Raw genomic sequence first — 72089 nt, 5'->3', positions numbered from 1 at the left:
TGGGTTTTATGGTGAAAATAGGGCTGTAAAATATTTTATATTTATCAGTATTTTAAATTTGATAAAAACTATTTAAAGTTGTAAGAAAATTTTAGAAAAGATGATAGAAATGACATGGCTGTTGATGTGGCTCAATGTGAGCGTAGCAACATTAAATGCTACGCTTCAGCTTTTAGTAATATATAGATTTAAGGACTTTATGTGTGTTTACTTGGACAATATTCGACGTTTGGTTTTATTTCTCTTTGCTATCAGTTGAACACTTTTATTTAATGTAGTTTATTGTAATGTTAAAGTGTTGTGAACTATGCTTGTGATTATGGTGTTACTTAAATTAGTGTGTGGGCTTTGTTATGTACTTGGTGTTTTTTTATAGTATTATATATATATTTTTTAATATTTTTTATTTAGTTCATGTTACTTACATTGTAAGGTGAGTTCAGCTAACATTATTGCAATTCTCTTGGTACTTTATATTAATTTGTCCGTTTATATATTTCAATATCTTTGGTTCTAATGCTTTGGTTTTCAGGGTATAGGTATAATGGTCTCCCCCAGTGATCCTTTCTGGCAATATGATTTTGATGATGCTTATTTTAACTCCGACGATGATGACATGGACAATGGTGGTTGTGGTGATGACATGGACACTAGTTTGAGTGATGATGACATGGATATAAGTGATTGTGACGATGACATGACCACTGGTGCAGACACAGACTCGGAGTATGACAGCGAGGAGGAGGAGTTTTGGTTTGTATTTCCACTTATTGGCGAGATGGTGGCATATTTCCAACGGCATTACGACAAGCGCCCACAACGTAATTAATGAACGGAAAAGTTAGCAAATGTCCTAAAAGTATTAGTTTAAAAATTATTTTTAGAAACTTTTCATAGAAAAAGAAAAATTAATTGATTTTTTTTTTAACAACTTTTTATATTTCTTAAAAAGAAGTATCAAAACTTTCTTAAATGGCCCATTAACCAAATTGAAGCAGATAAATATCTTATAGGTGTAAGTAATTGTGTAAGCCTATCCCAACCCAAAACTCATATGATCGATGTAATAAGTTGGTGTTAGTATAGCACTGGCCACTGGGAATGCACTTCGTATTATGGGCATATTATTTTAAGTTGCTCTCAGTAATAACATACCCTTTGCTAATCAACCCACTTTGCTATGTGTTATAGACTTACAGAGTTACAGTAACCCTTTGCTTTACTAATATGTAAACATATGCATGTAGGATGTAGCTGATTTTGTTTAGTTTGTTGAGGATCTATAGTCAATTTCAAGATTTTGAGATTATACTTTTGTTTTAGACTTAATTTTTGTCATTGCAATGCATTTATATTGAGTTAGAGAGGTTATTGGGACTGAAAACCTCAAATTTATAAAATTTGACACTTGTTTTTTTACTATGCTCCTGTACACAGCTCGTTGGCAGGAAAGTCTGAAGAAAACATCATCTAATCAGGGGCAAAAATCACTTTGCGTCACAAATTTAATGGATAATCTTCTATTGTAACGTTTGGGAATTAGCTTAGATTGTAGTAGCTAGGATTTTAATGGTAAAGAGAATAAGGTTTTTTTTTTTTTTTGGGTTTTTAAGGTTAGAGACTTTTTAGAATTTAGAGTCTCTTATTACTTGTGGAAAACAATCATTAGAATCAACTTCTTCTCATAAATATTGTATATAGTTCCTACATATACATGTTTTTAGATCTTCAAACATTTTCGCTCATTCCCTAGTAGCTTGGGCCTCCTTTTCTTATCGTTCTTGTTAAATTACCGATTGTCTCAAAAGTTAAACTCTCAAGCTTTGATACTATGTTAAATTACAAATTTTCCTATAAATTTAAGCTACTGAAAAATAGAAAATTTAATAATTTAACCACGTACTTCCATTTAACAGTGCTACTAAAACCAGAGACTATCTTGAATTACCTGCAAATACACTTCTGGGTCCCCTCTAGTCTAGTAACTCCTTTTAAAATTCATTTGGGCCTCCAGCAGAACTGGTTTTTTTTTTTTTTTTTAAATGATACAGATAACTCAAGAAAATAGCACATTCATTGCCGATAACCCCTCCAAATAGAGATAAACAAATTTAACAAATTTCATATGAGCATCAATATCAACTAAAAAATAAAATCCTTCGTAAATAAGGACTCCTATAAAATTGTAAGGACGCGATTCGTGGCGGACCGTAACAGTGTCGGGTTCGCACGTAAAAAGGCCCCTAACAATATCATTTGTAGAGCGTGGGTTTGGAAGGCTAGGCCCAGGTTGACAGGCGGTGGGTTTTTCGCGGTGTTCGTACAAGTTTAAGTTTTCCTTCACCCCTGGAGTCTTTCTCCTGGAGGTGGGCTGGGAGGCTCTAGTTTTTGGCCATTTTTCCCAGCCTCCTTATTGGCACACCTTCCTTTTTATTATATAGTCCGTCTTGGTTGATCCTGACCCTCCACTTGTAGGTCAGGCATGAGCTTATTTCTGTATCCATCCCATCAACTGTCCCGTCTAACTTTCTATTAGTTGCATGGATTGAAATTTACACCGTCCAAACGTCTTTTCTCATTAACCAGCTCTGGGTATTGGCAGGTGCATTTACTGAAGGGGGGACGCATTTTCCTTGGTCCGATTTCACACCCTGCTTCCCTATGGGGCCCATTCCGTTCACATCCCCTTGAGGGGGCTGTTTGGGGATTGCCTACGCCAGGGTGTTGGTCTTCCCGTTGAAGCTCTGGAATGCCGAGGACAGGATAAGTTTTCAGCCGTTCCCCTTGCTACCTCGGCCACTGATCATTCGTCCTCGGCAAGATACCTCCTCGGCACGGGCCCTGGGCCCAGATAGAGTTTGGGCCGGACTGCAGAACTCTCGGACCCACAATAGCCCCTCAAAACCCGGCTGTCCAACCTCTTGGTTGGAAAGGGGGGTTTTGGTGATGCCGAACCTCTTCTTACGGCCCAATCAATTTGGCCTATTAATAATGCTGGCGGCTTCTCATCTGTCCAAGAAATGCGTCGGTCTATGAGACAGTTTTTTTGATTTCGCGCTTGATGCGCTCTTATCGTTTGGGCATCCCAAAACGTGCTTTTAATGACCACTATTTACGAGACTACTTTAATTCGGCGGTTTGTTTTGATGGGGTGGAGAAACGGAACCGGCATGTTTGTGTTGGCAGATTTCTTTGGAGATCTGAACCTATTAAATGTCTCCCGCTCCACCCTCAGTATAAGAAGGAAGGGAGGAGGTTATTGTTTTTGTAAAGAATTCCTTCTCATCCTTCTGAGATTTGAAATACTTGGCCTCCCCTAGGGTTCATTTTACCCACTGGTTCACAAACTAAATCGTGATACACTTTATCATAACAACGAGTGATGCAGGAGCCAAACCCCTCCCATAAACGCCATGTTCCAATAAAGCTCATTATGGCTCGATCGGGACAGGGATGGCGAAGACTCAAAATCAACCTCATCCTTCTTTCAGTCAAAATCCGAAGCAGGGACTTGTCACGTCAAACTTTCGGCGTGACTGAGTCGAGAACACCCATCATCAGTACCAACCGCTCTCCTATGAGCATACCTAGTATGGCTCCAGTGTGTTGGGAGTCAGGATCGAGGCAGGGACTAAGTGTCTCTACTTCTTCCTCTCTTCCTTCACTGGTGCTATCCTCCGTCTCCCTTTCTTAGTCTTCCCAGCACCAGTTCCATCCTGGTGCTTTCACTTCTCCCTCTTTTGCTCCTTTTTCTTTCTTTTCATCTCTTCTCTCTTCTTCTCCTCCTTCTTTACTCATGTCCTCCATCTTCTTCATTCATCTCCTCCATCTTCTTCATTGATTTCTTCCTTACTATTTCCTTCTCCTTCATTTTTTTTTTCAAAGAAGGTTCTTATCGTAATATGAGCAGTATTGAGGCAGAGATTGGAGAGACTTTGAAGACGAGTTTAAAAGACGCCTGACAGTTTACTTATCTGTACTACGGATGTAATTGTTGCTTAGGCAGTTCTCATTTTGTATAGGCTCGTTTGAGCCCCTCTTTGTACGTTGTAATAATTTTTCGTATTAATAAAAATTGTTGTTATTTTATTTCGCATGTTTTGTCTCTATGCCTTTTCTTTTCTTTTTAAATTTACAAACGCTGCTCGGCACAATAATATAGCATCTAAATCAATGACGACTAAGACCAAAATACTTGATAATAAAAAGATGTCGCCATAACTTTAATAGAAACGCTTGGCACAATAAGGCCGACCAGTGAAAAGTAATACTTACCCCATGCTAGCCGAGGAGTAAAACGAAGGTTTGATGCCGTGTGAGGAATAACCATTTGAAGATATATCACCCACCAAATGAACAGCCTTCTTATACGACTAAATGCTGGGGCGTTTCACCACCTTCCTCACAACTTTATTGGTCTTAACCTTTTTATGGTGTTTAAGCCGTGGATGAAGTGACCTGACATTTTTATCAAGTAACCCATCTTACGAAATTCAAACCTTTCCTTGTCCAAGTATTTGGTTTCCCCATTGGCCTGGGTCCGAGGACCATACAAGGCCTTGGTTCTGTCCAAAACTTGTGATTTTTTCTTTTTTGTACTTGGTTTCCCCATAGGCTTGAGTCCGAGGACCATGCAAGGCCTTGGTTCTGTCCAAAACTTGTGATTTTTTTCTTTTTCGTACTTGGTTTCCCCATAGGCTTGAGTCCGAGGACCATGCAAGGCCTTGGTTCTGTCCAAAACTTGTGATTTTTTCTTTTTCGTACTTGGTTTCCCCATAGGCTTGAGTCCGAGGACCATGCAAGGCCTTAGTTCTGTCCCTGGGCCCATGTGCTGAACGGGCCTGAGCCGCGAATTTACTAGGCCCACAAATTAAGAGGTATTTCCATAGTCTTTGATCACGCGGCACTTTTTGGCGTCCCAGTGTTCGAGGTGCGCCTTCTCGAGACTCCTTTAACCTCAGGGTTGCAGACGACGTTGGAAATCGAGCCAGAGACGTTTTGTCTGTAGCGTTCCTTGGGACGCTGCGTGAATTAAATGCCACCGGTTTACTTCTGGGTATAAATGGGATAGGGGGTCACCTCACTTGCACATGAACTCTCCTGTCCCCTTCAGAACCATATTTCTTCCATATCCGCGATCTCTCTTTCTAGTGCCACTGCCTCAAAGCAAGATGTTTGAGGCGTGGATGGGGATGAAAGGTCTCCGCACGCTTCAGAGGCACCGAATCCTCAAGGTGATATGGTATGGACAAGGATGGCACAGATTCAAGCCAGTCCTCCGTCTTGACAGGAGGAAGATGGTATTCCTCCTTCTTTTAGTCAAAATCCGAAGCAGGTTCTGGTCATGCCAGATTTTTGGTATGTCAGAAAAAGGAATTTCCGCCATCAGCGCCGTCTGCCTTGTAGCAGGCAAATTTTTGCGGGGGCTTCCCAACTTCCGGCTCCCTGCACCTTTTCTGTAGATGGTGTTAGCCTGAGGTCAGGTTCCCTGCACCTTTTCTTTGCCGGTGCAGGCCCCAAGTTGGGTTCTTTTGCTGCCTGAGTTATGGGCATGCAAAAGCATTGAGGAGGAATAAGGTCTCGAGGCAGTAGCCAACTTCTCCTCTGTGCTACCTCCTCGGCTTTATCTTCACTCTCTTGTATTCTTCGTTACTTACGTAGTTAGCTTCGATGTAGGCTTTATTTCAGCTCTCCATTGTACACTATACTGTTCCTTTGTCTTAATAAAATATGTGTCTATTTCTCTATACATATCTTTCTTCTCCGTAACCACTACTTTATGCATGAATATTAAATATAAGCTTTCCCTTAATGATATTCTAGGCAGAGAAATGCCTTAACACAGATTCCTACTAGTTTAGACTTACAAATATTATCAAGCATAACAAGGTTAATCATCAATAAATTAAACTCTTGGAACTAACCGGGATAACGGCTGAGTGCTGCGCGATGCATGCTAGAGCGATGTCCGAGTACGATAAACTCTAAGTAATTCGTCCGAGAGGGTAGCCGAGTAGCGAGGGGCTTTGGTTGTGCTTTTGGGTAATATGTTACGCCGTATCGCATCAACCCCTTTGATACCGGGGATCCGAGGGTAGACCGAGGACTCCGCGCAATCAAGGTATTAACCCATCTGTTAACGCGGAGTTCTCTTCGGATGGATTTCGAGATTTATATGCCATAGATTTTTTTAGATAGTTGGTTCCTCATCCAGGTAGTTGGTTTCCCCATAGGCTTGAGTCCGTGGACCATGCAATGCCCTGGTTCTGTCCAAAACCTAGTTTTCCTCATCCAAGTAGTTGGTTTCCCCAGAGGCTTGAGTCCGTAGACTATGCAATGCCTTGGTTCTGTCCAAAACCTAGTTTTCCTCATCCAGGTAGTTGGTTTCCCCAGAGGCTTGAGTCCGTGGACTATGCAATGCCTTGGTTCTGTCTAAAACCTAGTTTTCCTCATCCAGTAGTTGGTTTCCCCAAGGCTTGAGTCCGAGGACTATGCAATGCCTTGATTCTGTCCAAATCCTAGTTTTCCTCATCCAGGTAGTTGGTTTCCCCGAGGCTTGAGTCCGTGGACTATGCAATGCCTTGGTTCTGTCCAAAACCTAGTTTTCCTCATCCAGGTAGTTGGTTTCCCCATAGGCTTGAGTCCGAGGACTATGCAATGCCTTGGTTCTGTCCAAAACCTAGTTTTCCTCATCCAGTAGGTTGGTTTCCCCATAGGCTTGAGTCCGAGGACTATGCAATGCCTTGGTTCTGTCCAAAACCTAGTTTTCCTCATCCAGGTAGTTGGTTTCCCCATAGACTTGAGTCGAGGACTATGCAATGCTTGGTTCTGTCCAAAACTAGTTTTCCTCATCCAGGTAGTTGGATTCCCATAGGCTTGAGTCGAGGACCATGCAATGCCTTGGTTCTGTCCAAAACCTAGTTTTCCTCATCTAGGTAGTTGGTTTCCCCAAAGGCTTGAGTCCGTGGACCATGCAATGCCTTGGTTCTGTCCAAAACCTAGTTTTCCTCATCCAAGTAGTTGGTTTCCCCATAGGCTTGAGTCCGTGGACCATGCAATGCCTTGGTTCTGTCCAAAACCTAGTTTGTCCCTTTGTGTGGGATCTTGGCTTTAGGGGAGTTAGCTCTCAGCCAAGCCCCTAGAGTTTATCCATACGGTTAACGCTACCCAAGTGCCTAGTTTGCTCTTTACGGGGGACCTTTGGCTTTAAGGGAGTTAGCTCCTCAACCAAGCCCCTAGTCAAGAAACGTAGTCCCTAACCAGAACTTTATACTAGAACTCTATAACCAACGGTTAGATATAACGAACGAAACTCTATCGACCCACTTCCTATACCAACACACAAGCCTTCCCCACAGACGGCGCCAATTGTAAGGACGCGATTCGTGGCGGACCGTAACAGTGTCGGGTTCGCACGTAAAAAGGCCCCTAACAATATCATTTGTAGAGCGTGGGTTTGGAAGGCTAGGCCCAGGTTGACAGGCGGTGGGTTTTTCGCGGTGTTCGTACAAGTTTAAGTTTTCCTTCACCCTTGGAGTCTTTCTCCTGGAGGTGGGCTGGGAGGCTCTGGTTTTTGGCCATTTTTCCCAGCCTCCTTATTGGCACACCTTCCTTTTTATTATATAGTCCGTCTTGGTTGATCCTGACCCTCCACTTGTAGGTCAGGCAGGATCTTATTTCTGTATCCATCCCATCAACTGTCCCGTCTAACTTTCTATTAGTTGCATGGATCGAAGTTTACACCGTCCAAACGTCTTTTCTCATTAACCAGCTCTGGGTATTGGCAGGTGCATTTACTGAAAGGGGGACGCATTTTCCTTGGTCCGATTTCACACCCTGCTTCCCTATGGGGCCCATTCCGTTCACATCCCCTTCAGGGGGCTGTTTGGGGATTACCTACGCCAGGGTGTTGGTCTTCCCGTTGAAGCTCTGGAATGCCGAGGACAGGATAAGTTCTCAGCCGTTCCCCTTGCTACCTCGGCCACTGATCATTCGTCCTTGGCAAGATACCTCCTCGGCACGGGCCCTGGGCCCAGATAGAGTTTGGGCCGGACTGCAGAACTCTCGGACCCACAAAAATAAAATAAAAAAAATCTTTAATATCTATGGTTTGCTAAAAAACCCAGATCTAATTAGAAAAAGAAAAAAAAAAAATCCCTTGTGCCTTAACTAGACGACTGGTGCTAACTCCCTCCATATCAGTTTGCACTCTCTCTCTCTCTCTCTCTCTCTCTCTCTCTCTCTTCTCTCTCTCTCTCTCTCTCTCTCTCTCTCTCTCTCTCTCTCTCTCTCTCTCTCTCTCTCTCTCATGTTTGAGTTTAACATGTGTGAACCGCATAAAACACTAAAACGGGATAAGTTTAAGCACAAAATTAGTGTTTTCTAGTAAATGTTTTGACTCTTGACTGTTCTGTGGTTTATAGCTTGCATTGCTAATATTATATTTTATTGTTTCTTGTTTTGATATTAGTGCTATACAATTCAGTGGAGTTGGCCGAGTGGTTGGATACTCGGTCTCAAAGTGGCTGTCTTGGGTTTAACTAGGAGCTCCCTAGTTCAAATCCAGGCACTAGCATTTTGAAAAAACTTCTTGAACCAACGATTTACCCTGCTATGGGCCCACCAATTACGAACAGTGATTAATCTCTAGTTGAAAGTTTTGAGGAAACATTGTGGAAAAAAAAAAAAAAAAAAGGATACTAGTGCTCTACTGATTTGGTTTTGAAAAATTAATTAAATAAACATTAAATAGTGCTCTCTGTTTTGTAGGCTAAAGTCGTGAACATGTTTTGTAACTAGGTATGTGTTTTGTATTTTTTAGAGCTTGCACTTTTTTTTATAGTTAGTTTTGAATCTTCGTCACAAGGGTTTTATTTTATATAATATGTTTTGTTTATTTGATAATAAGGTTTCGAGTAATTATATAATTTATATTAAGTTATTGTTAAATGTAATTTCTTTTTAATAAATGTGGAAGAAGTGAGATTTGAACCAGAATATGAAACTTGAGATTATATTTTAACTTGAAACTTGGCCCTCCTAAAAGTAATTCCTGCCTCCGCCATTGTATAGCTCTAACGGTCTTGGTGTCATCCCCATCTCCACTTTTCCTACTTCGGTTTCACAGGCCGGGTTAGGCCCAAGTCTTTCTCTCAGTAAATTCGTATTATTCAAGGAAAAGAAGTGGCAAATTGTTTCTCGATAGTGACCTTTAAGTCAAAGACTTTTGGCCTCTCTGGAGGTTAAAAAAAAAAAGGCCTCAATAAGTCTAAAATGTTAAGCCTTTGACAGATTTGGAAAGAAGCTGGCTGAAATTGAGGACAGAATTGTGACAATGTACAATGATAAGAAGTGGAAAAACTGAGTTGGACCAGTGAAAGTGCCATATACTTTGCTGTATCCCACCAGTGAAGGTGGACTTAATGGCAAGGGAATTCCCAATAGTGTCTCAATCTAAAGCTTCTCTACTTGGGTTGTACTTGGCTAAAATTCTACGTTTTTCTTTCTTCTTTTTGGACAACTTATGCTATGAATAATTCATTTAATTTCTCCTTAATAAAGATGAGTAGCTATGAAATAATCTAATGTTACATGCTTTAGGGTGGGTTTGAATATCGCTTATTTACTGAAAACTGAAAACTTATTGTTGAAAATACTGTAACAAAATAATTTTTAAAAATAAGAATAGTGCTGTGGGATCCAAATTTACCTAAAAATTTGTATTTTGATGACTTTTGTGGGTCTGTGAACCATACCCATGAGACCCACTAAAAAAATGCAAACGCATGGATTGGGCAAAACGCCCAATCCAAACGCATGCTTAAACTTTTTTCTTTTCTTTTTTTTTTTTTGAGAAAGCTTAAACTTCTTTCTTGGGGGTGTTTAAAACTAAAGAACCTTATCAAACAATTAGTATGAAATGTAAAAAAGCATCATTGATTGCAAAATGCTGATAAAAATGGAGAAGCTTGGAATTATCCATCAGCACATTAACCACCAATTGCATTGCATTTTCTTTAATAGCTCCATGTAAATAAATTCAGAGTTGCTGCAGCTTGGTCAAAATGTGTGGCTCAAGTTTTTGCACTTTCAATTTTTAATTTTTTTAATTTTTTCTAAAAGGTACCAGTTAAGCTAGAAGCCCAAGTTGTTGCTACAATAATAGCAGATCAGTTTAATAATTAAATGGAAAAAAAATATAATAATGCTTAAGCAAAAAACTATGCATGAATATGATTTTCCTCCATACCTTTTAAAGAGTTATATGGCTCTAAGCTTTGCTACAATTTCAGGAGTTGTGCTAGAATCACCAAATATTGCACAATTTTATGCCATAACTTGCAAATCACCAAATATTGCACAATTTTGTGTCACAACTTGCCACGTGACCAATTGTGACTAGTGAAAGAGTGTCTGTGGGCCATATAGAGACACAATTTCACTAATCACAACTCGCCACATGACGAGTTGAATCAAAAAATTGTGCCTTTTTTATGATTCCAGCATTTTCCACAATTTGCAATCCGGTAAAAGCTGAACTGGTGGCCCTGATGTGACTAATTATTTGTTGCCCTCAGAAGACCGTAACACGTCAGCATTTTGCAATCAATGATGCTTTTTTACATTTCATACTAATTGTTTGATAAGGTTCTTTAGTTTTAAACACCCCCCAAGAAAGAAGTTTAAAGCATGTAGCATTAGATTATTTCATAGCTACTCATCTTTATTAAGGAGAAATTAAATGAAATATTCATAGCATAAGTAGTCAAAAAAGAAGAAAGAAAAACGTAGAATTTTAGCTAAAGTACAACCCAAGTAGAGAAAGCTTTAGATTGAGACACTATTGGGAATTCCCTTGCCAGTAGGTCCACCTTCACTAGTAGGATAGAGCAAAGTATATGGCACTTTCACTGGTCCAACTCGGTTTTTCCACTTCTTATCATTGTTCATTGTCACAATTCTGTCCTCAATTTCAGCCAGCTTCTTTCCAAATCTGTCAAAGGCTTCTAATGGCTCTGTGTCAAAGGTCCATTCACGAGTATCTCTCTGCCCAAGATAGACCTCGTCCGTAGAATGCCTTGACAAGATTTCTATAAGGGAAACACCAAGCAGTGTCTGCAGCTGGGCAGTGATTGTTTTCAAGTAAACATTATCAGGGTCTGACTTGAGTTCATCATATTCAGGAGTGCCTTCTTCAGGCATGAATCTTCGGCTAATTGTTGGACGGTTAGGGAGGTAGCCTGCATAAGGGTACTGTCCAAAGTTAACCGCTGCATGGAGTGCAGAAGCAATCCATATAATGAGAGTGCATGTTTCAACAAGCTCTTCGCGTGTCTGCATTTTAGGCCACCAGGGCTCATCTTTCTTGTCACCATGGCCCTGCTCTCTGAGTTCCTTCCACCAGGTTTGGAGTTCAGCATCTTTCTGAACTACGCTATCAGTCTCGTAGTAGAAGGAACAATAGTCTTTAACCCATGAGTTAATTGCTGACCAGATTTCAAGCCCATCAACAGCATATGGGTAGTCCTCAAGCACTAAGCGGAGACCATGTGGCGAATTTGGATCCTCAACTGCCATTCCTCTGAATTCAGCAAAAGAAGTAGCATGTCATTTGAAAAAAGATCATAACAACGAATGTTTTCATTTTATTTGTAGTAGTTTAGGCCTTTACAACAATAAGATAACCAAAATTTGTAGTCTAAATTTTGCCTCAACCTTCTTTAAACATTATGCATTTGTGGAGTGTCATTTAGCCATTTTCAAGAACCTTTTATGTGTTATTTTGCCTCAATTTTAAGTCACTTCTAATGCCAGATACCTCATACGCCATGAATATGTCATTATGTTCTAGAGTGACAGATTTACCTCTTGAGGAGGTCTGCAGGAAGTGCTTGCTCAGGAAAAACCCAGTCCTTATAAACTACTGATGACATCTCCATAGAATACTTTGCTGGAAAAACTGTTGACTCCAGAATTCCACCACCATTAATGAGGATCTGCTGAGCGAATGCATTTATATTCATGGTGTCACGGAAATGAGGTTGCAAAAGCTTGTAAATTGGATGGAGAACACTCAGCTGCCTGTTTGTTGCTATCACAAATGGCTCAATCACCGCATGGGTATTTAACCTGTGAACAATACAAAAGGCATTTAAAAACTCATTTTAAAATATAGACAAGTATCATTTCCTAGGCTTTCGTTGACAGAGGTATACCAATGGCTAATTAGCTGATGGTAGCCAGAGTCATTAACAGCAACATAAGCTTTTGCCAGTTGCCAAATAGAACCTTCAATGCCTTGTTCAGCTGGTGTGTACACTTTGCTAATGGCACCATATTGGTCTCCTTCAGGATGAGGCAGGCTTAATTCAATCACGAGTGGTTTCAATGCCCCATCATTTTTCAAGAAAAGGAGTGTCCTGCTGGCGTAAGTCTTTGTGGAAGTTGAGTTTATCCTCCTCAAATAAGGCAAGATAGCATCGTGGTGATCCAATATGAATAACTTGTTCTTCTCGAGCGCCTATTGCCAAATTCATGTTCATTATTATTAGTTCAAGCTAATAAGAGTAAAGCAGCTAACTACAATTGCAAAATAACTGCAAACTAGTTCACCCAAAATTCTTATGTGGAATAAGTGAACCAAGGAACATTACCTCCTCGATGGTGAGCCCATCTAGGCTATTTTCTATGTGTTCTCTGGTAATTGTACTGTTTTGATCTCCATACACTTTAGGATCTAGCTTGCTTGTGGGAGGGAATTCCTGCAATGATTTAAAATGAATCATGATTAACGATGAAAAACTATAATCCTCCATTTGGAAGTTGAGAAGATGGAGGAAAAGAAAAATAAATATGGCATCCAGATTAAAGAATCTAAAACATATGGAAGCTGAAAAATACTTTGAGGCGGCTAATGTTGACAGGGTTTACTCCCGCAAGCATCTCTCTGGCAAATTCTTCATCAGTCCTCCACGCAGACCTATCTTCTGCTCCAAGTCAATGAAACACAACAATTCAAATTAAAGTAAATAGAATTTGAAGAATAATACATCTGCAAGCTTTTGAATCTGTCACCAAAAAATGGCTGTGCCATGGAAAAAGTTATTATACCTTTAATCACTTGGGGCATTGGGTATTTGAGGAGTCCTTCACCATCGGTTGGGAAAACTTCCTTGAGCATCTCCGCAGGGATGTTGTCTCTAATATCTTTAAGCAGACCGTCGGGCAACTTAATTCCTCCTTCATAGAGTTTAAGTACATCTTTGAAACTATCAAACTCACTTGGAGTGCTGTCAAATAGAGATTCTAGCTCAGGTTTCAGGAATTGGCCTACGGCTTTCAGTGCATAAGCAAGGAAGTCTGACAGCTTCAAGTGACCAAATCGTTCATCTCTTGGAACATAAATGTTTAAGCTCATAAGAAGCTCCAGCCTGCTCTCAGTGTTAGGATCTGTTACAATTATAACAGAGAAATCTTAATGACAATGATGATAATAGCAATAGACACCAAAATCATGCTAACTTTTACAGTGAAAAAAGTACAGATTCTGATTATCATCAAGAATTCATTAATGAATCTAACTCTCAAATTATTCATGATAATAGAAACTTCAACTGATTACAGCGCTATTCGTCGTATTAACTGTCATTGCTAGTACCTACACAAATTCTAACTATAGAACAAGTGACTGAAAATTGAATTGAAATGTCTAACCTGTCTTCGTTGGTGGTCTTCCAGTTCTTCCCCTTCGTGGGTAAGGGTACTCACTAGAACCTCCAAGAACTGGGCGGGCATATTTAGCATTTTTATCTGGATCGCCCAAATCATTGTAGTAAGCATAGTCATACACCCTTTCCCATTCCTGAAGCTCTCCTTTTCCATCTCCTCTCAGGTTCACTAGCTCGTTTTCTCGGTACTTTAGCAGTGGAACTGGTGTATCACTTGGAAGATATGTCTGCAAAAATATAATTGAATCAAATTGTTACTTTAGGATGTAGTTCACAGTCGAAACACCTAGCTTATACCAATTTAGACGTTTCAGGGTAAGTTTAAAGTATTAGGAAGAACAACTTTTAGATGGACTTCTCCATGACCCTCTATGCAAATCAACTTTTTATGCAAGTTCATATCATATTTCAGCTGGCAGCTTCAAGTGATTTAGCTATTTTATGCTTTCATCTGCAAGGGCTATTTTAGATATATGGAAATCCATAGAAGAAATTTCATCTAGCTTGCATCGGCTACAATAACTAAACAAGGGTGTTTTTCAATCAATTTGTAGGAGGTTTCTCTTCAAACTACTAGAGTTCGTGCTAAACTTGAATTTGACACTATTTCTTTTCCTGTGGTTTTAATTAGAACATTTCAAAACTTTGGAACTGCATGATCACCACAGAAATCCTCATATAATTTATTACCTTGTTGGAGAAGAAAACACGGTCCTTTCCATATTTGTCTGCAGGATAAACCCATGAATTGCAAACAAAATGGACTTGGCCTTGACCTGGAACATCTTCAAGCGTAAGACTTTTAAGATAGAACTCATTGTGATGGTTGTTTTTTATTAAAAATGCTCCTGGAACTCCTATTTCATTGTCCCAGTCAAAGGTAACCTTGAATGCTGACTCCCCTGCTACTAAGGGGGTGATTGTGTTTATCCAGTTTTCCAAATATGCTGGCCTTCCAAGTTTCCCTTGCAGCCCATTTGCTACAAAAATATATCAAACACAAAAGTACATCAATTACAATTTTTAGTGTGCTCCAATTTTTTCCAAACATGGTAATGACTAATTACACTATAGAAAGTGAAACAAACTATATGTCATCAACATTAATATTTACCCAACCATTTAACTGAGCTCAAGCTTGATGAGTTAGTGTAGCTTTTCTAAAAGTCCAGGCTAGGCCACTTTGAAAAATTGTGAATTTGTGAGTGAGCCTTATTGTCTTATGTCCTGACAACCATCCTATGTAACAATTTGCCATGACCAAACAGTTGATGATGAAAAACCATAAACATGTTTTCAAAATTTTCATTAAGTCACTAAAGAAATTACCTAGTTTGATCTCAATAAGGTTTCTAAATACTGATTATGGTTCCACTAAACATAATATTACTGATATTTTTACATTCTTAGGAAGAGGAAAAAGAAAAAAGAAAAAAAAAAACTTGGATATTAGCTGCTTCAGAAAAAGGTACAGTCATAAGAAATAAAGAAACCCCACTTGCATTTTATTTAATATTGAGTTTAGGTAATTGATGGTTTAAAGAAAAGATCAACATTTTTTCTGTCACCATCACTTAATAAGATAATCACTAATATAGAATATAACACAAATGAACTGGGTTAGTTGAAACTTGATAGTCATGAATGAAAAATCATTTTCATGTGCTGAATAAGTTATGACCTATTGGACTAGAATAGCAGTTTTATTATGTTATAGCCGACATCCATGAGTTTAAGAAATGATGTATGTCTTACAAATCCTATTCATTGGACATTGACTATTAAAACCAGACAAAGACATAGATCGCATATATCTTGTGAATTGTGACATCATAGTTGGTGTCTTGATCTTTGTTTAAAGTCCTACCTTCAAGTTTTTATTTTCTTTCTAACTCAAAGGTTAGAAAAGTCTTACCATCTTGATCATAGCATTTCTAAAAAATTAAAGCTTTTTTTTCTTTTAAACTATCAAATCAATAGATAAATAATTATAAAATGTTTCAACTAATTTAGTGGCAATATTAATATATAATTATCTTCTTCTTCTTCTTTTTTTCTTTTTATAATACTTGGAAACCAATAGGTTTAAGTCTTATAATTCTGCATTGTAATAATAATGTCATAAATGAGTTATGAGGTGGATTCACCAAATAAATGGACCAAATTTTATGATCTAGTCCACTTGCAATTTTTGTTTTGTAATGAAATAGGTCCACATGCATTGTACATATGGGACAATCATCTCAATTATGGCCTTGCATCAATCATAGTAGAGATAGAGGATTAGGTGGGCTCAAAACTACTTCTAGATATTTTCCCCGTAAAAAAATAAAATAAAATAAAATAAAATAAAAAACAATAAAAAACAGCCCCCTGACTGGAAGAATTGGTCCTTTAGACTTGTTGTGTATAGTATATAGAGTCGCTGTACCAATTACAAATGTGACCTATCTAATAATTCTTCACCACATCTTAATTTGTATTCAAGAATGTTAAATATATATAATATAAACAATTCAAATAAAACAAATAAAATAATTGAGATACATTGGCTTAAAACTATTTCTAGTCTAGATATTTAGAACTACTACAAATCAACTCAATACAAAAAGCCGCCCTCTGATCTGACTAGAAGAATTGTTTGTTTTGACTTATTGTTGAGAATGGAATAGTGCATATGACAATCACGATGGCTTTTTTTTTGTCTGAATAACAAACGTGGTTAATAAGTCTTCAGCACATTTTTCGTTCTCATTCAAGAAAATATATATGGGTTATGTTAATAAATCATTTTTAAAAAGTTTTGACATGAGACAAATATAAAATAAAATAAAAAGAATCAAAACAATTACTTTTTCTTTTTTCATAAAATTTTTTTAAATATCCCTCCGAAACCAATGAACTTGGTGCATCCATTTATATATATAGATAGGACAAAATTTAACTATAAAATTTGTTGTAGTTTTAGACTACAACCTTAATCAATAAAATAAACATTACTACATATTTTGAAAATCTAATCGTTAAATTGCATATTCTTTATACTCTTAATACACATGTCAAATTTTGTGTCAATAGGATATTATTGACTATATAATCTATAAGTTTATATTTAATGCATAATTTTATACTACAAAAACTTACAATTTAAACAATTTATTGATAACATAGTTATTGATGTTTAATTTTCTTAAAATTTTACAAATATGGAGAATATAAAAAGAATATGTCATCTAACGGTGAATTTGTCAAAATTTACCTTTAATAAAAAGATATTAAATAAAGTTATACTTTAAGACTACAACTAATTTTGTAGCTAAACTTTACCTATATATATATATATAATTTAAACAAAACAAATATCGAAATGGATCATTTTGAATTTTCAGCCCTATTCTTGATGGCCTATGACCACTGTGGTATATGGATATATATTACACGATTCCCATTTCCGTCCTAAATAATGAGTTAAAGAAAAGAAGATGAGAAAGTGGTAATGATGATGGATTCATTTAATCTAATGGCTTAAATCTTTGACACCTCACCAAATAACAAAAAGACTATTTTGCCCTTAAAAAATTTCACCCGTCCACTGTTTCAGTTTCGGCCCTAACTTTTCATAAACTCAAATTTTTTTCTCTCTCTCTCTTTCCCCTGCGCAGCTGCCTCTCTCTGCCTCTCCTTCACCCCATTCTCTACCTCTCCTTCAATCCATTGTCACAGCAGCCCGGTACAAGTGAGTTCTATGAATCAAAATCATCACTTTTTTTAATAGTGATTATAGAGTTATTATTATAATTTTTGCATGTCACTGACATTATCTCCTATAGATCAAGACATCCAAAACAAAAACCCAACAAAAAAAGAAGCAAGATTTATTATCTCCTATAGGAACCTCAATCTTTTTTGCCCAAAAGAACCTAGATCACAAAAAACAAACCTTTTTTCCTTTTTTTTTTTTTTTTCTCAGTTTTTAAGAGTAACAAGAGCAAGAGCAAACCAATGATGTTTGATTTCTTAGAACGTCAGAATACCACTCAGACACGGAAAGGACAAGACAATGAGAGAAACTAATCACCTAATTACCTTCTTCCGTACAACAACAACAGTACAAATCCGAACTAAGAAAAAGAAGCAAAAGAGACCCAATATAAAAACAAGAAAAAACCCAGCAGAGCACACCACCAACTAGTCTTGAAAATATGGCAGAACCCTCAAACTGTAAGAAAAACAGTCGAACAAAATTGAAAGCAAAACAGGGAGGTTGTTGAGCTTGTGAAGAGTTGTAAAGGGCACTAGATAAGAGATCAGAAAACTCGGAATAAACCCACAAACAAAAAAACAATTTGGGGTCCAAGAAGCTTAAAACAATTCAAAGAACCAAATCAGACACATACTTATATAGAAACAAGATCATGAATTATTTATTAAAAGCAGAAGGATGATGATGAAACAATAATATTATATATATATATATATATGCGAGAGCAAGAGAGAGAAAAAAGAGGATATACTTGTGGTGTTAGAGAAGAAGAAAGGAAAGTGGCAAAGGCTGTTGGGTCTGGGTGAATACTGAAAAAGCTTCCCTTTTTTTTTTTGAGTTTGCTTTCAAAGTCAGTGTATAATGTATATAATAAATTATGAATGACAGATTTTGATCATTTCTGGTACTGTGTATCTGTATCACTACTAACAGACAAAACCAACGCGGTTACAATTAAAAAAATATTAAAGAGAGAGGTTTGGCCTTGTGTGGACTGGTACCGGGCTGCTGTGACAATGGATTGAAGGAGAGGCAAAGAATGGGTTGAAGGAGAGGCACAGAGAGTGGCAGCTACGCAGGGGAGAGAGAGAGAGAGAGAGAGAGAGAATTTGAGTTTATGAAAAGTAAGGGCTGAAACTGGAACAGTGGGCGGGTGAAATTTTTCAAGGGCAAAATAGTTTTTTTTGTTATTTGGTGAGGTGTCAAAGATTTAACCCATTAGATTAATTCTTCTTCTTCTTTTTTGCCTAATGATGATAATCACACAGATAGATTTTTTTCAACAGGTAATGATGATGCTCATGCAAAAGGGAAAAAGTGATAGAACCTTGATCTATAACCACCCAATCAAGATCCGTGTCAATTTATTGAGAGCCAGTAATGATAAAGTCATGGCTGGAAAACTTGGGTCTTTTCTAGTTGGCTTAAGTCTTCTCCTAAACCGTGTTAAACAAAAAAGAGTATCTAGTGGAAAATGAAAAAATAAAAAGCAAAAAGCAAGACCAAGACCAAGAACAAGAACTGAAAAAGAAAACCAAAATCACAAACCAATCTGGAAATAACTCGCATGTCTCCATATAGGAGTAAAGGCCAGAAATTCAAGAATAACATGGTTTTGGGTTGTTTCCATTGTTTTTTTTTTTTAATAACATGGTCACCATTAGAAGACTAGTAGCTTAAACAACAAGAAAATATATCATGAAGAAAAGAAAGAAAGACCCAAAAGTAGTACTGGTTATGAACGATATGGAGAAAAGAAGAACTAACCAGGGTCACCATTAACAGCACTTATGAGCTGAAAAGAAACCTTTTGGCCTAACAACTCAAGGAAGCCATCAAGAACAGAGGCATTGAAATCATTGAAGTCCAAAACATTCTTTTTCATCAACACCACTTTCCCTTCAACCTTCTTGTTCCCACTTTCATCATCGCCAGTTATCTTGTTGATGATGTTCTGAAGCATCTCTAACTGTTTCGAGCACTAAGCAAAGAATATGATAAAGAAAGTTTAGTTTTTTAGAGAGAAAAAAGTTTGTTGTTGGATGTGAGGAATGTGAAGAGAAGGGTTCCTTGTACTTATAGAGAGAAGATTAGAAAATGACATTTACAATGAAGCTTCATTTTGTGCATGTTTGTGGGGGTATACGTTCCTCTTATTTTCTTGGTGTGAAAGTTGCTTTTCTTTTTTTTTTTTAATATATATTAATTCATCTATAAAGAAAATTCTTGTTCAATTCTGGGGACGAACCTGTCAAGGCAGGGACGGAGCCACGTTGCCCCTTTGTTGGGGGGGGGGGGGGGGGGCGTGGCCCCTGAAAAAAAAAAAAAAAAAAAAATCCACCAGCCTATATAGAAATTTTAATTGGCCCCCAATTATGTACATCCGGCCCCTCCCATTTCTATTCAATTCACTCCTAGGCTCCAGCATGCTCTAATTTCAACTGTAGACCTCTTTTATCTTCTAATAAAACAAAACATACCCCTTTATATTTAAATACCCAAAGGCACTATCTAACAAAATAACATTTTATCACCAATTCTCAGTCTCAAAATCAGAACCTTTTCTTTTGCTATTCTTTTTAGAGAGGTGTTACGTCTACAAAATTTTTACAGTATTTTTACAAATCATAAGTGATTAGTTGTTATTGATTCAAATTTGAACTTAACACTAAGATTTCCTTTTTGCTCCAACAATAACAATTAGTAACAACCTACCACTTAGGATTTGTTATAAAAATATTGTGAAAATATTGTAGACATATTATTTCTCTTCTTATTCTCTTTTGTGTACACACCACCGCCCACTCCACTGGTACCAGCAGCCCCCAAACAAAACAAAACCTCAACTTAACCCTCCTTTCAAACTCAGTCCTCACGATCCCAAAAAAAAAAAATCCTGACCATTATTTTCTTTCTTCTTGCTTTCTTAAAATAAATGATTTAGATGGTGAGTTTTCAGTTTTCTTTCTTTAGCACTACACCTTCATCTCTTTTTTTAGTGTTTTTTTTTTCTTCTTCTCAACTATATACGCTTACTTAAATATTTACATGCACTTTAATTTTTCATAGATTTTTAGAGAAATATATGATTGAAGGCATGGGGAGGTATGAATAACATCCATATAATTAATAATAGGAATGATGATAAGTTGACTGTTTAAATTACAATGGAAATTTTGTTTTTTTCTTAAGTATGAATAACATCCATATAATTAAGTAAAAATTTCTAATTAAGAGTTTATTTTTTAAGTTCTTTTCAGGTTAATTTTTGAGTCATATTCTTAAAGTTAAAAGAATTATGAGCAAACAAAAAAAAATTGATGCATTCTTTAAGAAAAAAGATGTTAGCAATTCAGAATTTAGGACACCTATGGTTGTAGAAACAAATGTGACTGTAGAAATAAATGTTGATACTTCAATGTCTAATGAACACCCTTCCAAATGTTCAAAAATTCAATCTAAAGAGATAGATCGTGATTCAGGATCACGTAAACAAATATGTGAATTTCCTATCAACAAACAAGATAAATCTGACGAGCTTATCTCAAAGAAGGTCCATATCAACCTAAAAATATAGATTGTCCATACAACAATGATAATCATCGTCGTCGAAAATCGGCCCCCTCATGTAAAAAATCCTGGCTACGCCCCTGTGTCAAAGGTCGTATGAGACACGTTCATAATCCTTGGGATTGTTTTACATACTATAAATTGTACCACATATACAATAATGCAATTTTATTTCCTGCATTTTAAAGATAGGGATATATATATATAGTATATTGTAATAGTATTGGACCATTATTTAAAGCTCATGAAGCTTCAACTTTAGTGGGTAGTTTCCTTGAGTCAGTCTGTCAAATTTGCATTTATTTTGCCTATTAATTAGTAGCGTAAGTATTTCAAATTTGGATGGACTAAAGAAGAAGTTATCTATTAATTTGTTAAAATGTGATGAACATGAAAATATTAACAATCAGAGAAATTAACCATTTTTTTCTATCATTAATTTCCCATAACTTAAATAAGAAAAAAAAAAGTCATTGGCAACTGATACAAGTGAATATATAGACCTTTAATGGCCATTTTGAAGGGGAATATGTGGCCCTATAGAAACCAAGTCTTTTTCCTTTTATGCTATAAGAAGAAAAGGAAAAATAAAACAATAAATTAAATGTCTGCAATTCTGTCATGGCTAAGAGCATTTGCAGTAGTGTAGCTATATTACTATATTGCTATATTTTAGCTACACTGCTGCTAAAATGATGCTCCAGCAGTGGAGCTAAATCTAAAAATTTTAGCTCCACTGCTACAGTGCACATCTAAAAATAGATGTACACTATTCATGAGGAGCAAAAAAAAAAAAAAAATTATTTTAATCATCCGGGCATTAAAATAATGGCACTCTCTCTCTCTCTCTCTCTCTCATTCACTCTCTCTCTCTCTCTCTCATTCATCTCTGAACATCACTCTCTCTCTCAATCCGGTCTCTCCAACCCGCCGCGATTCCACTCGGCAAAAATATCAGCGATTCCACTCGCAATATTCCAACTTGCCGCGATTCCACTCGCCGTATTCAATTCTGTTGTGTACCAACGAAGGACCGTATCGGGCATCAACGAAGGACTGTATCGGGCACCTTCTTCGCCACCCGATATGCCCATGCCGAGATACAGCAAGCCTTGCAACGAGGCCTGTTCGATACGACGCTCGGTGTTTAGGTACCATTTGTTGCCACCGTCGATGATGGAGTCGCCTGGCTCCATGAAAGAGGAGACAGCGGCGATGATTTGATCGACTGGGGAGCCGGCCTTGACAAGGATGATGATGGATCTGAGGCGCTGGATCTGGGGAGCCGGTTTCCGATTTGTGCTGGGTTTGTCTCCGGTTGGTGATTTCGTTTGGTCTAGATTAAGGATTTGGGTTTTTTTTTTTTTTTTTTGCTATGGACTGGTGGTGGTGGTGGTGGATGTTTATGCTGTGTGGTGGTGGTGGATGTTTGTGCTGTGTGGTGGTGGTGATATATTATTTTATTGTAGTAAAAATATCATTATTTTATTGTAGTAGAAATATTATTTTATTGTGATGAATATATTATTTTATTGTGTTAAAAGCTAAAATAGATCCACTGCTGCAGCATGTGTGTAGGTAAATAGATAAAGTAACTTTTTATGAAACTAAATTGCTAAAAATTTAACTCCACTGCTATGGATGCTTATCTGTGCTTTAAAATTTAGCTAAATTGCAATCTGTGCTTAAAAAAAAAAAAAAAATCAAACTATAATATTCTTCATCCAATAACTTTATGCTACTTATAAATTACTATTCTTTGGGACCTATCATCCCTCAACATGTTCTTTATCAATGTGGCAACTCTTTACTCTTGTCTATTGCAGCTTTTAAAATTGGTTTAATATATCCAATTGGAATCTCTATCACTTTGGCTTTTTCTTTTTCTTTTCTTTTTTTTCTTTTTTTTTTGAGACAACCCGACCCGAAGGCTAATTGGCTTTTTCTTTAAAATGTGCATTTACATGTATGTAGTTTTGTTTGGTTTATAAGATATGAGGATTGAGGATTTGATTTATTATCAAATTTAATTATATAACCAATTAGCAAACCATATTACACATATCTTTTACATGATATATCATTATCTTCTTATTATATAATAAAGTTATTAGCCACACTATTCACAATCTTTCCATGACAATTTTTCGGGTTCCGAATTACTATTAAAAAAACCTTCCTATCTTTTTTGCAAGTGTTGGACGTACACGTTTTTTTTTTCCTTAATTTATTAATATATAGTTGATGTGCTACCCATACCATAACATAAGATTTGAGAAGCAGTCTAACATGGTGTGCATTGAGTTGTTAATTTCAACCTGTTATTATGATATGGGTCAATATTGGACACTTTTTGTACAGAAAAACCTCTTTTGACGTGTGTGAGCTGAGCACGCATGTATGGGCACGTGGTTAATTCATTCATGAAAGAAATTAAAGATATACTGCTTGATCTTGAAACTAAATTTAGAAATAAAATTACTTTTTACTTTACGGCACATGGTATAATTTTTTTTGTGAGCAAATTTTCTAGTATAATTAATACTCTTCTCTATATATGTTACTATTATAATTCAAGTATGGTTCAGCATCGTTTGGCATTAGTCCTTTTTTTTTTTTGAACAAAAAGTTTGGCATTTGCCCTAATTGCATTTATTTTAAGCATTTACATATATGCCTTTACAATTATGTATTGGTTTAGCGACTTATTTTGAGCCAAAGGACAGTACTTTTGTTTTTTTTGTTGGCCCAACTCATTTAAGTGCTAAGGAAATTAAAACTAACCCATCTAGAATGGACAAAGTTTGACTACAAATTATGGTTGTAGTCTAAAACTACAACCAACAATAAAATGATGACATGTATTCTCTTACTAAACCAGTTTAAGTGATTCTATACAATCATTTTAAGTGAGTCACATGATAATGGCATTCTATCATCTTATTGTTGGTTGTAACCTTAGGCTACAATCACATTTGTAACTGAATTCTATACATCTAAAATTTTTTTTTTTTTTTTTTTAGAATCAAGTTTGCATAGCTTTAATTTCATATCTAGAAAATCAAATACAAAATCATTGGAAATATCTAGAGCAACCTCTTCCAAAAATTCTTCCTCCCTCTTGTATTTTTGGTATTAAAAAAATGGACATAAATTTCAGTAATATGCCCCCTAGATTTTTATTAAAATCATGTAATGCATTTATATAGTTAACTAATGCATTTTTTATTCCCTCTAATTATTCTTATATACATAGTTTATTCAATTAAGGTGTATTTGATGTATGCCTAATTATATATTATTTTTATTAAATTGACTTGTATATTTTTAGACTTGTTAAGACTTACTTTCTTTCCCATAAAATAATATTAAAAAAAAAAGACTTACTTTCTTCTTCTTCTTCTTCTTCTTTTTTTTTTTTTTTTTTTTTTGCAAAATTGTAAAAGACTTATTTGATATAAATATTTTTATTTACATAAGGAAATATCATATGTTAAATTAAAATTACAAACATTCCATGTATAAGCAATAAAAAATAATATATATATATATGTGTGTGTATTATATTCTTCGGATTTAATTTTTTTATACATTTTTTCTCAAAAAAAAATTTATATATTTAGCTTGGCTCCTCCTAAAAATATTTTCTAGCTTTGCCATTAGCGTTTACAACAACATTACCGTACTTACGTACATGATAGAAAGAGTAGTATTTTAGACAGCCAATGATGGATTTTGTGTCTTTGAGGATGTGGCCAAAAGCAAAGAAGGATACTTCCTCATTTTGAAGGGATTTTATTACAATCTCTGTGTCACCTTCTAAGACCATGTTGTTGGGTTATATAGAGTCTAGTTTGTGTTTAATCCAAATTATGACTCAACACAATATAAAACTTCTACATTTTTAATAGGAGATTTTTTTAGGCTTAGTTCATGAAGCGGAGGCTTGGGCCGATAGGCTCATGCCAGATATAAATACCGTTGTGCATCCTTTGCAAGAGATATAAATACCGTTATTTTAGATTAAGGTTAGTTGTGTTGTTAATTTTGAGAAGAAAAAAAAAACTGTATAAATGCATCTTGTCTTTATTATTGTAACTCTGTCAACGTAGGCAAATTGTTGTACTACAAAATTTTTTGTTTCATGTGATTGCTTTGTGTTATTTTTCTCTTTGTTCTCATCGTCTTATAGATTTGAAAATTCGTATTTATTCCCAACAATTCTTATGGATATCAGTGAATCAATATCCTGAACAAATTGTTTAGATTTATTGATAACTATACCATGAAGTTTTCTTCTTCTTCTTTTTTGGATAAAATACCATAAAGTTATTAAAATCTTAATAATTTATTGATAATTAAAAGGTTTAGATTTTGCTAAAACCTCAATATTTAAACAAACATTTAATATCATTTATTACTAGTTTAAAATCTTATTTAATATTAATGACGTGACCAAATTTAAACCACTAATTTATTAATAAATTGTCAAAATTTTAAGAAGTGAGTGGGAGAAAATTTGGTAGGAAGATATACCTACGTGCATTCATGAGTAGCAAATTACTTCTAATATACCAAATGGCTCTGTTTTGTAATACTGGTGCCTTTTGATTCTGGAACGCATTGTTTCCGGGTGCTTTTGGAATATGAATGAAAGCTTTCAAAAAAGAAAAATTGAAGAAATCCGTAATAAAATTATCATAAAAATTCCAAATAATCTCAACGGAAGTTTAAAAGGAAAAATTATATTATAATACGGTTTTAAGTGAACTTCTTTCCTTCCTTCTCAAAAAAAAAAAAAAAAAGTGAACTTCTTTCTTAGTATATGTGAATTTTATACATGTGAATTGTAGTTATTGTGAGAATATGATATTGTAAGTTCGCCTTTATCTCTCACACAATGGTGACTTAATTTAATATGAATTAACTTAATTATAAAGTCTCTTATAATTGAATAAGATATTTAAAGTTCAAACTCCATTTATACCAAAATTAATTGGTATTTTAATATACGATAAGAAAAATCAATATACTCATACACTGAAATTCTATTGTATCTATTAAAAAATAAGTATGACAAATTCTGGGCACTACGACACTCTATGCAAAGGACAGCCAGGCTATTCATGCTTATTGGGTCATTATATTTTAAGCTATGATAAATGAGAAGTGATATTGCAGCAACCAATGAGTAGTGATTTTATAATCGAATAAGATATTTGAAGTTTAAATTTCTACTACACCAAAATTAGTTGGTATCTTAACATGATGATAAAAAAATTATTATATTCATACGTTGAAATTCTATTATATCTATTAAAAAATATGTATAATGAAATTCGGGCATCAAGACACTCTATTCAAAGGACAGCCAGGCTATTCTTGCTTATTGGATAATTATATATAAAGCTATGTCAAATATGAGAAGTGATATTGCAGCAACCATTGCTATCTGGTACAACAATTAGTCCTCTCGCATGTGGTAGAGCCGTCAACGAATTCTTTAGGATAGATGTATCATATATGGGTCAAGACATCAAGGTTTCAGGTCTTACAAGTTAGTATATTGCCAAAAAACAAATCACATGTTCCTCAGTAGTATGATTGGAATTGGATACAATTAAACCGTGAATTTTTTTTTAAAATTCATATTTAATTTTATGAAATTATTTTTACTTTTATTTCTAGTAGAAAAAGAAAAAACTTAAAGAGGAGTAGGCAACTCCTGCATGCCTCAAATACATATTATAACCTCTTTCTCTCATTCTCACTGTCTCACACAAAAGTAAACCTTATATACCTAATATATTAATAAAATTTACCTTTTTTTAGCAAAAGGTAAGCGATATTTTATTAAGAAAAACAAGAACTAACAAAAACTAAGACAGATCCAATTGGAATACAACATCCAAATCATTAGGTAAATCCTCTACCCATACATCAATATCTGCAACTAAAGTTGATTGCCTAGCAAGACTGTGAGCTAATCGGTTCCCATTCCTTCTGACATGTTGAAACTGACACCGTCAAATTTACTTTGACATGAGATGTTGGTAACTGTCATATACCAAGTAAATTCAATTTCGAGATAGTTTTAAAATAAATAAAAAACCTTGACTTGATTAGGAAACCTCCTACCACTCTAATGCCCCTCTTAATCATAAGCTCATGTTACCTGCAAAGACAAAGAAACAAGCTCCAAGCAGAGTATCGAGAGAACCAAAAAATGACATTTAATGCATATGTACAATGTTACAAACTAAGGATCCGTTTGGATACAACTTATTTTACTGAAAATTGAAAATTGAAAACTAAAAACACTGTAACAAAATAATTTTTAAATATGTAAAAAATTACTGTTCACTCTTTTTTACTATTCATATGCCTTGGTGCACTGTTCATGTCCCATGAACAGTGCACCAGGCGCTGGTCTTTAAAAAAAAAAAAAAAGCTATAAACGTGTACGCGCAACGCAGACGTGCAATCCAAACCCCACCTAATTAATAGAAAATGTAAAATCTCATTATTTGCTTCATTGGAAGATCAAATTGCTGACTATCATTGCAAATGAGATTCCAAACAACATTTTTCAGCGTTTAAACGCTGAAAATTGTGGTTCTTAAAATAAATAAATAAAATGCATTTGGTAAGGGTGTTTTTTTTTTAAGTGTTTAAGTAACGTTGCTCATTTTAGGGTGTTTAAATATTGAATTTAGAAAACTCTTTTACCAGTTTTTAGATTTCAAACAACGTTGCTCAATAGTACTTAATTTTGTAAATATTTTGAAAAACATGAGGCCCACTTGGTTAGACAACACATAAAACTTCCTTTTTCAATTCCAACCAAGGGGCCCACTTGTCATTTTAAAAAAAAAAACACACACACACACACACATACCAAGTACACAATTATGTTTTTCACACTATGAAACATGTTATTTAGAACATGGTACCAAGCAAATTTTTTTCTTTATGAATACTGTAAACACGTATTGTCACAATTCTTTTTAAACCACAGTTTTCACATCATTTTAAATAACGATACTAGAAATCTTCAACCAAACAGACCCTTAATTTTAGCATCACTCACAACTCAATTCTCAAAACTGGGGCTAATTGGTAAGATTGTTCTAGTAACATTGTTTATATTTTTTGAAAATACGTGTAGATGAAAAAGTGTATGAAAATATGTGTAATGTTGTTTAAAAATTGAAAACATGTGTTTAAACATATGTACCAAACGGGCCTATATCCCATGACTCAAAAGTCAAAATGCTATCCCATATCTCTTATCTTATGCTCCATTTGCCTCTTATTATGAAAATCCAATTACCAAACATTTTACCAAACATATCAAATCATAAAGGTTGTCATACTTAAAATATGGAGTCATTGCAAGTATTCACCCTAGAGTATAGGCTTATCTGTAATTCTCGTCTTATATGACAAATCAATACCCTATTCTCAATTCTATATAAAACCTCAGTACTGTTACTTATTGTAACACTCATTTGAATGATGCCATGTATGGTGTTGAGTTTATGAAATTTCAATAAAATAAGAAGTCTTTATGTCGCGTTACAAAGGGCCTCATTTCAAAAAAATACGACGTTTGGGGGCTTTACCGGGACTAACTAGTTGTAAAAAATATAGCCTATACTGAAGATTACAATCCCATGATATAGGATTAGGGATGACAATTTAAATCCAACCCGCGGATACCCGGCCTGGCCCGACCTTAATGGGCCGGATTTTACCCGGCCCGATAAAGAATAGGGTCGGGTATGGGTTTTTTAAAAAAAAACTCGAAGCGGGTCTGGGTCGGGTTCGGGTTTTTATAAAAAACCCGAAACCCGACCCCAATATGACCCGGTTTCTGTAATTACAAAAAGACCCCTTATATATATAGTTGTAATGTAAACCCTATTTCCCTAACCCAACCGCCTCTCATAATCTGATCTTATTTCAATTTCACGCCCTCAGCCTCACATCTCCAGCTCACAATGTCACTCACTCACTGTCTCACACGGCCACAAGCCCACAAGCAGTCAAGCACAGGCAGTCGCAGTCGCCATCGCCGATCTCACTCTGTCACCGCACGGTCACAAGCCTACAGCTCTCTACTCTTTCAACTCTGTTCGTCCTCACCGTCGCCGATCTCACTATCGCACAGCCCTCTGCCCCTCTCATCTTCCTTGTCCATGGCCTCACGGCCTCGCTCCTCCTCGATCTCCATTTTTTTCTTTCTTTTTCTTTTTTATTTTCTGGGTTCAGTTTGTCTCAATGTGAGTTTGTGTTTGTGATTTTGAAAGGGAAAATTATAGATCTAAAATTTGTGTTTGGTTTGTGATTATGAAAGGGAAAATCATAGATCTAACATTTATGTTTAGGATTTCTATGTTTATGTTTGTGATCATGTTTGGATTTGTGTTTGTGTTTGTGATTTTGGGCCAGAAAATCATAAATCGAAGTTTGTGTTTCCGATTTTGGGCTTGGCTGGGCATGAGGGGACGAGGCCCGTGGGGCCCACGGAGGCCTGATGGGGTGGGTTTGGGGTTAAGAAAAAAACCCGTTTAATAAACGGGCCAGGTCCGGGTTTTTAGGACAAACCCACGGGTCGGGTCCGGGTATGGAAAAACCCGGCCCGAACCCGACCCATTGCCATTCCTATATAGGATAGATAGCAATAATTAACTTTAATATATACTAAAAAATAAAATAAAATAAAATTTCCTTCAACATTATTTGAAGGTAATTCGGGAGGTGTTTGTTACATGTACTTAAAAACTGAAAACATGTGTTTAAAAATATGTATGGAAATCCATGTGGGTAAAAAAGTGTATGAAAATACATGTAATGTTGTTAAAAAACTGAAAACATGTATTTGAGTGAGTGTATCAAACAGGGCCTTGATCTCTTAAACATTTTGCATGTTCCAAAAATCAAATAGTTTTGCTGGCTTTGACATGATTTGCCAACTTATGACCAAATTAAGTTTGGCCACCCTAATTTTGAAGGTTTCTCATAATTTGTTCCAACTTGCCTAACTTTCATCATCTTTTCAAACAATAAATTCAAAACTAAGAAATCAAAATTACTGAGAAAATTGCATCTAAAAACCAGTTTGATTAAGGATTTCAAATCCCACCTCCCAAGACGGCTGAGCTCAGGGAGAGGAGGTCAAAATTCGAACTCAATGATTTTTTTTTAAAAAAAAAATATATATATATTGGGATTAGTGATCAAACTCATGGTTGACACTTTAAAGAGTTTCCTTTGTGATACTTTTTCTTCATAAAATCTAATTTAAAAACCAAATGACAATTAGCAATACTTAAATACCTTGCATTTGGTTGATTAAAAATCAAAGTTAACCCTACTTTCTTTCTTTTTTTTTTTTTTAATGAAAATTTTATCCTACTTTCTGTTGTGCAGCATGTCTCATGGGAAGATGAAATCTTAAATTAATTCATTTGGGTCATTGTTTTGGGTCAATGTTTGTTAAATCGTGTTTATCTACTTTGCAATAAGGACTGTAGGATTGTGGACTATTCCATTATGTATACGTGTCTTTGGACGGAGCTATCATTCGACGCAATGCCCCCAATTTTTTTAAAAATATATTATTATATTATTATATGTGTGTACTAATTTTAGCAATTTTGTTTTATAAAATTACATTTTGTTTCCCTTAAACAATATCATTGATTCTTTTAAGCATAATACTATACTCACAAACTTTTTTACAATATTTTTACAATTATTTTGGTAGCAAATTCTTATTAGATGGCATAATAGCCACCACTGACATCATTTTTTTACTTACTAGTAGCACTTATCATTTCAGTAATTTATTAAAAAAAAAATTATAACTCTAGCATTTTTCTCATTTTAGTGACCATAAAAAAAATATTTATAGATTTAAATTCTAAAACAAAATATACAAGCCCAAAAAAAGAAAAAGCTCAACAACAAAATTATCAATAGTAAAACTAAAACAATTTAAACTCAATTAACCAATTTTATCCAAAATAAACAACTTTGCCCTTTAAAAAATTCTAGAAAAAAATAATTTTGTTCTTACCCACAAAAAAAAAAAAAAAAATAGCAACTAAGTAGTAACAAAGTCAGATGTTTAAACCGCTATACACAATCAACGATAAAATTGCTCCAAACTCAAAGTTCTAACTCCGTCCTGCATGTCTTACTTGCTAGTTGCCATAGTTGATGTATATGCAAATAACGTGATTCTATTTTCTTCATTTTTATTTGTGCCCAAGCATTTTGATAGAAAAAGAATCATTCTTATCCACTCATTTCCAATTAGTTTCCTGCAAACAAGTCGAGCTCAAAGAGACTTTTTCAGTTGGTCAGTATTTCAACCAGGCTTGAGCATTATAGATTTTAGCCCAATTCATCATTTTATTACAATCACATTTTGAAGTGTCAATCAATTGTCCATCGAAATTTCTCACCAAATCCATTACACAGAAAAGTTTTTCCATTTTTCATTCCCTCACTCCTCTGGCCCCAAAGAAAAGAACAAGGGCTTTGTTGCGGAAACCGGAAAGCCGAATCTAAAAGCTGGATGGGCTAGTAACAGAAGAATCGGAAATAGGATTTGAGAAATTTTTGGGCGGTGGCAATAAACTTTTTTCGTTTGTAAATTGTAATGGGCTTTGGCTAGCAATAAACTTTGAACAACTTTGTTTGGGCTTTATAGGGCCTATTTGGTAATGTTGTTTAAGTATTATGAAAATACGTGTAGATGAAAAAATATTGTGAAAATGCTGAGAAAATTGCATCTAAAAACCAGCTCGATTAAGAATTTCAAATCCCACCTTCAAACTCAAGGATTATATATATATATATATATATATATATATTGAGATTAGTGATCAAACTCATGGTTGACACTTAAAAAGTTTCCTTTGTGATACTGTATCTTCATAAAATCTAATTTAAAAACCAAATGACAACTAGCAATTCTTAAATACCTTGCATTTGGTTGATTAAAATCAAATTTGACCCTACTTTCTTTCTTTCTATTTTTTTTTTTATGAAAATTTTGATCCTACTTTCTCTTGTGCAGCATGTCTCGTAGGAAGATGAAATCTTAAACTAATTCATTTGGGTCATTGTTTTGGATCAATGTTTATTCATTGAAAGGAATGGTGATGGGCCACAAATATAAGATAATGAAAATGACATACCCATAACAATTGTGATGATATCTATTAGTCAAGGAGAATGGTTGACAATCATGTGACCAATAGTAGTATTTGTATAGAATTGTCTATAGTTCAGATCACGTGACCCTAGCCCCAAGAAAGGAAAAAGATAAGGTAAGGGCCGACAATAGGGTTAGAGAAACAAAAACATTTTCCAGATGTAGTTTTCTCTTATCTTTATAATTACGCATGAGAAAAGTCCCGTGGTAGCTCTTAGACTACTTGTTAGAAGAGAATTAGGTTTGTTTTGCTTATATATTGCGTATCATGGTTTAATATGTATGATTAGCCACCCAAAACGACTCTAGTTATTATCTTGGTTGAGATGGTGAAACAAATGAAAATATAGAAAATGTAAGAATGATGGAAATATGGAAGTATGGAAAATGTTTCAGTTTCTCTTACGTGTATAGTAGGGACTAGGGAGGATGATTAAGTGAAAATAAAAAGATTGAAAATGTAATTTGCATAAATTTATTTTTCTTGCCTAATTAAATTTGAAGCAATTTTTTTTAAAATTAGCATATAAAAATAATTTTCTTTTCTATTTTGTTATATCTATTAAATTAGTAGAGATGAATATGTCCCATTTCTTATGTCATGTTATTTACCTATCAATTTTATACAATAAAAATTGTGATAAGTTGAGATAAACACATCACCAAAAAAAAAAAATCAAAATATTGTGCAAAATAAATAGGCAACAGAAATACATACCACAACAATATGATGATTCATGAAAAACAAATAAAATAGAAATTTCAAAATAAAAACCGCTAGGGGATCACAAGTTTAAAATAAGGGTGTGTTTGGATACCGCTTATTGCTGAAAACTAAAAACCGAAAATACTGTAGCAAAATAATTTTTAAATGTGTGAATAGTGCTGTGAGACCCAGTTTTGAAGTTGCTTTTGCTGAAAAAGTACTTGTGAATTTCGATGGCCCTTTTTTGTCTGAATAACAAACGTGGTTAATAAGTCTTCAGCACATTTTTCGTTCTTATTCAAGAAAATATGTATGGGTTATGTTAATAAATCATTTTTAAAAAGTTTTGACATTAGACAAATATAAAAAATTAAAAAAAAAATCAAAACAATTACTTTTTTCCTTTTTCATAAAAAAATTTTAAATATACTTTTTAAACTAATGAACTTAGTGCATGACAAAGTTTAACTATAAAATTGGTTGTAGTTTTAGACTGCAAACTTACTTAATAAAACAAATATTATTGCATATTTTGAAAATCTAATCGTTAAATTGCATGTTCTTTACACTTTTAATATACATGTCAAATTTTGTGTCAATAAGATATTATTTACTATATAATCTATAATTTATATTTAAGGAATAATCTTATACTACAAAAACTTACAATTTAAACAATTTATTAATGACATAACTATTGATATTTAATTTTTTTGAAATTTTGCAAGTATGTAGAATATAAAAAGAAGATGTCATTCAATGGTGAATTTCTCAAAATTTATCTCTAATAAAAAGATATTGAATAAAGTTATAGTTTAAAACTACAACTAATTTTGTATCTAAACTTTGTCTATATATATATATATATAATTTAAACAAAACAAATATCGAAATGGATAATTTTGAATTTTCAGCCCTATTCTTGATGGCCTTTGACCATGGCGGCATATGGATATATATTACATGATTCCAATTTCCGTGCTAAATAATGAGTTAAAGAAAAGAAGATGAGAAAGTGGTAATGATGATGGATTCATTTAATCTAATGGCTTAAACCTCACCAAATAACAACACCAAATAACAAAAAGACTATTTTACCCTCAAAAAATTTCACCCGCCCACAGTTTTAGTTTCGGCCCTAACTTTTCATAAACTCAAATTTTTTTTTGTCTCTCTCTCTCTCTCTCTCTCCCCTACGCAGCTGCCGCTCTCTGTCTCTCCTTCAACCCATTCTCTACCTCTCCTTCAATCCATTTTTTTCTATCATTAATTTCCCATAACTTAAATAAGAATAAAAAAAAAAGTCATTGGCTACTGATACAACTATACAAGTGAATATATAGACCTTTAATGGCCATTTCGAAAGGGAATATGTGGCCCTATTGAAACCAAGTCTTTTTCCTTTTATGCTATAAGAAGAAAAGGAAAAAGAAAGCAATAAATTAAATGTCTGCAATTCTGCCCTGGCTAAGGTGCAATCTGTGCTTTTTAAAAAAAAAAAAAAAAAATCAAATTATAATATTCTTCATCCAATAACTTTATGCTACTTATAAATTACTATTCTTTGGGACCTGTCATCCCTCAACATGTTCTTTATCAAAGTGGCAACTCTTTACTCTTGTCTATTGCAGCTTTTAAAGTTGGTTTAATATATCCAATTGGAATCTCTATCACTTTACATGTATGTAGTTTTGTTTGGTTTATAAGATATGAGGATTGACAAACTAGTGAATCGGTTCAAATTAATCGCTAACTTTTTTTTTTTTTTTTGATGAATAATTAATCGCTAACTAAATATAGAAATGCGGATCACTAAGAACCTATGTAATTTTGGCAAAAAGACAACAAATAGTTCTACACTACCATTTCAATAAAAAGAAGATTACGCATGTAGAAACTAGAAAGTTGCGGTTGCACGGAAGAAATCTTAAATTGGTGAAACTGATTCGAGCAAAATAATTAGTCCCCATCGTCCTCTTAGTCCTAGGATATGACAAAAACACACCGATTGTCTCGTGAAAGGCATACATGAAGGGGTGCACGTTCATCGATGTGCATGCACATCTATTTATTTATCGATGAAAGTGCACCCCTTCATGGGGAGAGTTTTTTTTTTTTTTTTTTGGGAAAATTACTCTCTCGTTGGTCACAACACAACACAACACAGCATTATTGTTAAAACAAAATATTCCTCTAAAAAATAGAATAAAGTATAAGGGTACACCAATTTTATTTTGCAACCTCATGTAATTACATTCTATGTAAGAATCGAACATTCTAATTAGGATGATTTAGATCCAACCAAGACCCTTTTTTTTTTAAATGATCCGGTCCCATGCTAATTAACTGGCCCAAAACCCTACCTTAAACGGTCAAACCTGCGTATTGTAGGTGGATTAAGTTAAGTATAGGGTTAAACTTGTTACATATAAATTATTTTACACACTTCTAAAAATAATTGAAATTGTGATTTAAAGGTTGAAAATCATGGCTATATAAAACAGTGTAATAAACACTGCTCTTCAATAACACACTCCAAAAAGTAACTAAAATCATAATTCATAACTTGAAGTCAAGTCACAATTTCAGTTACTTTCAGAGATGTGTGTAAAACAGTTTGTGTAATAAACATTGTTCTTTAATACTTAGGCTACATCTAACACAAATAACAAATTAAGTTCATGGCAGAATGTCAACATTTTTACTCCAGATATCTATATATTTTTTTTTAAATGTTCACATTTAATTATTTAACCCATGATGTGTACACAAGACGTGGAAGACAATCAAAGCCCATTGCCACGGCAAGGCATGCATTATACAGGTACCAGAATTTTTTGTGGTGATGTGGCCAAAGTTGGCAAGCATCTTCCAAGGGAGACACCATAATTGAGAAACCCTCCGACCACATGGGCTTTGGAAAAAACGCAGAAATGCGAGCGAGGCCGTAGCCGGTGATGCCCTCTGGGGATCGAACGGCACGTAACTTTTGGTCCAATGGGGGAGCGAATAAACGCTTGGTTTGAAGTTCTAGCTGTTTAAGGAGGTCAATGGGAATGCCATGCATGGTTGGTGACTTGAAACAAACCCCATTGCTCACATGCATGTCGTACCAGCAATACTGCATTTGGGTCGGTAAGGTCTATGATGGGCACGGACTCAAATGGGTCCGTGGGTATGGGTTGGTGGGGATCCGTGGAAAGGGTCCAAGTTTGAGAGTCGGGTAATGTGAGCACAGACTTGAAATCTAGTGGAATGATTTGGTTGAGGTGGATAGTATAATTAATACTCTTCTCTATATGTGTTACTATTATAATTCAAGTATGGTTTAGCATCGTTTGGCATTAGTCCTTTTTTTCTTTTTTTGAGAAAAAGTTTGGCATTTGCCCTAATTGCATTTATTTTAAGCACTTACGTATACGCCTTTACAATTATGTATTGGTTAGCTACGTATTTCGAGCAAATGGACAGTACTTTTGTCTTTTTCGCTAGCACAACTCATTTAAGTGCTAAGGAAATTAAAACCGACCCATCTAGAATAGACAGAGTTTGCTACAAATTAATTTGGTTGTAGCCTAAAATTGCAACCAACAATAAAATTATGATGTGTGTTCCCTTACTAAACCATGTTTAAGTAATTCTACACAATCATTTTAAGTGAGTCACATGATAGTGGTATATTCTATCATCTTATTATTGGTTGTAACCTAAGGCTACAACCACATTTGTAGCCAAATTCTATACATCTAAATTTATTATTATTATTTTTAGAATCAAGTTTGCATAGGTTTAATTTCATATCTAGAAAATCAAATACAAACACTACAAGAAAAACGAGCTATTGCGGCGGGTGCGAAAACTGCCACTATATGTTGCCTATTGCGGTGCGTTTTTGGCCCGCCACTGTACATGAGATTTATTGCGACGTTCTATATGTCTGCCGCAATAGTTCTAGTACATATTGAACCCAACCCTATATTTCTTAATTCGATGTGAATTTTGATAAATCTATCATTAGATTACATTATCTTCATATATTTTTCATGCTTTAAAATTTTCAAGATGATCAAAAATTAATAGTCATGTCATCAATCAATTGTTTGAATTCAAGTTTTGTAGTTTAAAATAATGCATAAAATATGAGTTTAAATATCAAATAGTAAATTACATCCGATCGGCATGAAAATTGGCATGCATATTAAGAACATATAGAAAATGTGATTCAACGGTTGGATTTTCAAAATATAAATTCAACAATAAGTTATAGGTTGGTGTAATATTTTTTAGAGTTACATCAAGTGTAACTTGAACTCAACCCTATATTTCTTAATTCGACATGAATTTTGACAAATATACCGTTAGATTACATTATCTTCATATATTTTTCATGCTTACAAAATTTCAAGGTGATCAAAGATTAATAGCCATGTCATTAATCAATTGTTTAAATTCAAGTTTTTATAATTTAAAATAACGCCTAAAAGATGATTTTAAAGATCAAATGGAAAATTATATCTGATTGGCATGAAAATTGGCATGCATGTTAAAAACATATAGAACATGTGATCGAACGGTTGGATTTTCAAAATATGAATTCAACAATAAGTTATTGGTTGGTGTAACATTTTTTAGAGTTACATCAAGTGTAACTTGAATCCAACCCTATATTTCTTAATTTGATGTGAATTTTGACAAATTTATCGTTAGATTACATTATCTTCATATATTTTTCATACTTTAAAAATTTCAAGGTGATCAAAGATTAATAGTCATGTCATCAATCAATTGTTTGAATTCAAGTTTTGTAGTTTAAAATAATGCATAAAAGATGATTTTAAAGATCAAATGGTAAATAACATCTGATCGGCATGAAAATTGACATGCATGTTAAGAACATATAGAAAATGTGATCCAACGGTTGGATTTTCAAAATATGAATTCAACAATAAGTTATTAGTTGGTGTAACATTTTTTAGAGTTACATCAAGTGTAACTTGAACCCAACCTTATATTTCTTAATTCGATGTGAATTTTGACAAATCTACCGATAGATTACATTATCTTTATATATTTTTTATACTTTCAAAATTTCAAGGTGATCAAAGATTAATAGTCATGTTATCAATCAATTATTTAAATTCAAGTTTTTGTAGTTTAAAATAACGCATAAAAGATGAGTTTAAAGATCAAATGGTAAATTACATTCAATTGGCATGAAAATTGGCATGCATGTTAGGAATATATAGAAAATGTGACCCAACGGTTGGATTTTCAAAATATGAATTCAACAATAAGTTATTGGTTGGTGTAACACTTTTTTAGAGTTACGTCAAGTGTAATTTGAATTCAACCTTATATTTCTTAATTCGATGTGAATTTTGACAAATCTATCGTTAAATTTTTAGAGTTACATCAAGTGTCTTCATATATTTTTCATGCTTACAAAAATGAACCTTTTATTACACTCTTCAAATCTAACGGTTAGATTTCAAATCTAAGAATGACACGTGATAGACATGTGTTGTGTATTTATATGGCTATATATATTCTCTCAATCTAACTATCCATTTAGTCATACTAATTTTTTTTTTAAAAAGTAAACGTAGTTTTTTTTTTTTTTTTTTTTTTTTTCTTTTTGATGGTAAAAGTAAATGTAATTAGTCACATATTAAAATTCTTATATAAATTTATTATACAATAGCTATGGTCATTTTTTTTTAAAATTTTTTTAATAAGATAGAACGTGTGATAATTTTTGTTGTGTGGTATTTTTTTTTTAGAAAGTTGCGTGGTGATTTTTATTAAGTATGTGATTGTTTTTTGTTTTTAAATTTTATTTCATAGCTCATTAATATTAGATTTTTAATATTTTGTACTCATTAACTCAGAGGAATACGATGGTGCATGGAGGACAGATAAAGAATCCTTGCTGGCTGAACAGACGTGCAACAGACTACTTGGACGAGTTCAGAAAGGCGTAGGAGCAGCTGGTTGTTTCGAATACAACTTCAAACGGACACCATTGGAAGCCTCCACCTCAGACTATGTATAAGTTGAATTTTGACGCAGCTGTGTTCACGGAGTAGCAGAGTTCTGGAATTGGAGCAATAATTCGAAATGCACAGGGGCAAGTAATGGCTGGAATGTCAGCTAAAGGGCCCTATGTCAGAAATAGTGAAGAGGCAGAAGCTTTGGCGTGTCGACAAGCAGTTGTTTTTGCCTTGGAAGCTGGATTTTCAGAGCTTGTAATTGAGGGTGATAACAGCACAGTAATGAAAGCCATCTCGGGTTTGTCTTACCATAATTCCTTGCTTGGGCATGTATATGAGAATATTTGTGCTTACCTAAATGGGATGCAGCTGGTTTCAATAAGTTGTATTAGGAGAGGGGGGAATATGGTTGCGCATTCTTTAGCAAAGTATGCAAAAAATATTAGTGATGTAGTCTATTGGTTAGAGGACTCACCACCACCTGCGGTGGAGGCTTTGTACCAAGATTCTTTACATGTTAGTGAATGAATGAATGAATGCCTCGTTTTCAAAAAAAAGATATATAGATGTGTTTGCTTCATGTACAATTACAAAATGCATGACAAAATGGTAATTGCAAGTCAAAAATGGTAATCAATTAAAATTGTCTTCTTTTATTTTTATTTTTCCATCAAAATAAATCTGTCTTCTTTTATTTTTTCCACCCAAAATTTTACAAAAATTTGTTTCCCTCCTAACGTGTTTCACTTAAAAGCCAAAATTCGACTTTTAACTTAGGTTTTTTACATAGGTTTTTTCCTCTCTAAGCCGTCACTCTTCTTCTCTCTTTCTCTCCATCCTCATCGGCCATCCTCACCAGCCACCGCCACCGCCACCGCCAAAGCTCTTTGGCTCTCTCTATCAATCGAGCGCCACCCCGATGAAGTAACCGCCGCCACCGCCACCCCGACGTCGTCTTCTTCCTCCAACAATCAGAAGAAGTTGGAGGACGATTTCGACGCGTTCACCGCTTTGAAAGCCGCCGATCTGGCGAGGCCGCTGAGGGAGGCGCAGATCCCCTACAAGATCCACATCGTGAAGGATCACGACATGAAGGAGAGGCTGTGCCTCGAGGTCGAGAGGCTCGGACTCAGTGCTGTCATCATGGGAAGCAGGGGATTCGGCGCCGTTCACCGCGGCAACGATGAAGGTAGGCTCGGCAGCGTCAGCGATTACTGCGTCCACCGCTGCATCTGTCCCGTCGTCATCGTCTGCTATCCCAAAGATAAGGATGCCGTCGCTGAAGCTGTCCTCACCGTCAAGGAAGGGGAGGAGGACGATGAGGCTGTGATCAAGACTGTCCCCATTGAAGGTGTCCATGAGAAAGGTTAATCAATTACTTGAACCGTCATTTCTTTAGATCATGTGATTAATTGAGTGGAATTTTGGTTATTGTTTCATAACTGTGTGTGATTTTGATGAGTATTTATATTTATTTACGGTTTTGAATTTTCATATTATGCTAGTTTGGTGTGAATTGATTGAGTGGAACTTTGTGATTGGTGATGGATTGGTTTTGATGCTTAAACCAAGCTGATAATATTTTTGTGTGATTGAAGATTGAACCGAACTGAGTGAGAGTGCATATTATGGCAAAGGATGCCATTTAGAGCATATAGGTTTTTTTTTAGTAATCTTTCGTTTCAGTGTTGGGTAGATCCAATGTGTATGGTGGTGTTTTTTTATAATTTTTTTATTTTTAAATAATGCAAAACTTTTTATTTAAGTTATATAGTTTTTAATGATGATTTGATGGGGTTTTTGTGCTGTTTGGATGAGGAGAATTTTTTGGGAGGAGGAAAGAAAAGAAATCTTTTTATTTTTGGGGGGGAAGAAAATTGTGAAATACTTTTGAGTTTTTTCTAGTTTTGGGATTTTGGAAAACCCAAATAAGAACATAACTATACGCGTCTGTGTAGCTCACAGAGGCATAGGATTTCATTAGAGTTATAGTGAAGCTTGATTGTACAACCTTTTCAATGAGAAGTTCAAGTTGGGATAATTTGCAATTAGGATATGAGAAAGTAGTGCTTTATATATGCTCAAAAAAAGAGAAAAGGTTAAAGTAGGAATCTCTAATTTCTAATTTTATTATTTGCAATTAAAAAGGGTTTTTTTGTTTTAGCTCAAAGTGGCAGCATTATTTTCAATGCCAGTTACAATTATATTTTTAAAAATCTAATTTCTTTAATCAAAATAGGCTAATGAAAATCAGCCAATCCAAATACACTCTTAAACTCTATTGATGTTTTATAATTGTGTTGTGTGCTGTTGACTGGAAACTGATGGCTGTAATTGTTGATGTAAACCCTAATGAGTTGATATATTAGATGATCTTGTGTTTGCTAGCAAACTTACTTTTTCCATGTTATTTTGGGTTGTCAATTGAAGATGGGTGAAATCAGTTGAGTAAAATTGTTTTTATTAAGCCTAGAGAGTGGAATTGCATAAAAAGATGGGCCTATATAAGTATGCTGTATGAAAATGTTGGCCCTAATGAATATGGGTTTTGTGAATGATTTGAGACCTTAATCATTGCCTGGTTGCCAAGAAAACTAAGAAAAAAAAATTGACCCCAAATCTAATATGTGTCAATAGTCACTCGTTGTTCCAACAAAAGTTTTTATGCAAATCAAAGGAGACGTGAAGATAATTACAAAACAATAATTTTTTTTTTCTTTTTTAAGCTTCATCTTGGCTATATTCCCAAATATCAATGTTTTGGGGTCATTAAAATTTATTAATCTTTATAATAGAAACAGTACCTTTAGAAATTTATAGTAGAAACAGTACCTTTAGTTGTAGAAATTTATTAATCTTCTAGACTTATATGATAAATAAAGAGTTTACAGGATCAAATTTATAATAAAATTTCAGAGGTGAAAATAACAAAATATTTAATATTTCAATCTAATAATAACTAAAATTCTTGTTCCTCAAAAAATGATAATAACAAATAAGTTATTAACAAATCGGGGGAGGGGGGAATTGTTTTTTAGTTGGATTATATATAGTTAATGGGCAGTTAGCTTACAGATTTTAATATTTCAATGCAGGTTGGATATAGGCACATTGATTGTGCTTAAGTTACGACAATGAGAAGGAGGTAATTTTGCATAACACCAGATATTGTATATCATTTTAGTTGCCATTTCATATCATGACATTTTGTTAAGCCATTCAACTTTGGTCAGATCTACTCTCAAGTGTTTTTTTTTTTTCCCTAAAAATGTTTCTGACCAAAGTTTGACAATGGTTAAAAAGTATTATTAGAATTGAAATTTATGCATATTTATGAAAGAAAAACCAGCTGTGACCAAATTTTGACAATGGTTAAAAAGTATTATTAGAATTGAAATTTATACATATTTATGAAAGAAAAACCAGCTGTCCCCAAGTTGCAGGGGTACTATATAGTGCATTTCACCTTTCATGTCACTGTGTGGTCTATGAAGCTTACTGCTTGATTTGCTAAGAAATTACTAAAAGCTAGCAGAAGTAACCATATTCCTTAGAATAATTTAGAAATGGTCAATAGTCGTCTCTTTCATCTTCATGGCATAGCTCACTCCTGATATTTTCTAAGTCAACCAAGTGTGGGGCAATGTTAGGATTTAGTTGTGAGCAATTTAATAAATCATGTTAAATATAAATAATTTTTTTGATTTAGATTGTATAGGGAGCTTGTTGATTCACCTCCAAACTCTGGTTTGTTCTAAAAATTATTTGACTGCAAACTGTACTAAGCTTTCTTTAATGAAACTTTAAATAAGGTGCAAGAGCCTAATGGCTCAACTAGCATCTCTTGATGTTTCCAACAGAGACATCCAGCCATCAAGGGTTCAAAAGAATCAAAACTCCCCTCCCCTGATTATCTAATTATCAATAATAAGAATAAGCTGCATTTTTTATTGGCTGTTCTTGGTATCTAATTGGAACTATAACTTTCTGCAGGTGTACTGATCACATGCCAGAAGATGTACCAAAGGCATTAGATAAAACCTTGCAGGAGTTGGAACTTGACTATGTGGATCTGTATCTAGTATGTGTACCACACTTAAGAGTGCCATTTTTTTTTTCCTCTCCTTCACGTTAATTTGGTTTTTTTTTTTTTTTTTTTTAAAGAAAAAACTCTTACTTTTTTTTTTCCTTATCCAAAAAAAAACTCCATCACGAAAACTCTCCACGTGTTCCTTGCAATAACTTCCTAGTAAATATTATTAACAGCCCAATAACGGTGGTCACTAACTACAACAAACTTCTCCTAAATTCAATTTTGCTATTGAAATTTTACTAAAAAATAATTGAAGCGTGGTATTTTTTATTCAAATGAATTCCAGCTTTTTATTTTTATTTTATTCCAACTTCTCATCATACCCACTTACAAGTTTTCAACTAATGGAGATAAATATGTAAATTAAAACTCCTATACTTTAAGACCCACAAACTCATGTACACTTTGCTAGTTTCTCTCATTCTTCTTTAGATTAAAGATATTCAGTTTAGTTCTAAATCCTCTTCTTTCTTCTTCTTCTTCTACTTTTAGATTTGGTTTCTAAACAATTTAAACAGACTTTGTCAAAGCCTCTAATAGTTTTTCAGGTTGTATCTTTTGCAAGTTTTTATTTCTTAGAAGATGATGCTATAATTTAGTATTAACCTTTAGGGGAGGAAAAAAAAGATCCATTGAATAAATCTTATAAATAGTATATATATTAAAAATGCATAATGAAATTGTAACAATAAAACTACTTACAAAATACATGTGATGACCTTCACAAAAGCTATTATGAAGAAGTTGATGGATCAATGTAGGAAATTGAAATATTTACATCAGATAAAGCTGTAAAATAATTCTAAATAAACTTTTACGGACTTCGCTAATGTATTTTGTTACTAAGAGTGCTAATTTCTTCTAAAGATCCACTGGCCAGTTAGCATGGGCAGCGACTGTATCGGAAGCGACTGTATCGGAGGCTATCGGCTCTGGGAGCCAGCGGAGGGAGCGTGGCAGAGACGTTAAATGGTTACGTCCACAACGGCAATTCTGTCCATAAAGCAACTCTCGAAAAGTGCATTAAGGAGCTCCGCAAGTACGGCAGGTTTCAACATGCCCTCCAGGTACCCTTCCAAATTCAACTATTAAAGAAATTATAATCCAAATTTTGTTATTTCTTAGAGAGAGAGAGAGAGAGAGAGAGAGAGAAATATGCGCTTTGTTTTTATGCCAAAAAAAATTGTTATTCAATATGAGATTTTCATGTTTTTCAATTTATTTATTTCATTTGTGAGACTTGAGCTGTGTTTTTATACCAAAAATTCTCTCTTGCTAAAACTTTCCAACTAGATACTTAAATCTCATTGCTTCTAGTTGATTCTTGTGGTTAGGAAAGTAGTTATAGAAAGTACTCCATATTTTGTTTATTTGAATTCGAATTGAATTTTTATTGGCCCGAGAGCTCAACTGGTATGGCACCTCATTGGTGTTTTAAATTGAGACTTCCAGAGTTCAAATCCGTCTTCCTTATTGAAATTATTGAATGTTCAAAAAAAGACTTAGTTTTTATTGGTTTTTCAAATTGATTTATATTCTTGGTGTTTAATGTCATCCAAGTCATGGGACTTTTTGTGTATTAGGATCCGCTCCGTTTATTTTTGAAACAAAGTGAGACCATTTCGTGGTGAAGATTTAGGTTTTTTTTAAGAATCTAAATGATTATATGGTGCAATGTCATTTGAAATGCAGTTGGTGTTCCTTAACTCTGTGTATCTTTTGTTCTATTCCTTTTTTTTAATAATATTTCCTTATAACCTATCAAAACAAGAGTATGCAGGAAACTTAGATCCTTTTTTCCCCTGGTTGAAAGGATGGGATGGTTAATAGGGGTAGCCCTTTCCTATCCATACAACAACTACAACAAAGTCTTTGTCCAAAAAAATGTCTCAATGTCGCCTGGGAAATTCAAACTCTTAAGGGGAAACCCTATGTATAGCCCTTCCCTATCCATAAATTCTCTAATCTGGGTGAGATATAGAAGGAATAGGATGGGGAGATAGGATGGGAATTTAGGAAAAACTTAGGAATCAACACCCAACAATTGGAAAATTTCCAAAAAAAAAGTGTTTTCTGTGTTTACTGGGGCTCTTTGAAATAGGCTTGCAAGGATTACATCAATCAGGAAAAAATTTCAAAAACAAAAGAAAAAAAATCCCATTATCCTAAAAAAAATTAAAGTCAACATCAAAATTAAAAAATAAATTGGGTTCAAAAATAAAAAATTGTGGAAGAAATCATGAAATGATATTACTTGTACTCCTTGCATAAATATGACACGAAGATCCTTATATATCTTTCTACTAATATTTTTTTCAACATATTTATTCAAAATCTAGATGAAGGTTAAGTTTAATGTTGCTTGTTAAACTACCACTTGTCCTGAAAGTCTAAGCTATTAGGAAATAGAGAATTTAATCATTTAATTATTATTTTAACACCTCCCTCACTTGTGGGCCTAAATTCTCCTTAATGACTGGCCTCGACCTGGTGCAATTTGATGGGGTTGGTTGGGTGTGGATGTTCCGTTTTGGGCTTGGCTGAATTGTGGTGTTTTATTTTAAATTTTTTTTGAGGGCTAAATAGGGCCAGCTCAAGTGCCAAGTCACAGTTTTTATTTTTTGTACTGCTTTAAACAGGGTCGTTTGGTGCCAGCCCAAATGTCATATTTACATAGAAGAAAACCATTTGCCATACATTAATTAAAAATTTATACAGGCACATGGTTATGAACACAATCTGTTACCTAATATTGTAATTCCCTCACAGAAACCCACAACTTGAATCTAATTTACATTGAAAACCCAACAACGCATACATAAAGACATAGGTTAGCATTGGAACTAACAAAAAAAATAAAAAAAGAATTTGGTAGGAAGAAGAAATGTAACTTTAGCAGGAGCCATTGCAGTTTTGAATAATTCCAGCATATTAAAATAGCCTTAATAAATCAAATCCTTTCATTGGACATATGTGTTAAAATGTACGATGTGAAGTAAGAAAGATGACATATAATTTGGCCTGTTTTTTTGTTAACATAGATCTCTCTATTGGCTTTACTGGTTCTTTAAGTAGGCTTGGAATATGAAGCTGATTTTGTTCTCTACTGGGTGGCAGATTAATGTGACAATATATGATTGGGATATAATTGGGAAAAGCGCTGTTCTTGGTTCGGTGACCGTTCAAGTTGAAAGTGAAGGTCAAACTGGTGCACTGGTGCAGTATGGCATACATTGGATAGCACGTCAGGGCAGGTATCTCCCTTTTTTTTTTTTTTAATTTTTAATTTTTAATTTTTTATGTTGTTTCACTTTAATAGTGTTTTAACATCATTGATCATACTTTATAGAGACCAACACAACTTTGGTATTTGCTTGTCAGGTTTGTCTAGACATTAGAACAATAAAACTGTCCGCAAATTCTCTCAGGTAGCTTTTTGTTGTACTTTTTTTAAAAATGTTTTGCGTTTAATTATATTGGTTGACTCATCAATCTCTCCTTCTCTCTCTCTAAATATAGACACACACATATGTAATCCCAAATTGAACTGTTTTTGGGGTACATGGCTTTGTAATTGTGCAGAGAATGTACCCTCATTTTGGAAATTTTATGTGTTTTGTATCCTGGAAATTGTTATAGAACATTTTTATATTGTTTGTACTTTAATCTTGTTAAATTTGTGATGCAATCCATCTAGATAGTTAGCACATATTTCATTTGACTTGACTCCATATTATGTATAGTAATGATGCAGTAGCCTGATGTATTAACATTACTCATTAGCTTTCAGCAGCAGCAGTTAGAAGAATAATCTAGTAGTTTTAGTGTAAAATTGTAATAAGCAACTTTAAGTAACAGCTAGAGTTAGCTAGAGCTTTTGTAACTCAATTAGTTAGCAGCCAAGGCTATTAGCTAGAAGTTAGTAATTCTGTTAGCAGTTTGTACAGCTGGCATTAGGCCCTATGCTGAGTATGTTAAATTCCTTAGAAGTTCGTACTTAAGCATGGCATGTATAAATATCCCTAAGCTGTACAAATTATTCAGTTTTGAATGCAATTACATAGATTAGCCTAGTGCTATTTTCAAGAGATGTATTATGTTGCATTTTTGTTCATTGTTGTGCTCCTAATGTCTTAGTGGAGCTAAAATTATTATAGGTTATTTGTAATAGAAATGTGGTTTTAGGACCTAGGAGGATAAAAAAATAATAATAATAAATAACCTACCCGCCGCTAAAAGGCCACATGACCTGAATGACAACCTCATATGGCGGCGGTTTTTAGCCCGCCGCAATAGACCAAAAGCGTAGTCAGGACGGCCCGCCACAGTAGCTCCTGTTGTTATAGGCCAAATGTACCTTTAGTGGCGCTTCTGCCCCGCCGCAATAGCCCTTTTTCTTGTAGTGAAAATCATTGTGAATATCTAGGGGAAACTCTTCCAAAAATTCTTCCTCCCTCGTGTTTTTGGTATTAAAAAAATGGACATAAATTTCAGTATTATGCCCCCTAGATTTTTATTAAAATCATGTAATGCATTTTTTATTCCCTCTAATTACTCTTATATCATACATAGTTTATTCAATTAAAGTGTATTTGATGTATACCTAAATATATTATATTTTTATTAAATTGACTTGTGTATTTTTAGACTTGTTAAGACTTACTTTCTTTCCCATAAAAAAAAAAAAAAAGACTTACTTTCTTCTTCTTCTTTATTGTAAAATTGTAAAAGACTTATTTGATATAAATATTTTTATTTACATAAGAAAATATCATATGTTAAATAAAAATTACAAACATTCCATTTATAAGCAATAAAAAATATATATATATATATATATATATTTATGTGTATTATATTCTTTGGATTTAATTTTTTTTATATATTTTTTTTCTCAAAAAAAAATTATATATTTAGCTTAGCTCCTCCTAAAAATATTTTCTAGCTTTGCCATTAGCATCTACAACAACGTTACCCTACTTATGTACATGATAGAAAGAGTAGTATTTTAGACAATCAATACTGGATTTTGTGTCTTGGAGGATGTGGCCAAAAGCAGAGAAGGATACTTCCTCATTTTGAAGGGATTTTATTACAATCTCCTCAACCTTCTAAGACTATGTTGTTGGGTTATGTAAAGCCTAGCTAGTTTGTGTTTAATCCAAATTATGACTCGACACGATATAAAACTTTTACATTTTTAATAGGAGAATTTTTAGGCTTAGTCCATGGAGCAGAAGTTTGGGCCGATAGGCCCATGCTAGATATAAATGTTGTTGTGCACTCTTTGCATGAGATATAAATACCGTTATTTTATATTAAGGTTGGTTGTGTTGTTAATTTTGAGAAGAAAAAAAAAAACTGTATAAATGAGTCTTGTATTTATCATTGTAACTTTGTCGAAGTAGGCAAATTGTCGAACCAAATAATTTTTGGTGTTATGTGATAGCTTTGTGTTATTTTTCTCTCTGTTCTCGGCATCTCATAGATTTGGAAATTCGTCTTTATTCCCAACAAGTCTTATGGATATCAATGAATCAATATCCTGAACAAATTGTTTAGATTTATTGATAACTCTACCATGAAGTTTTTTTTTTTTTTGGATAAAATACCGTAAATTTATTAAAATCTTAATAATTTATTGATAAATAAAAAGGTTAAGATTTTGCTAAAACCTCAATATTTAAAAAAACATTTAATATAATTTATTACTAGTTTGAAATCTTATTTAATATTAATGACGTGACCAAATATAAACCACTAATTTATTAATAAATTGTCAAAATTTTAAGAAGTGAGTGGGAGAAAATTTGGTAGGAAGATATGCCTGCGTGCATTCATGAGCAGCAAATTACTTCTAATATACCAAATGGCTCTGTTTTGTAATGCTGGTGCCTCTTTATTTTGGAACGTATTGTTTCCGGGTGCTTTTGGAATATGAATGAAAGTTCGTAGTTTGGCTTTCAAAAAAGAAAAATTGAAGAAATCCGTAATAAAATTATCATAAAAAATTACAAATAATCTCAAAGGAAGTTTAAAAGGTAAAATTATATTATAATACGGTTTCAAGTGAACTTCTCTCCTAGTATATATATGTGAATTTTATACATGTGAATTGTAGTTATTGTGAGAATATGATATTGTAAGTTCGTTTTTATCTCTCATACAATGGTGGCTTAATTTAGTACAAATTAACTCAACTGATAAAGTCCCTTATGATCGAATAAGAGATTTAGAATTCAAACTCTACCTACACCAAAATTAATTGGTATTTTAATATACGATAAGAAAAATCAATATATTCATATGTTGAAACTCTATTGTATCCATTAAAAAATAAGTATGACAAAATCCGGGCACTACGACACTCTATTCGAATGACAACCAGGCTATTCATGCTTATTGGATCATTATATTTAAAGCTATGATAAATGAGAAGTAATATTGCAGCGACTAACGAGTAGTGATATTGTAATCGAATAAGATATTTGAAGTTCAAATTTCGACTACACCAAATTTGTTGGTATCTTAACATGATGATAAAAAAATCATTATATTCATACGTAGAAATTCTATTATATCTATTAAAAAATATGTATAATGAAATTCGGGCATTAAGACACTCTATTCAAAGGACAGCCAAGCTATTCTTGCTTATTGGATAATTATATTTAAAGCTATGACAAATGAGAAGTGATATTGCAGCAACCAATGATATCGGGTACAAACAATTGGTCCTCTCGCATGTGGTAGAGCCATCAAGGAATTCTTTAGGATAGATGTATCATATATGGGTCAAGCCATCAAGGTTTCAGCTCTTACAAGTTAGTATATTGCCAAAAAAAACAAATCACATGTTCCTCAATAGTATGATTGGAATTGGATACAAATAAACCATGAATTAAAAAAAATTCATATTTAATTTTATGAAATTATTTTTACTTTTGTTTCTGGTAGAAAAAGAAAAAAACTTAAGAGGGGTAGGCAAATCCTACACGCCACAAATACATATTATAATATCTTTCTCTCATTATCATTGCCTCACACAAAAGTAAACCTTATATACCTAATCTATTAATAAGATTTCTTTTGACGTGAGATGTTGGTAACTGTCATAAACTAAGTAAATTCAATTTCGAGATTGAAGTAAAATCTCAGCTGTAATTATACTTTTTGTGGAGTTTCGTATCTATAGTTAGAAAATAAAAATAAAAAATAAAAAACTTGACTTGATCAAGAAACCTCCTACCACTCTAATGCCCCTCTTAGTCATAACTTATAAGCTCATGTTACTTGCAAAGACAAAGAAACAAGCTCCAAGCAGAGTATCGAGAGAACCAAAAAATGACATTTAATGCATATGTTACAAACTAGTTAATAGAAAATGTGAAATCTCACCATTTGCTTCATTGGAAGATCGAATTGCTGACTATCATTGCAAATGTGATTCCAAACAACAATTTTCAGTGTTTAAACACTAAAAACTATGGTTCTTAAAAAAACAAACACATTTGGTAAATGTATTATTTTAGGAGTGTTTGAGTTATAGTGCTTATTTTAGAGTGTTTAGACATTGAATTTGGAATAATACTCGCCAGTTTTCAGATTTCAATCAACATTGCTCAATGGTACTTTTGTAAATATTTTGAAAAACATGGGATCCATTTGATTAGACAACATACAAAGCTTCATTCTTCAATTCCAACCAAGGGGCCCACTTGTCAGATTTAAAAAAAAAAAAAACACACACACACACACACACACATATACCAAATACACAATTATGTTTTTTCAAACTTTGAAACATGGTACCACACACTTTTTTTGCTTTATGAATACTATAAATACATGTTTTCACAATAATTTTTAAACCACAGTTTTTATATCATTTCACACTTTGAAATAGTTCAATCAACTTGTTTCCACCTAATTCAAGAGACTTCAAATTTGAAGAGACATATTGGAAGTTGAGGGGGCTATTGAGTTGGTTTTGGTCTATATATAGATCTGATAATGAAAACATTATAAACAATGACAATGGGATGGACCCTGTGAGTGAGTTACGTGACAAGTCAAGAGTATATAAATTGGAAAATCTACTTATTTCAGATGGGATTGGACCTGTCAACTGATTTCTGGAAATAGACTGAGTTTGGTAAGATTTATTAGAAAAATTGGGACCCCACCATCAAAATAATTATGAGAAAGATCTAAACTTAACAATTGTGTAAGATTTCCTAAGGAAGAGGGAATTTTCCCATGAAACAAGTTGTCGCTAAGGCCCAAGAAAGGGAGTTTAGCATTTGCAGCAGTGGTGCTATATAAGTATAATGATATTTTTTTAGCTCTTTATCACAAAAAACACCATGCAGCAGTGGAGCTAAATCTAAAAGATTTAGCTCCTCAGCTACAGTGCACATCTATTTTTAGATGTGCACTGTAGCTCACAGGTTAAAAAAAAAAAAGCTTTTTTATTACAATTCTCTCTCCTCTCCAATTAAATATACATTTCCTATTCTCTCTCTCTCTCTCTCCGGCTTCTCTTCTTTCTTCTTTCTTCCTCAATTTTTTTTTCTTTCTTCCTCATTTTTTTTTTCTCTCTATCTCGCCGGCCAGCTCCCTTATCCCTTAGCTCGCCGGCCAACTCCCTCATCGCCGATCTGTTCTGCCGACCTAGCTCGCCGACCCACCCCAAGCCCCATTGCCCACATTGATTCTGACGACGATTTCGACGAGGAAGCCCCTGAAGCCGCAAACATTGAAACTCCGATGAAGATGACTCCTCCATTCGCGCCTTCACCACAGCTCGCCTCGACGCCGCCAACGCGGGTGGAGGCTCCGGTTCGGCTTAGCTTGAAACACGAAGATCAATGCGGAGAATCTGAGCTCCTCCGCCACGGTTAAGATCAAGAATCTGGGTCCCACACTTAGGCCGGGAACTCGGTGCCTGGAATTGTTGTTTAGAAGGGATTGATTCAATGAATTGAGAATAGAAATGGTGTTTGTGTAATTTGTGAATGTGGTTGTGGTTTTGTTTTGTTTTTTTTTTTTTTTTTTTCTATGTTGTGTTGTGGTTGCCAAAGTAGGATGGTGGTTGTGGTCGGTGGTGGTGGTGGTTGTGGGTGTGGCTGATGGTAGAGGTGGTTGTGGATGGTGCTGTGGAGGTTTTTTTTGGTAGTGGGATATATTATTTTATTAGGATGTTTTTATTATTTTATTGGGTTGAAAGCTAAAATAGGTCCACTGCTGTAGCATGTGTGGAGGTAAAATAGATAAAGTGACTTTTTGTGTAGCTAAAAAGTTAAAAATATAGATCCACTACTATGGATGCTCTTATTACAAGGTTTCCCAATGTAGATGGATAGACGAATAAGCTGAGATAGGTTTCCTATAGAAGAAGGAATTTCCCCTAGGAAATTATTAATAAAGAGATCCAAAATATTCAATGAATTAAGGTTGCCAATTGAATTAGGCAATTCGCCATAAAAATTTGCATCATAAAGACTCAAGATATTCAAGGCCTTAAGGTTGTCAATTGAACTGGGTAATTTTCCAGAAAATTTTGTCCTGGAAAGATGCAACCCCTTTAGGGGACTTCCATAAGTGAGAAATTTGTTTACTGACAAATCAACAGCTTGTATTTTGGGCAGCTGGAGAATACTGTTGGGAAATTCACCATTCAAATTACAAAAAGAGAGGGAGACAAAGATGTCAAAGAAGAAAATTTTACCAGGGATTGAGGCATAGATGATGAAATGTTCACCAAGGCTAGATGAAGATCTCTCATATTTGTCATATTCCGGAGCAGTGCTTCTAGGTCCATTTTACTTAGATGCAAAATCTCTAGTTCATCAGATGGATTTTGAAAAAAATTCGAAGAGAGATCAAGTGAAATTAAATTGGTCAACCATGAAATTTCTGTGGGGATTTGGCCTGAGAGCTTAGAATAAGAGAGGTTGAGATGGGCTAGTATTGAAAGTTGATTGAAAGTAGATGGGATTGTGGAGGAATTGAAGTCATTGTAGGAAAGATCAAGTTTTTGGAGGTGATGCAGGTTGAAAAGATTGTTCTTAGGACTCAAAGGTCCATAGAGCCAACTACAACTCAAGTTTAGGCCAACCACTTGACCTGTCTTGGTATTGCATGTCACCCCATCCCAAGAACAACAATCGATATCGTTCTTCCAAGACTTCGTCTTTGGATAAGAACCATGATGTTCAACAAAATGATCAGATGACATTCCCTTTTCAAACTCTTGCCTTAGTTGCAGTAAAGAGGTGCTTTGGTCAGGGAGGCAGTGTTTTCCAGAGAAAGTACTAGGAGTATTGTGAGCATATGAAACGTAGAATAATAAACGTGAGACAATGTATAACATGAGATGTTGATTCTTGTTCCTCATTCTCATCATCTTAACAGAATATGGAGATTGAGTGTCAAGAAGAACGAGCATAAGATGATTTGATTTAGGAGAGAAGGTTCACACTATATAACAGTAAATGATGGTGGTGAATTTTTTTTTTTTTTTTTGAGAAACCTGATGGGGGTAAAGTAAAAGGAATAAATATAATTTAGCAATTTTTTTTTTTTTTTTTTTAATGAAGGTAATAATATAATAGAAGGAGGACAAAAATGCCTTGTCTTGTTTGTCTCGTTCTATTTGGGTCCATCTTTTTGGGTTTTTTTACATCCAGAAGAGGGGATGGGATATGGACATGATTTAAATTGATTATATATAATTTATTTTTATATAAAATCTATTTATAATTTATTTATTTTTTATCCATGTTCAATTATCATCTCTCTCTCTCTCTCTCTCTCACATAGCAATTTCCTGTTGCTTCTCCTTTTTTTTTTTTCTCTCATTCTATCTCAGTAGTGCCAATAAAGCCATGTTACTAGGTATGAAAAAATGCCACCACCTCCCCGAAACCCAAGTTATCATGTGCCATTTTCACTCTCCCAAAGAGAAGATGCGATGATACCCATGCTCTAATCCTAGAAAAAATTTGCTAAATAGCATAATTTTAGGAAAAATTTACTAAATAGTACTTACTTGATCAAATTTATTTAGTTATGTAGTACTTTTTTGGAACTCCAATTTTTCAAACTTAAGTTTACCAAACTCAAGTTTTAAGCATTATATTTGATCAAATTGCCATAACCAAACTCGAGTTTCATTTGAAATATGAGTTTGACAAACTCAAGTTCCAAAAAAAATGCCACATAACTAAATAACCTTAGCCTAGTGCTTTTTTTTTTTTTTTTTTAAATTATTCCTAGAATAATGCTATTTTGCAAAAAAAAAAAAAAAAAAATGCCTCTAATTGTGTCTTGCTTCATTGTCATACTTATCTAATTGGATTTAAAAATAAAATAAAAAATAAAAAACTCTTGCTATCCTGAATCTAATTGGATATCAAGGGCTATCAATATTGAATTGAAAAGGACTGATATAATTACATTTGTACATTTCCGTTCAATTAGAATTAAAAATTAAAAAAAAATAGTAATCAATTCTTAAAGTTTTAAAAAATTCCCACCATGGAATTCTATAAAAATTGTCTTGACGTTGCTATCTTGGGCCTGTTTCTATTTTTATAGCTTAACTGTTGATTTTTTAAATAATTTAAATCATTATTTTTGGAATATTCGCATTGGACATCCCTGATACTTGATTAATTCAAAAAATAACAATCATCAACTCTAAAATTAAGCTAGATTTTTCCAAAAATTGGCTGGCTAAATGCATGCGTTAACGTGAATATGATCAGATGGTCTTCCCTAGACTCCTCTTCCAAGCTAATTTGCTTATTACTTACCTAATTACATATGCAAAAGGACACAAAGGGGCCTAATACAAAAGAAAATTATGCAATGATTATAAATTTTTCTGCCGATGACTTTTAAGTCTGTAACCTTAGTCAAAATTTCAAATAGACAACATATAGATAACTTCATTAATACACATATAACCTGAAGACGTGAGTTCTAGTTAACTCAACTGGTAAAGTCTTTGATGGTTGAATAAAAAATCTGGAGCTCAATCCCCACCTAAAACAAAACTGATTGGTATCTTGGTTTGATAATAGATAATTATCATTAAGAGCGAACGTCATAAACTAAAAATCTCTACCAAAAAAAAAAAAAACTTGAAGGCAAACATTCATTGACCATTTAATAAAAATTAATAAAAAAAAAATTAATATCTTACTAGCGAGTTATACTTGGACCGTAGTTCCAAGCATCTTTTGTGTATGTGTGTTGGTATTACAAAACGTGGTTTGTTATATGATATGAACATAATTGTTATTTGTTAAATACCAATGTGGCAGGTGGTCTAGTGGCCAAGCCTTTGGTCAATAAAACTTAGATCTCGGGTTTGAGTCCGTGAGTGCATCGGTACTTATCTTCCTTTGTGTTGTTTTATGTTTACCAAAAAAAAAAAAAAAACATAATTGTTAATTTGTTACAATTATTTACCACTTGAAAAGACCAATGCTGATTTCAATAGCATTGGATTTGAAACTTATATGGTTTGTTTTATAATGATTACTTTTTTCATCATATTCTAAAACATTGATGAGCTTCCTTCAAAAAGGGGATACAAATTGATGGGCTTCATTTTTGTGTATGCTTGAATACAAAAATCTCTAATTCAATAACAAGAAACTTTATGAGTAGATTACTTTTAAAGATAATTGCTAGTAATAATAGTCATTTCTCATTGGACTAAAATTTCCAAATCTGTTGAATGGTAACCCATGTTTATGGTAGGTTTTTTTTTTTTTTTTTTTAAACCTCAAAATTTTTAAGTAAAAATGTGTTTTTGTCAACTTTCAACAAATTAGTAAAATAAGTAAAAAGCTAATCCAAATGCCCATAATAGTTATTATTAATATCACTGTTGAAGATAAGCATTTTTTTTGGGGATAAAATAAGTTACTGTTAGGAATAACTCTGAAGACATCTTTTCTCATGACTTGTTAAAATGACTGATTGTTAGAAGTGGGTTCATATAAAAGTGATTATCAACTAAAACCACCACTCGATTGTAAAAAAAAAAATGTCGTGGCAAAAGTTATGTAGATAGAAAAGTTGCATTGTTAATAGACTGTGAAAGAAACCTTATGAAAGTAATTGAATTATAAGAAATTACAAACTGGTGGAACCCTGGACATGGACAACTAATTAATGATGAATCTTTCTTGAAATCTTATTCTGTTTCTCAAATCTTTTTGCATTTTAGGTCAATTACTTTGAACTTGATAATTTCTTGAACCCAATTGTGAGGGAAAGCTTTTCCTTATACCTCAAAAGTCAATAATATCTAGCCATTGCACTGCCATCACCTTGACGCAGTCATAAATAAGGATATTTATTTCCCAATCAAACAAACTTTGCCTTGTTAAAATGTTCAGCTGTCCCAGTGTGCTTGTTGCTGATTATCTCTCATCAACAGGCTTAAAGGATTGAAGATTTTTTTTTTGTTGAGAAAAAGGATTGAAGAATTTAAACCACTGCTGCTGCTGAAAAGTTCTTTAAATGAGTTGCAATCTATGAAGTGCAATGTAGTTATTTATATTACAGGGATTAATAATTTTTATTTTTTGGTAAAGTATTTAATGAACGGAAAAGTTAGCAAATGTCCTAAAAGCATTAGTTTAAAAATTATTTTTAGAAAATTTTTATAGAAAAAGAAAAATTAATTGATTTTTTTTTTTTACGACTTTTTATATTTCTTAAAAAGAAGTATCAAAACTTTCTTAAATGGCCCATTAACCAAGTGGAGCAGATAAATATCTTATAGGTGTAAGTAATTGTGTAAGCCTATCCCAATCCAGAACTCATATAATGTAATAAGTTGGTATTAGTATAGCACTGGCCACTGGGAATGCACTTCGTATTATGGGCATATTATTTTAAGTTGCTCTCAGTGATAACATACCCTTTGCTAATCAACCCACTTTGCTATGTGTTATAGACTTACAGTAACCCTTTGCTTTACTAATATGTAAACATATGCATGTAGGATGTAGCCGATTTTGTTTAGTTTGTTGAGAATCTATAGTCAATTTCAAGATTTTGAGATTATACTTTTGTTTTAGACTTAATTTTTGTAATTGCAATGCATTTATATTGAGTTAGAGAGGTTATTGGAACTGTGTGGGAAACCCTCATCAAATTGTTTTATCAAAAACCTCAAATTTATAAAATTTGACACTTGTTTTTTTTACTATGCTCCTGTACACAGCTCGTTGGCAGGAAAGTCTGAAGAAAACATTGATGATTCCTTGGATATCAGCGGGTTGACAAGACTCGAGCGATGATCTTTGGGCTATCTCCTGTAATACAAAGAACACTGAATCAGAGGGGACCGGTGGTGACCGGCCAAAAATCCTCCTCCGATGAAGTTAGTTACTTTTGAACTCTCTGTAAGGAATAAGTATTCTCTCCAAATGAAATTGTCTGAATCCCCTTACCCTTCATCGAAGAAGCCTTATATAGTATGTGTGGAACGGTTATCTGTTTAGTAACCGTTCCCAATGTCGAGGAGTCCGGAGAATTGGGGGTAACTTCCATAACCGCTGTGGAAGTTACCTGGGTTGGACGGGCCGATGAACTCGTCCATCCTTAGTAAAGATGGACGAGACCTCCACGATGAGCTCGTCCATCTTTAGTGAAAGATGGACGAGACCATCTTGGAAAGCTTGCCCTGCGTAAATGATGAGTAGATTCCATGAGGTATTTCTCGTCCATATATGGACGAGGTTCGCCAGAACGCTTGGAATTTTCTCCGCCTATTATAGCTTCTTTCGTTGGACGAGACATATGGACGAGTTATGGACTTGGATTATTTGTGACACCATCAAACATCATCTAATCAGGGGCAAAAATCACTTTGCGTCACAAATTTAATGGATAATCTTCTATTGTAACATTTGGGAATTAGCTTAGATTGTAGTAGCTAGGATTTTAATGGTATAAAGAATAAGGTTTTTTTTTTTTTTTTTGGGGGGGGGGGGTTTAAGGTTAGAGACTTTTTAGAATTTAGAGTCTCTCATTACTTGTGGAAAACATGCATTAGAATCAACTTCTTCTCATAAATATTGTATATAGTAACTACATATACATGTTTTTAGATCTTCAAACATTTTCGCTCATTCCCTAGCAGCTTGGGCCTCTTTTTCTTATCGTTCTCGTTAAATTACCAATTGTCCCAAAAATTAAGCTCTCAAACTTTAATACTATGTTAAATTACCGATTGTCCAAAAAATTTAAATTATTGAAATATAGTAAATTTAATCATGTAATCACATACTTCCAGTGCTACTAAAACCAGAGATTATCTAGAATTACCTGCAAATACACTTCTGGGCCCCCTCTAGTCTAGTAATTCCTCTTAAAATTCATTTGGGCCTCCAGCCGAATTGGCTTTTTTTTTTTTTTTTTTTTTTTTTTTTTTGATACAGATAACTCAAGAAAATAGCACATTCATTGCGGATAACCCCTTCAAATAGAGATAAACAAATTTAACAAATTTCATATCAGCATCATTATCAACTAAAAAAATAAAATCCTTCGTAAATAAGGACTCCTATAAAATGAAATAAAAAATTCTTTAATATCTATGGTTTGCTGAAAAACCCAGATCTAATTAGAAAAAAAAAAAAAAAAAAAAATCCCTTCTGCCTCAACTAGACGACTGGTGCTAAACTGCTAACTCCCTCTCTCTCTCTCTCTCTCTCTCTCTCTCTCTCTTGTTTGGGTTTAACATGTCGTGTGAACCGCATAAAACACTAAAACGGCATAGGTTTAAGCACAAAATTCGTGTTTTTTAGTAAATGTTTTGACTCTTGACTGTTCTGTGATTTACAGCTTGCATTGCTAATATTATATTTTATAGTTTCTAGTTTTGATATTAGTGCTCTACTGATTTGGTTCAGAAAAATTAATTAAATAAACATTAAACATTGCTCTCTGTTTTGTAGATAAAGTCGTGTATATGTTTTGTAACTAGGTATGTGTTCTGTATTTTTTAGAGCTTGCACTTTTGTTTTATATTTAGTTTCGAATCTTCGTCACAAGGGTTTTATTTTATATAATATGTTTTGTTTATTTGATAATAAGGTTTTGAGTAATTATATTAAGTTATTGTTAAATGTAATTTCTTTTTAATAAATGTGGAAGAAGTGAGATTTGAGCCAGAATATGAAACTCGAGATTATATTTTAACTTGAAACTTGGCCCTCCTGTTTCTCCAAAAAAAAAAAAAAAAAAACTTGGCCCTCCTAAAGATAATTCCTGACTCTGCCACTGTATAGCTCTAACGGTCTTGGTGTCATCCCCATCTCCACTCTTCCTACTTTGGTTTCACAGGCCGGGTTAGGCCCAAGTCTTTCTCTTAGTAAATTCGTATTATTCAAGGAAAAAAAAAAGTGGCAAATTGTTTTCACGATAGTGACCTTTAAGTCAAAGACTTTTGGCCTTTCCGGAGGTTAAAAAAAAAAAAAAAAAAAAAGCCTAAATAAGTCTAAAATGTTTTACGGTCATTAGAAGCCTTTGACAGATTTGGAAAGAAGCTGGCTGAAATTGAGGTCAGAATTGTGACAATGAACAATAATAAGAAGTGGAAAAACCGAGTTGGACCAGTGAAAGTGCCATATACTTTGCTCTATCCCACTAGTGAAGGTGGACTTACTGGCAATGGAATTCCCAACAGTGTCTCAATCTAAAGCTTCTCTACTTGGGTTGTACATAGCTAAAATTCTACGTTTTTCTTTCTTCTTTTTTGACAACTTATGCTATGAATATTTCATTTAATTTCTTCTTAATAAAGATAGTAGCTATGAAATAATCTAATGATATATGTTTTAGAGTGTGTTTGGATATTGCTTATTTGCTGAAAACTAGCAAAATAATTTTTAAAGGTGTGAATAGTATTGTGGGATCCAAATTTACTTAAAAATCTGTATTTTGCTGACTTTTGTGGGTCTGTGAGCAGTACCCATAGGACCCATTAAAAAAATGCAGACGCACGAATTGGGCAAAACGCCCAATCCAAATGCATGCTTAAACTTCTTTCTTGGGAGGTGTTTAAAACTAAAGAACCTTATCAAACAATTAGTATGAAATGTAAAAAAGCATCATTGATTGCAAAATGCTGATAAAATTGGAGAAGCTTGGAATTATCCATTAGCACATTAACCACCAATTGCATTGCATTTTCTTTAATAGCTCCATGTAAATAAATTCAGAGTTGCTGCAGCTTGGTCAAAATGTGTGGCTCAAGTTTTTGCACTTTTAGTTTTTTTTTTTTTTCCTTAATTTTTTTTAATAGGTACCAGTTAAGCTAGAAGCAAGTTTGTTGTTACAACCATAGCAAATCAGTTTAATAATTAAATGGAAAAAAAATAATAATAATGCTTAAGCAAAAAACTATGCATGAATATGATTTTCCTTCATACCTTTCAAAAAGTTATATGGCTTCAAGTTTTGCTACAATTTCAGGAGTTGTGCTAGGACCACTAAATATTATACAATTTTGTACCACAACTTGCCACGTGACAAATTGTAACTAGTGAAGGAGTGCCTATGAGCAATGTGAGGACACACTTTCACCGGTCATAACTCACCACGTGTGGCACAAAGTTGTACCATTTTTTTGTGATTCCAGCATTTTCCACAATTTCAGTGATAGCAATCTGGTGAAAGCTGAACTGGTGGCCCTGATGTGATTGATTATTTGTTGCCCTCAGAAGACTGTAACATGTCAGCATTTTGCAATCAATGATGCTTTTTTACATTTCATACTAATTGTTTGATAAGGTTCCTTAGTTTCAAACACCACCCAAGAAAGAAGTTTAAATCATGTAGCATTAGATTATTTCATAGCTACTCATCTTTATTAAGGAGAAATTAAATGAGTTATTTATAGCACAAGTCGTCAAAAAAGAAGAAAGAAAAACGTTGAATTTTAGCTATGTACAACCCAAGTAGAGAAGCTTTACATTGAGACACTATTGGGAATTCCCTTGCCAGTAAGTCCACCTTCACTAGTGGGATAGAGCAAAGTATATGGCACTTTCACTGGTCCAACTCGGTTTTTCCACTTCTTATCATTGTTCATTGTCACAATTCTGTCCTCAATTTCAGCCAGCTTCTTTCCAAATCTGTCAAAGGCTTCTAATGGCTTTGTGTCGAAGGTCCATTCACGAGTATCTCTCTGCCCAAGATAGACCTCATCCGTAGAATGCCTTGACAAGATTTCTATAAGGGAAACACCAAGCAGTGTCTGCAGCTGGGCAGTGATTGTTTTCAAGTAAACATTATCAGGGTCTGACTTGAGTTCATCATATACAGGAGTGCCTTCTTCAGGCATGAATCTTCGGCTAATTGTTGGACGGTTAGGGAGGTAGCCTGCATAAGGGTACTGTCCATAGTTAACCGCTGCATGAAGTGCAGAAGCAATCCATACAATGAGTGTGCATGTTTCAACAAGCTCTTCGCGTGTCTGCATTTTAGGCCACCAGGGCTCATCTTTCTTGTCACCATGGCCCTGCTCTCTGAGTTCCCTCCACCAGGATTGGAGTTCAGCATCTTTCTGAACTACGCTATCAGTCTCGTAGTAGTAGGAACAATAGTCTTTAACCCATGAGTTAATTGCTGACCAGATTTCAAGGCCATCAACAGCATATGGATAGTCCTCAAGCACTAAGCGGAGACCATGTGGCGAATTTGGATCCTTGACTGCCATTCCTCTGAATTCAGCAAAAGAAGTAGCATGTCATTTGAAAAAAGATCATAACAACGAATGTTTTCATTTTATTTGTAGTCGTTTAGGCCTTTACAACAATAAGATAACCAAAATTTGAAGTCTAAATTTTGCCTCAACCTTCTTTAAACATTATGCATTTGTGGAGTGTGTTTTAGCCATTTTCAAGAACCTTTTATGTGTTATTTTGCCACAATTTGAAGTTACTTCTAATGCCAGATACCTCATACGCCATGAATATGTCATTATGTTCTAGAGTGTCAGATTTACCTCTTGAGGAGGTCTGCAGGAAGTGCTTGCTCAGGAAAAACCCAGTCCTTATAAACTACTGATGACATCTCCATGGAATACTTTGCTGGAAAAACTGTTGTCTCAAGAATTCCGCCACCGTTAATGAGGATCTGCCGAGCGAGTGCATTTATATTCATGGTGTCACGGAAATGAGGATGCAAAAGCTTGTAAATTGGATGGAGCACACTCAGCTGCCTGTTTGTTGCTATCACAAATGGCTCAATCACCGCATGGGTATTTAACCTGTGACCAATACAAAAGGCATTTAAAAACTCATTTTAAAATATAGACAAGTATCATTTCCTAGGCTTTCGTTGACAGAGGTATACCAATGGCTAATTAGCTGATGGTAGCCAGAGTCATTAACAGCAACATAAGCTTTTGCCAGTTGCCAAATAGAACCTTCAATGCCTTGTTCAGCTGGTGTGTACACTTTGCTAATGGCACCATATTGGTCTCCTTCAGGATGAGGCAAGCTTAATTCAATCACGAGTGGTTTCAATGCCCCATCATTTTTCAAGAAAAGGAGTGTCCTGCTGGCGTAAGTCTTTGTGGAAGTTGAGTTTATCCTCCTCAAATAAGGCAAGATAGCATCGTGGTGATCCAATATGAATAACTTGTTCTTCTCGAGTGCCTATGGCCAAATTCATGCTCATTATTATTAGTTCAAGCTAATAAGAGTAAAACAGCAAATTACAATTGCAAAATAACTGCAAACTAGTTCACCCAAAATTCTTATGTGGAATAAATGAGCCAAGGAACATTACCTCCTCGATGGTGAGCCCATCTAGGTTTTTTTCTATGTGTTCTCTGGTAATTGTACTGTTTTGATCTCCATACACTTTAGGATCTAGCTTGCTTGTGGGAGGGAATTCCTGCAATAATTTAGAATGAATCATGATTAATGATGAAAAACTATAATCCTCCATTTGGAAGTTGAGAAGATGGAGGAAAAGAAAAATAAATATGGCATCCAGACTAAAGAATATAAAACATATGGAAGCTGAAAAATACTTTGAGGCAGCTAATGTTGACAGGGTTTACTCCCGCAAGCATCTCTCTGGCAAATTCTTCATCAGTCCTCCATGCAGACCTATCTTCTGCTCCAAGTCATTCAAACACAACAATTCAAATTAAAGTAAATAGAATTTGAAGAATCATACATCTGCAAGCTTTTGAATCTATCACCAAAAAATGGCTGTGCCATGGAAAAAGTTATTATACCTTCAATCACTTGGGGCATTGGGTATTTGAGGAGTCCTTCACCATCGATTGGGAAAACTTGCTTGAGCAACTCCGCAGGGATGTTGTCTGTAATATCTTTAAGCAGACCGTCCGGCAACTTAATTCCTCCTTCATAGAGTTTAAGTACATCTTTGAAACTATCAAACTCATTTGGAGTGCTGTCAAATAGAGATTCTAGTTCAGGTTTCAGGAATTGGCCTATGGATTTCAGTGCATAAGCAAGGAAGTCTGACAGCTTCAAGTGACCAAATCGTTCATCTCTTGGAACATAAATGTTTAAGCTCATAAGAAGCTTCAGCCTGCTCTCAGTTTTAGGATCTGTTACAATTATAACAGAGGAATCTTAATGACAATGATGATAATAGCAATAGACACCAAAATCATGCTAACTTTTACAGTGAAAAAAGTACAGATTGTGATTATCATGAAGAATTCATTAATGTAACTAATTCTCAAATTATTCATGATACTAGAGACTTCAACTGATTACAGCATTATTTGTCATATTAACTGTCATTGCTAGTACCTACACAAATTCTAACTATAGAACAAGTGACGGAAAATTGAATGAAATGTCTAACCTGTCTTCGTTGGTGGTCGTCCAGTTCTTCCCCTACGTGGGTAAGGGTACTCGCTAGAACCTCCAAGAACTGGACGGGCATATTTAGCATTTTTATCTGGATCGCCCAAATCATTGTAGTAAGCATAGTCATACACCCTTTCCCATTCCTGAAGCTCTCCTTTTCCATCTCCTCTCAGGTTCACTAGCTCGTTTTCTCGGTACTTTAGCAGTGGCACTGGGGTATCACTTGGAAGATATGTCTGCAAAAATATAATTGAATCAAATTGTTACTTTAGGATGTAGATCACAGTCGAAACACCTTAGCTTATACCAATTTAGACGTTTTGGGGTAAGTTTAAAGTATTAGAAAGAACAACTTTTAGATGGACTTCTCCATGACACTCTATGCAAATCAGCTTTTTATGCAAGTTCATATCATATTTCAGCTGGCAGCTTCAAGTGATTTAGCTATTTTATGTATAGAAATCCATAGAAGAAATTTCATCTAGCTTGCATCAGCTACAATAACTAAACAAGGGTGTGTTTCAATCAATTTGTAGGAGGTTTCTCTTCAAACTACTGGAGTTTGTGCTAAACTTGTTTTTGACACTATTTCTTTTCCTGTGGTTTTAATTAGAACATTTCGAAACTTTGGAACTGCATGATCACCACAGAAATCCCCATATAATTTATTACCTTGTTGGAGAAGAAAACACGGTCCTTTCTGTATTTGTCTGCAGGATAAACCCATGAATTGCAAACAAAATGGACCCGGCCTTGACCTGGAACATCTTCAAGCGTAAGACTTTTAAGATAGAACTCACTGTGATGGTTGTTTTTTATTAAAAATGCTCCTGGAACTCCTATTTCATTGTCCCAGTCAAAGGTAACCTTGAATGCAGACTCCCCTGCTATTAAGGGGGTGATTGTGGTTATCCAGTTTTCCAAATATGCTGGCCTTCCAAGTTTCCCTTGCAACCCATTTGCTACAAAAATACATCAAACACAAAAGTACATCAATTACAATTTTTAGTGTGCTCCAATTTTTTCCAAACATGGTAATGACTAATTACACTATAGAAAGTGAAACAAACTATATGTCATCAACATTAATATTTACCAAAACATTTAACTGAGCTCAAGCTTGATGAGTTAGTGTAGCTTTTCTAAAAGTCCAGGCAAGGCCACTTTGTGAAATTGTGAATTTGTGAGTGATCCTTATTGTCTTAAGTCCTGACAACCATCCTATGTAACAATTTACCATGACCAAACAGTTGATGATGAAAAGCCATAAATATGTTTTTAAAATTTTCATTAAGTCACTAAAGAAATTACCTAGTTTGATCTCAATATGGTTTCTAAATACTGATTATGGTTCCGTTAAACATAATATTACTGATATTTTTACATTTTTAGGAAGAAGGAAAAAAAAAAAAAAAACCTTGGATGTTAGCTGCTTCAAAAAAAGGTATAGTCATAAGAACTAAAGAAACCCCACTTGCATTTTATTTAATATTGAGTTTAGGTAATAGATGGTTTAAAGAAAAGATCAACATTTTTTCTGTCATCATCACTTAATAACATAATCACTAATATAGAATATAACACAAATGAATTGGGTTAGTTGAAACTTGATAGTCATGAATGAAAAATCATTTTCATGTGCTGAACAAGTTATGACCATTGAATATTAAAACCAGACAAAGACATCACATATATCTTGTAAATTGTGACATCATAGTTGGTGCCTTGATCTTTGTTTAAAGCCCTACCTTCAAGTTTTTATTTTCTTTCTAACTCAAAGGTTAGAAAAGTCTTACCTTCTTGATCATAGCATCTCTAAAAAATTAAAGCTTTTTTCTTTTAAACTATCAAATCAATAGATAAATAATTATAAAAATGTTTCAACTAATTTAACGGTAATATTAATATATAATTCTCTTCTTTCTTCTTCTTCTTCTTCTTTCTTTCTTTCTTTCATTTTTTTTTTTTTTTTTTAAATGATACTAGGAAGCCAATATTTTTAAGTCTTATAATTCTGCATTGTAATAACGTCATAAATGGGTTATGAGGTGGATTCACCAAATGAATGGACCAAATTTTATGATTTAGTCCACTTGCATTTTTTGTTTTGTAAGGAATAGGTCCACATGCATTGTACATATGGGCCAATCATCTCAACTATGGGCTTCCATCAATCATAATAAAGATAGAGGATTAGATGAGCTCAAAACTACTTCTAGATTTCTTCTCCGTACAAAAAAACAATAAAAAACAGCCCCCCTGACTGGAAGAATTGGTCCTTTAGACTTCTTGTTGAGAATAGCATACATTGTGCCTGTGCCAATTACAAATGTGGCCTATCTAATAATTCTTCACCGCATCTTAATTCGTATTCAAGAATGTTAATTGTTAAATATATATAATATAAACAATTCAAATAAAACAAATAAAATAATTAGATACATTGGCTTAAATCTATTTCTAGTCTAGAAATTTAGAACAAGCTAAAAAATCAACTCAATACAAAAAGCAGCCCTCTGATCTGACTGGAAGAATTGTTCGTTTAGACTTATTGTTGAGTGTGGTATAGTACGTACCTGTGACAATCACGATGGCCTTTTTTTTTTTTTTGATCTGAATAACAAACGTGGTTAATAAGTCTTCAGAACATTTTTCGTTCTCATTCAAGAAAATATATATGGGTTATGTTAATAATCATTTTTAAAAAGTTTTGACATCAGACAGTTAAAAAAAAAAAAAATCAAAATCTTATAAAAAGTTTTTAAATGTACTTCCTAAATCTATGAACTTAGTGCATTCAATTAATATATATATATATATATATATAGGACAAAATTTAACTATAAAATTGGTTGTAATTTTTGACTACAACTTTACTCAATAAAAAAAATATTACTACATATTTTGAAAATCTAATCATTGAATTGAATGTTCTTTACACTCTTAATACAAATGTCAAACTTTGTGTCAATAGGATATTATTTACTATATAACCATGATTTATAACCACCCAATCAAGATCTGTGTCAATTTATTGAGAGCCAGTAACGATAAAGTCATCGCTGGAAAACTTGGGTCTTTTCTAGTAATTGGCTTAAGTTTTCTCCTTAACCGCGTTAAACAAAAAAGAGTGTCTAGTGGCAAAGGAAAAAATAAAAAGCAAAAAACAAGACCAAGACCAAGAACAAGAACTGAAAAAGAAAATCAAAATCACAAACCAATCTGGAAATAACTCTCATGTCTCCATATAGGAGTAAAGGCCAGAAATTCAAGAATAACATTGTTTTGGCCTGTTTCCATTGTTTCTTTTAATAACTTGGTCACCATTAGAATTTAGAAGACTAGTAGCTTAAACAAGAAGAAAATATATCATGAAGAAAAGAAAGAAAGGCCCAAAAGTAGTACTGGTTATGAACAATATGGAGAAAAGAAGAACTAACCAGGGTCACCATTAACAGCACTTATGAGCTGAAAAGAAACCTTTTGGCCTAGCAACTCATGGACTCGATCAAGAACCGAAGCATTGAAGTCATTGAAGTCCAAAACATTCTTTTTCATCAACACCACTGTCCCTTCAACCTTCTTGTTCCCACTTTCATCATCGCCAGTTATCTTGTTGATGATGTTCTGAAGCATCTCTAACTGTTTCGAGCACTAAGCAAAGAATATGATAAAGAAAGTTTAGTTTTTTAGAGAGAAAAAAGTTTGTTGTTGGATGTGAGGAATGTGAAGAGAAGGGTTCCTTGTACTTATAGAGAGGTGATTAGAAAATGGCATTTACAATGAAGCTTCAATTGTGCATGTGGGACGTTCCTCTTATTTTCTTGGTGTGAAAGTTGTTTCTTATTTTTTTCTTTTTTTCTTTTTTAATATTTATTAATTCATCTATAAAGAAAATTCTTGCTCACTTCTGGGGACGAATGTCAAAGGTCGTATGAGACACGTTCATAATCCTTGGGATTGTTTTACATACTATAAATTGTACCATATATACAATAATGCAATTTTATTCCCTGCTTTTTTTTTTTTTGATGAATATTCCCTGCATTTTAAAGATAGGAAAAGATATATATAGTATATTGTAACAGTATTGGACCATTATTTAAAGCTCATGAAGCTTCAACTTTAGTGGGTAGTTTCCTTGAGTCAGTCTGTCAAATTTGCATTTATTTTGCCTATTAATTACTAGCGTAAGTATGTCAAATTTGGATGGACTTAAGAAGAAGTTATCTATTAATTTGTTAAAATTTGATGAACTTGAAAATATTAACAATCAGAGAAATTAACCATTTTTTTCTATCATTAATTTCCCATAAATTAAATAAATAAAAAATTAAAAAAAAGAAAAAGAAAAGAAGAAGTCATTGGCTACTGATACAAGTGGACATTTAGACCTTTAATGGCCATTTCGTAGGGGAATATGTGGCCCTGTTGAAACCAAGTCTTTTTCCTTTTATGCTATAATAAGAAAAGGAAAAAGAAAACAATAAATTAAATGTCTGCAATTCTGCCCTGGCTAAGGTGCAATCTGTGCTTTAAAAAAAAAAGAAAAATAAAAGAAAATCAAATTATAATATTCTTCATCTAATAACTTTATGCTACTTATAAATTACTATTCTTTGGGACCTGTCATCCCTCAACATGTTCTTTATCAAAGTGGCAACTCTTTACTCTTGTCTATTGCAGCTTTTAAAATTGGTTTAATATATCCAATTGGAAATTGGAATCTCTATCACTTTGGCTTTCTCTTTAAAATGTGCATTTACATGTATGTAGTTTTGTAACTTTTGTTTGATTTATAAGATATGAGGATTTTGGATTTGGTTTATTATCAAATTTAATTATATAACCAATTAGCAAACCATATTACACATATCTTTTACATGATATATCATTATCTTCTTATTATATAATATAGTTATTAGCCACACTATTCTCAATCTTTCCATGACAATTTTTCGGGTTCCGAATTACTATTAAAAAAACCTTCCTATCTTTTTCTTGGGTATTGCATGTGTTGGACGTACACGGTTTTTTTCTTCTTAATTTATTAATATATAGTTGATGTGCTACCTATACCATAATATAAGATTTGAGAAGCAGTCTAACATGGTGTGCTTTGAGTTGTTAATTTCAATCTGTTATTATGATATGGGTCAATATTGGACAGTTTTTGTACAGATCAAAAACCTCTTTTGACGTGTGTGAGCTGAGCACGCATGTATGGGCACGTGGTTCATTGATTCATGAAAGAAATTAAAGATATACTGCTTGATCTTGAAACTAAATTTAGAAATAAAATTACTTTTTACTTTACGGCACATGGTATAATTTTTTTTGTGAGCAAATTTTCTAGTATAATTAATACTCTTCTCTATATATGTTACTATTATAATTCAAGTATGGTTCAGCATCGTTTGGCATTAGTCCTTTTCTTTTCTTTTTTTAAACAAAAAGTTTGGCATTTGCCCTAATTGCATTTATTTTAAGCATTTACGTGTACGCCTTTACAATTATGTATTGGTTTAGCTACATATTTTGAGCTAAAGGACATTACTTTTGTTTTTTTTTTTTGGCCCAACTCATTTAAGTGCTAAGGAAATTAAAACCAACCCATCTAGAATGGACAAAGTCTGGTTACAAATTAATTTGGTTGTAGTCTAAAACTACAACCAACAATAAAATGATGACATGTGTTCTCTTACTAAACCATGTTTAAGTGATTCTACACAATCATTTTAAGTGAGTCACATGATAGTGACATTCTATCATCTTATTGTTGGTTGTAACCTTAGACTACAATCACATTTGTAATTGAATTCTATATATCTAAATTTTTTTATTTTTTTATTTTTAGAATCAAGTTTGCATAGCTTTAATTTCATAGCTAGAAAATCAAATACAAAATCATTGGAAATATCTAGAGGAACCTCTTCCAAAAATTCTTCCTCCCTCTTGTATTTTTGGTATTAAAAAAAATGGACATAAATTTCAGTAATATGCCCCCTAGATTTTTATTAAAATCATTTAATGCATTTATATAGTTAACTAATGCCTTTTTTATTCCCTCTAATTATTCTTATATCATACATAGTTTATTCAATTAAGGTGTATTTGATGTATGCCTAATTATATATTATTTTTATTAAATTGACTTGTATATTTTTAGACTTTTTAAGACTTACTTTCTTTCCCATTAAAAAAAAAAAAAAAAAGACTTACTTTTCTTCTTTTTTTTTTTTTTTTTTTTTTGCAAAATTGTAAAAGACTTATTTGATATAAATATTTTTATTTACATAAGAAAATATCATATGTTAAATTAAAATTACAAACATTCCACGTATAAGCAATAAAAAATAATATATGTATATGTATATATCTCTCTCTCTGTATATTATATTCTTCGGATTTAATTTTTTTATACATTTTTTTCTCAAAAAAACTTTATATATTTAGCTTGGCTCCCCCTAAAAATATTTTCTAGCTTTGCCATTAGCGTGTACAACAACATTACCCTACTTACGTACATGATAGAAAGAGTAGTATTTTAGACAGCCAATAATGGATTGTGTGTCTTGGAGGATGTGGCCAAAAGCAGAGAAGGAAACTTCCTCATTTTGAAGGGATTTTATTGCAATCTCTGCGTCACCTTCTAAGACCGTGTTGTTGGGTTATGTAGAGTCTAGTTTGTGTTTAATCCAAATTATGACTCAACACAATATAAAACTTTTACATTTTTAATAGGAGATTTTTTTAGGCTTAGTTCATGAAGCGGAGGCTTGGGCTGATAGGCTTATGCCAGATATAAATACCGTTATTTTAGATTAAGGTTGGTTGTGTTGTTAATTTTGAGAAGAAAAAAAACTGTATGAATGCATCTTGTCTTTATTATTGTAACTCTGTTGACGTAGGCAAATTGTTGAACTACAAAATTTTTTGTTCATGTGATTGCTTTGTGTTATTTTTCTCTCTGTTCTCAATGTCTTATAGATTTGAAAATTCGTATTTATTCCCAACAATTCTTATGGATATCAGTGAATCAATATCCTGAACAAATTGTTTAGATTTATTGATAACTATACCATGAAGGTTTTTTTTTTGGGATAAAATACCATAAAGTTATTAAAATCTTAATAATTTATTGATAATTAAAAGGTTTAGATTTTGCTAAAACCTCAATATTTAAACAAACATGTAATATCATTTATTACTAGTTTAAAATCTTATTTAATATTAATGACGTGACCAAATTTAAACCACTAATTTATTAATAAATTGTCAAAATTTTAAGAAGTGAGTGGGAGAAAATTTGGTAGGAAGATACCAAATGGCTCTGTTTTGTAATGCTGGTGCCTTTTGATTCTGGAACGCATTGTTTCTGGGTGCTTTTGGAATATGAATGAAAGTTCGTAGTTTGGCTTTCAAAAAAGAAAAATTCAAGAAATCCGTAATAAAATTATCATAAAAATTCCAAATAATCTCAATGGAAGTTTAAAAGGAAAAATTATATTATAATTCGGTTTCAAGTGAACTTCTTTCCTTCCTTCTCAAAAAAAAGAAGAAGAAAAAAGTGAACTTTTTTCCTAGTATATGTGAATTTTATACATGTGAATTGTAGTTATTGTGAGAATATGATATTGTAAGTTCGTCTTTATCTCTCACACAATGGTGACTTAATTTAATACGAATTAACTCAATTGATAAAGTCTCTTATAATCGAATAAAAGATTTAAAGTTCAAACTCCACTTATACCAAAATTAATTGGTATTTTAATATACAATAAGAAAAATCAATATACTTATACACTGAAATTCTATTGTATCTATTAAAAAATAAGTATGACAAAATCCTGGCACTAAGACACTCTATGCAAAGGACAGCCAGGCTATTCATGCTTATTGGATCATTATATTTAAAGCTATGATAAATGAGAAGTGATATTGCAGCAACCAATGAGTAGTAATATTATAATCGAATAAGATATTTGAAGTTTAAATTTCGACTACACCAAAATTAGTTGGTATCACGATAAAAAAATTATTATATTCATACGTTGAAATTCTATTATATCTATTAAAAAATATGTATAATGAAATTCAGGCATTAAGACACTCT

At 33.7% G+C, this 72089-nt stretch overlaps 3 protein-coding genes across 3 annotated transcripts; 1 reads left to right on the top strand and 2 right to left on the bottom strand.

Moving 5' to 3' along the window:
- Positions 1 to 10677: 10677 nt before the first annotated feature.
- On the bottom strand, positions 10678 to 19628 carry LOC115979595 (probable linoleate 9S-lipoxygenase 5). The gene is made up of 9 exons (XM_031101649.1): positions 19258 to 19628; positions 14418 to 14707; positions 13714 to 13954; positions 13111 to 13449; positions 12901 to 12986; positions 12654 to 12761; positions 12216 to 12520; positions 11866 to 12129; positions 10678 to 11581 (listed from the first exon to the last, which is right to left on the bottom strand). Exons 1-9 carry the CDS (start codon positions 19451 to 19453, stop codon positions 10828 to 10830), a joined length of 2583 nt encoding a protein of 860 aa, XP_030957509.1. The 5' UTR covers positions 19454 to 19628; the 3' UTR covers positions 10678 to 10827.
- A 19502-nt stretch (positions 19629 to 39130) lies between these two features.
- Positions 39131 to 46872, top strand: LOC115980218. Its single transcript, XM_031102493.1, has 6 exons — positions 39131 to 39502; positions 39764 to 40352; positions 42980 to 43067; positions 43947 to 44146; positions 46197 to 46333; positions 46461 to 46872. The coding sequence occupies exons 1-3, from the start codon at positions 39131 to 39133 to the stop codon at positions 43018 to 43020; spliced, it is 1002 nt and encodes a 333-aa protein (XP_030958353.1). The 3' UTR covers positions 43021 to 43067; positions 43947 to 44146; positions 46197 to 46333; positions 46461 to 46872.
- Positions 46873 to 60935: 14063 nt separating this feature from the next.
- LOC115979596 (probable linoleate 9S-lipoxygenase 5) lies at positions 60936 to 67759 on the bottom strand. The gene is made up of 9 exons (XM_031101650.1): positions 67414 to 67759; positions 64646 to 64935; positions 63969 to 64209; positions 63367 to 63705; positions 63157 to 63242; positions 62910 to 63017; positions 62472 to 62776; positions 62122 to 62385; positions 60936 to 61837 (listed from the first exon to the last, which is right to left on the bottom strand). The coding sequence occupies exons 1-9, from the start codon at positions 67607 to 67609 to the stop codon at positions 61084 to 61086; spliced, it is 2583 nt and encodes an 860-aa protein (XP_030957510.1). The 5' UTR covers positions 67610 to 67759; the 3' UTR covers positions 60936 to 61083.
- Between the last annotated feature and the right edge of the window lie 4330 nt (positions 67760 to 72089).

The sequence above is a fragment of the Quercus lobata genome, chromosome 3 (genome assembly GCF_001633185.2).
Source record: "Quercus lobata isolate SW786 chromosome 3, ValleyOak3.0 Primary Assembly, whole genome shotgun sequence".
NCBI lineage: Eukaryota > Viridiplantae > Streptophyta > Magnoliopsida > Fagales > Fagaceae > Quercus > Quercus lobata.
Note: the sequence above shows the minus strand (reverse complement) of the source record. Positions and strands in the feature narration are given on the sequence as shown.

Coding starts and splice junctions, on each gene's coding strand:
- LOC115979595 (XM_031101649.1), bottom strand. CDS start 19,453: ATGCTTCAGAACATCATCAACAAGATAACTGGCGATGATGAAAGTGGG. Junction 13,955..14,417: donor GTGTTTTCTTCTCCAACAAG/GTAATAAATTAT, acceptor ATATTTTTGCAG/ACATATCTTCCAAGTGATAC. Junction 12,987..13,110: donor AATGCCCCAAGTGATTAAAG/GTATAATAACTT, acceptor GACTTGGAGCAG/AAGATAGGTCTGCGTGGAGG.
- LOC115979596 (XM_031101650.1), bottom strand. CDS start 67,609: ATGCTTCAGAACATCATCAACAAGATAACTGGCGATGATGAAAGTGGG. Junction 63,706..63,968: donor ACGACCACCAACGAAGACAG/GTTAGACATTTC, acceptor TAATTGTAACAG/ATCCTAAAACTGAGAGCAGG. Junction 62,777..62,909: donor ATGGGCTCACCATCGAGGAG/GTAATGTTCCTT, acceptor ATTTGGCCATAG/GCACTCGAGAAGAACAAGTT.
- LOC115980218 (XM_031102493.1), top strand. CDS start 39,131: ATGGCTGGAATGTCAGCTAAAGGGCCCTATGTCAGAAATAGTGAAGAG. Junction 39,503..39,763: donor TGTACCAAGATTCTTTACAT/GTTAGTGAATGA, acceptor CTTTTAACTTAG/GTTTTTTACATAGGTTTTTT. Junction 40,353..42,979: donor TGAAGGTGTCCATGAGAAAG/GTTAATCAATTA, acceptor AACTTTCTGCAG/GTGTACTGATCACATGCCAG.